Source organism: Triturus cristatus, chromosome 9 (genome assembly GCF_964204655.1).
Source record: "Triturus cristatus chromosome 9, aTriCri1.1, whole genome shotgun sequence".
Classification (NCBI taxonomy): Eukaryota; Metazoa; Chordata; class Amphibia; order Caudata; family Salamandridae; genus Triturus; species Triturus cristatus.
In genome coordinates this window covers 869,263,549-869,335,637 of record NC_140592.1, presented here as the reverse complement: position 1 = coordinate 869,335,637, position 72,089 = coordinate 869,263,549, and the positions used below count along the sequence as shown (strand labels likewise).

General features: G+C 44.4%; 1 long non-coding RNA gene and 1 pseudogene across 1 annotated transcript; both read right to left on the bottom strand.

Annotated features, from left to right (window-relative positions):
• Positions 1-16,966: 16,966 nt before the first annotated feature.
• On the bottom strand, positions 16,967-55,912 carry LOC146798987 (uncharacterized). Its single transcript, XR_014969223.1, has 3 exons — positions 55,790-55,912; positions 26,376-26,648; positions 16,967-17,087 (listed from the first exon to the last, which is right to left on the bottom strand). It is a non-coding gene; the product is annotated as an uncharacterized LOC146798987 (long non-coding RNA).
• Positions 55,913-60,496: 4,584 nt separating this feature from the next.
• On the bottom strand, positions 60,497-62,049 carry LOC146798986 (28S ribosomal RNA; annotated as a pseudogene).
• Positions 62,050-72,089: the final 10,040 nt, after the last annotated feature.

The following is a 72,089-nucleotide window of genomic DNA, read 5'->3' as shown; positions in this document are numbered from 1 at the left end:
CGTTTGCAGAGTGCTGCAAGGAGGGGGCGTGGCCTCCGGCACGATGCCAGTCTTTTATTTATTTTATTTTTTTAAGAAGGGGGGCTGTGTGGTTCCCCTTCTTATTCTAATTTATTGGCCCTGATGACCCCATCCTCGAGGGCCTGTCTCCTAATTATATTTTTTTGAGAAAAAAAATTTGGAAGGGCGCCGCGTGGCCCCCCTCCCAAGGCCTTAATCGGCCCCAGGAACCCCAATCCCCAGGGCCGGCCACTGTTTTTTATTATTTTTTTAAAATACATATTTATAGACACACCTAGGACATGCTGGACAAACCGTACGTACCTATCACCATGACGATTTGCGTGATATTCATTAAAAGGCGACTATGCAAACAATGAATCCACGTGGAATGTATTTACACCACTAGTGAAGCTCTGACATGTCTGATGCCCTACCGTGCCTAATCCCGGTAGACACCCTTGTCGTTTTTTTATACAAACATGGGTAGCTATTGACGGGCACATTTAATACACACGCACACCAAGCCATTCAAAGGGGATTCGACAAAAATTTGACCAAAACTATGCAAGAAACCCCCTCACGGTTAATAAAACACACATCCACTGCCGGATGAGTAATACTTTTTATCTTACTCTCTGGAAAGGGGACGAACATCACTTGAGAGTCACAGCGCGCTCCTGGCAGAGCCCAATGCTGTGTTACACCCACCATTGCCTGCCGTGTGCCACACACCTCTGTGTTGTATTCCACTAGCTAGTGCATATGCTATGACACTCTCTAGCCCATGTGCACTGTAACACCACCCCGTGAATATGTCATGCCACACTTGTCTTCGCACCGGTTATATTGCCCCATCTAACGTGCCTTCCTCGATGCCTATGTTATAACGCACAGCGCTATGCCATACATATTACAATCTGGGATCCATTTCTTTGTCACAGTGCATATGCAACGTTACACTCCCCAGCACATATTTTATATTACAACTTTAGAGACTAGTTAGGTTACACAACACTGCCCTGTGCATATTACACTCCAAGGCGCATGTCTCATAGCACGCAGTAGTGCCTGTGCTATCTCGCACTCTCCAATGAATCAGTCACTGCGCACAATGTATTGCATATTATATCACGCCCGGTTCATCTTATATCACACTTTTTGGTGCATAGTTTATACCATACACTATATCTAGTTTTCATTTTCAATCGTGCTCTCGGGACTGTGTTCTATATAACACTGTGTGCACCTACCCTTTTCACGGACATTACATTTTGCGATAGGGGGTGGAGGGTCAGGGGGTGTTTCTGCCAAGTGAGCCCGGAGTCACAGTCACAAACGTCCTCTTCTTTCTGAATAAAAGTGAGATTATGCTGCATACTTGTTCGTATTTTAAGTAGTTCACACAGACATGCGTTTTAAAAACAATAAAGTTCCTAATACCCGCCTTCTCTGAACAGTTAGCTTGCTGCCCCATCCCCCTCCTCCCTATACTCTGTTGTGTGAATCCATGGACTAGCCTCCTGCCATGCATGGTCTGATGTGCTGCCACTGCCCTCAATTTAGTATGATGTACCAGTCCACTCCTCCTGCCCTCCATTGCCCAATTCTATGCCCCATCATTGACCTCCTGCTTAAACTCTGTGCTTAGCTTGCTGCCCCTATTCTCCTTCCCCATGCCCTCCGACGTCTTTGTGCATGCCCCAGCTCCATCCTTTTTGCCCACCATGTTCCATAAACCTGCCACTCCTATCTACTCTGAGTGTTCTGTTGAGCTGCCACTCCCCTCCCACCTGCCTAGCATTGTCAGATGGCTGTAACCTGTCCCTGCCACCTCCACCCTGCCTGTCCACATGCCATTCCCCTATCCTCTTCCTCCTGTCCTACATGGTCCATTGTACTGCCACACCCTTCTGCCCTCCCTGGTCTGTTGTGCTGCAACTGCTCCTCCTGTCTGCCCCGTGTGGTCTGTTGTGAGGTCCCTTCCCCTGAACTTTCTTGTCTTTGCACAGGTCCTGACCCTCCCTTCTATCCTCCATCGTCCTTTGTGCATGCCCCTGCACCCTCCTTCTTGCCCATCATAGCCATTGTGCTGCCACTAACCCTCCCACTTGCCATGCATGGTCTTCTGTGCTGCCATGGCCCCTCCCACCTTCCCCGTGTGGTCAGTTAGCTGCCCCTGACACCCTCCCACCTTCCTTCCATGGTCTGTGTGTATGCCATCACAGTCTCACTCTTGCTCTTCATGGTGTGTCTTGCTTCTAGTGCCCATCCTGCCTGACCTCCATGGTTATCTTGCTGCTCCTGCCCTGCCCCCTTACCCCCAGCCCTCTGTTTACATGTGCAGACCCATATTCCCTCCCTCCTGGCTTGTCTGTTCCATTGTAATGCCCCTGATCCGTCCCTCCTGCCCTTTATGGTCTGTTATGCTGCAGATTTCTCTCCTGTCTGTCCATTATGGTCAGCTAGCTACCATTGCCTCTTGCCCCTCTGTTCTCTGTTGTCCATGTGCATGGTCCTGTCCCCTCCCTCTTGCTTTCTATGGATTGTTGTGCTGCACTCCCGTCCCGCATGCCCTGTGTGGTGTATTGTGCTGCTGCAAACCCTGATGCCTGCCCTGCAGGGTCAGTTTGGTGCACCTCTCCATGTCCCTCCTGTCCTCTGTTATCCAAGTCCATGTCCCTACCCCATTTCCTTCCATGATCCAATGTACCATACTTGCGAACATTTTGAACTAGGTAAGAGGGAGATTTTGAAAAAAAACTGGGGTATTGATTTTCCCCTTTGAGTTACATTGAAAAAGAGGAGATTGTAGACAGGAGACAGATCAAATAAAGCCCATTTGAGCTTAAAAACATTGGACGTTTCCTGGCTGAATCGGGTCTGTTGGCATGTATGGTTGTACTACCATTGCCTCTTCCTTCTGCCCACAATGGTCTCTTACATTGCCACAGCCTCTCTTGCAAGTCCTGTATTGTTGGTTTGTTGCCCCTGCCCCCCTTTCCACTTCCCTCCATAGTCTGTTGTGCTGCCACGGCCCTTCCTGCCTGCTCAGTGTGGTTAAATTGTTGCCTTTGCACCCTCCTACCTGCCTTCAATTTTCAGAGTCCGTGCCCCTGGCCTCTGCCTCTCAACCGTATCCTAATGAACAACTAGATTGCTAACAATCTATATTTATTACAAAAGTGTGGAACGCCTGACCTCATCTTGATGTGATCAAAACTGTAATACCTAGAGCATTTACTTTAGAAATTACATATATGAGAGGGTCTTATTTGCATCAAAATTATGGTTAGTGCTCTAAAAGACTAAAATAAGGACATATTTTCTGAGTTTTCAAATAGCGACAAAGCACTTTTAAATTATTTGTTATCTTTATGTTTTTTTATCCAGTTGACCAGTTGATTAAATGTTGCACTTAGGGGAGAGGATGTGGTGTTACTTCCAGAACTGCAGACTTTGCAACTGGGGAACCAGGTTGGAGTTTCTGCTTCAGCTCGACATTCTGTTTTTCTGGTCAAATCACTTAATCTCCCCATGTCAACAACCAAAATGAATTTGTTCTTGTGTGATGTAACCAATGCTCATGTAAAGCACTCCAATACCTGACAAGTCTGCACTATATAAAACTGCAAAAACACAAAATAATAAGTGTTTTGCACACTTCTGTCATTGGACTATATTTGGGCTACATCTGGGTGATTTTTGGCTACATTTGGGCTCTTTTGTCTCCGGTGGCCATCTTGGGAGATTTATTTATTATGAAGTTTCCTAATTTCCTCATGTACTGCAGTCTCCGCAGTAGGAAATGATTTCAGTTTTTTCCTTTGATTCCATCATGAAGGTATTCAGATATGTCACACATTTGCCATAAATTCTGAATGTTAGCACTCTAGTTGCTCATTAGATCACTGTAGTAAAACTACTGTTCACCATGGAAGTCTGCTCCTGGTATTAAAAGTGAATGTTTCAGTCTGCATGTCAGAATTTTTTAATGAAATAGAAGAGGATTTGAAAAGTCACTCAAAATGTGCCCTCATTTTTCTTTCTTCAGCATTAATCATAATTTCTATGGAAAAATGAACCCCCTCATTGTGTTCCTTTTTAAATTAAATGTTTTGTGTTACCAGTTTATTCCAATCAAGATTGCTTCAGGTGTGCCATACTTTTGTCATAATGAAGACCGTAAGCGCTCTAGTTGTTTTTAAGAACACTCTGGAACATTCTGTCATTGGGCTATACTTGGGCTACATCTGGGTGATATTTGGGCTACATTTGGGCTCTTTTGTCTCTGGTGGCCATCTTGGGAGACTTATTTGTTATGAAGTTTCCTAATTTCCTCATTTACTGCAGTCTCCTCAGTAGGAAATACTTTCAGTTTTTTACTTTGATTCCATCAAGAAGGCATTCAGATGTGTCACACATTTGCCATAAATTCAGAATGTTAGCACTCTTTTTGCTCATTAGATCACTGTAGTAAAGCTACTGCTCACCAGGGAAGTCTGCTGCTGGTATTGAAAGTGCATGTTTCAGTCTGCATGTCAGAATTTTTTAATGAAATAGAAGAGGATTTGAGAGGTCACTCAAAATGTGCCCTAATTTTTCTTTCTGCAGCACTAATCATCCTTTCTATGGAAAAATGAACCCCCTCATGTTGTTCCTTTTTAAATTAAATGTTTTAAGAGTTACCACTTTAATCCAATCAAGATGGCTTCAGGTGCGCCATACGTTTATCATAAGTAGGACTGTTAGCGCTCTAGTTGTTCTTTGGAACACTCTGGGAAGCTGCAGTAGAACACAAAGGAATCAACTGACAGTCTCTGCCCTTGTTGGATGTACATGTTGTACTGAGAATGTCAGACTTCATTCTCACATGACTGAGAAAAATAATGTGAATTTACAGAAAATAAGCTCTCAGTTTAGCTTATAGATCACCTTCCAAACCTCTGTGGGAAAAGCATGAGAAAATAGTTTTCTCTCAATCATGATATCCCAGCAGAAGGCTTTTTCACATGGTGAAATCACCTAGAACATACCACAATTCCTAAAATGAGTATGGTACCATCAACAAATGATTTATAATGTAACTAAAGTCTTAAAACCTTCTATTAACTGCAATGCTTTTTAATGAGGTGCTATCATGTATATTGGTCCCAAGATGGCTGCCAACACTTCTTGGATGAAGTGCTGACAGCCAATCAGATCTCAGGATGAGATGTGTGGTTAGGCTCCGCCCAGATATGTATGTGATTTTACTTTTGATTTTCTCAGGAACTACTGAACAGATTGACACCATATATGCAAAAGGCACATCCCTGAGCTGAGGACTACCTCTCTGCCAAATTTCAAGTAATTCTGTTCAGCCGTTCGGGCTGTACCTTGGACTAAAGGTCCCTATGGAAAATTGCATGGGGAAAATGCGTTTTGGGACCCCCCTTTTTTCTCAGCCCTCGCTTGACGAATCCCCCCGAGACTTTCAGGGTAGGAGCTGAGTGGAGCGCCCCATTAGTTTTGAAAATTTCACGAGGATTCAGCATGCAATAATTAAAGTGTCTCCTGTGCTTAATGGATGATTCTTGAGTTCGAGTGCGCCCTTATTTTGCTGAGCAAACTGTGTTTGATGTATTCGTGCCGGCTTCAGGGCGTGGAGGGCGCACCACCCAACGGATCTCATGGGGCCACGGGGCGCGGAATTTTCTAGCGCTCCACATGTGGGGACAACAAGCCTTTGGACTATAAAGCACCGACAGACACTTTTGCGGCTCATTGAAGGACCGTTCTGCAACATTTTTCCATCCCATTGAGGTTAAAGGTAGGCTGCAGCACTACATATCCCAGCTAACACTGGGGTTCTCATTTGAGTAGCCCATTGGAGGGCAGGTATTTAAATTGAAGGCTGCAGCATTGCGAGACTTTGGACTATGCCTATGATTAAGGGAATGTTTTCCCGAAACGCGTCAGGCAGCATGCAATAATTAAAGTGTCTGCTGTGCTTAATGGATGATTCTTGTGTTCGAGTGCGCCCTTATTTTGCTGAGCAAACTGTGTTTGATGTATTCGCGCCGGCTTCAGGGCGTGGAGGGCGCACCACCCAACGGATCTCATGGGGCCACGGGGCACGGAATTTTCTAGCGCTCCACATGTGGGGACAACAAGCCTTTGGATTATAAAGCACCGACGGACACTTTTGCGGCTCATTGAAGGGCTGTTCTGCAACATTTTTCCATCCCATTGGGGTTAAAGGTAGGCTGCAGCACTACATATCCCAGCTAACACTGGGGTTCTCATTTGAGTAGCCCATTGGAGGGCAGGTATTTAAATTGAAGGCTGCAGCATTACGAGACTTTGGACTATGCCTATGATTAAGGGAATGTTTTCCCGAAACGCGTCAGGCAGCATGCAATAATTAAAGTGTCTGCTGTGATTAATGGATGATTCTTGTGTTCGAGTGCGCCCTTATTTTGCTGAGCAAACTGTGTTTGATGTATTCGTGCCGGCTTCAGGGCGTGGTGGGCGCACCACCCAACGGATCTCATGGGGCCACGGGGCGCGAAATTTTCTAGCGCTCCACATGTGGGGACAACAAGCCTTTGGATTATAAAGCACCGACGGACACTTTTGCGGCTCATTGAAGGGCCGTTGTGCAACATTTTTCCATCCCATTGGGGTTAAAGGTAGGCTGCAGCACTACATATCCCAGCTAACACTGGGGTTCTCATTTGAGTAGCCCATTGGAGGGCAGGTATTTAAATTGAAGGCTGCAGCATTGCGAGACTTTGGACTATGCCTATGATTAAGGGAATGTTTTCCCGAAACGCGTCAGGCAGCATGCAATAATTAAAGTGTCTGCTGTGCTTAATGGATGATTCTTGTGTTCGAGTGCGCCCTTATTTTGCTGAGCAAACTGTGTTTGATGTATTCGCGCCGGCTTCAGGGCGTGGAGGGCGCACCACCCAACGGATCTCATGGGGCCACAGGGCGCGGAATTTTCTAGCGCTCCACATGTGGGGACAACAAGCCTTTGGATTATAAAGCACCGACGGACACTTTTGCGGCTCATTGAAGGGCCGTTGTGCAACATTTTTCCATCCCATTGGGGTTAAAGGTAGGCTGCAGCACTACATATCCCAGCTAACACTGGGGTTCTCATTTGAGTAGCCCATTGGAGGGCAGGTATTTAAATTGAAGGCTGCAGCATTGCGAGACTTTGGACTATGCCTATGATTAAGGGAATGTTTTCCCGAAACGAGTCAGGCAGCATGCAATAATTAAAGTGTCTGCTGTGCTTAATGGATGATTCTTGTGTTCGAGTGCGCCCTTATTTTGCTGAGCAAACTGTGTTTGATGTATTCGCGCCGGCTTCAGGGCGTGGAGGGCGCACCACCCAACGGATCTCATGGGGCCACGGGGCGCGGAATTTTCTAGCGCTCCACATGTGGGGACAACAAGCCTTTGGATTATAAAGCACCGATGGACACTTTTGCGGCTCATTGAAGGGCCGTTCTGCAACATTTTTCCATCCCATTGGGGTTAAAGGTAGGCTGCAGCACTACATATCCCAGCTAACACTGGGGTTCTCATTTGAGTAGCCCATTGGAGGGCAGGTATTTAAATTGAAGGCTGCAGCATTGCGAGACTGTGGACTATGCCTATGATTAAGGGAATGTTTTCCCGAAATGCGTCAGGCAGCATGCAATAATTAAAGTGTCTGCTGTGCTTAATGGATGATTCTTGTGTTCGAGTGCGCCCTTATTTTGCTGAGCAAACTGTGTTTGATGTATTCGCGCCGGCTTCAGGGCGTGGAGGGCGCACCACCCAACGGATCTCATGGGGCCACGGGGCGCGGAATTTTCTAGCGCTCCACATGTGGGGACAACAAGCCTTTGGATTATAAAGCACCGACGGACACTTTTGCGGCTCATTGAAGGGCCGTTCTGCAACATTTTTCCATCCCATTGGGGTTAAAGGTAGGCTGCAGCACTACATATCCCAGCTAACACTGGGGTTCTCATTTGAGTAGCCCATTGGAGGGCAGGTATTTAAATTGAAGGCTGCAGCATTGCGAGACTTTGGACTATGCCTATGATTAAGGGAATATTTTCCCGAAACGCGTCAGGCAGCATGCAATAATTAAAGTGTCTGCTGTGCTTAATGGATGATTCTTGTGTTCAAGTGCGCCCTTATTTTGCTGAGCAAACTGTGTTTGATGTATTCGCGCCGGCTTCAGGGCGCGGAGGGCGCACCACCCAACGGATCTCATGGGGCCACGGGGCGCGGAATTTTCTAGCGCTCCACATGTGGGGACAACAAGCCTTTGGATTATAAAGCACCGACGGACACTTTTGCGGCTCATTGAAGGGCCGTTCTGCAACATTTTTCCATCCCATTGGGGTTAAAGGTAGGCTGCAGCACTACATATCCCAGCTAACACCGGGGTTCTCATTTGAGTAGCCCATTGGAGGGCAGGTATTTAAATTGAAGGCTGCAGCATTGCGAGACTTTGGACTATGCCTATGATTAAGGGAATGTTTTCCCGAAACGCGTCAGGCAGCATGCAATAATTAAAGTGTCTGCTGTGCTTAATGGAAGATTCTTGTGTTCAAGTGCGCCCTTATTTTGCTGAGCAAACTGTGTTTGATGTATTCGCGCCGGCTTCAGGGCGTGGAGGGCGCACCACCCAACGGATCTCATGGGGCGCGGAATTTTCTAGCGCTCCACATGTGGGGACAACAAGCCTTTGGATTATAAAGCACCGACGGACACTTTTGCGGCTCATTGAAGGGCCGTTCTGCAACATTTTTCCATCCCATTGGGGTTAAAGGTAGGCTGCAGCACTACATATCCCAGCTAACACTGGGGTTCTGAAGTAGGAAGCCACTGGTTGCAGTTCAAAGAAGAAGTTTAATGTGAGATACAGAGAGCCGCCCCAAACACCGCTAAGGCAGAGGAGGCAACTGACGCTTTACCATTCAAAGACAGCTCGAGATAACATTCTTGGTGACATCATAATATACAGAGATTCTACAAACTTAAACACATCACCACACCTCCCCCCTTTAACAAGACTTAGGAAATAAGAAGGAAAAGAGAAAAAGAGAGACAAAGAACATGAGAATCAAAATAAACACAAGTTGAATGGATTTACATATAATCTTGCAACCTTCGTGGTCTAGCACAAATCCTAGAACTTTTCCTAACACTATCCTCCCCCACAGCTTTGGGTTTGACTTTACTGACCTCATGGGAAAAACAGGGATCCTTCGCAACACGCGAAGTACTCCACCAATTCCCATTGGACAATTTCACAGCATTCTTACGCATATCAACAATTTGTAACGAGTCAAGAAATTTTGAATAACCTTTTCTCACTGACACTGGATTCTTGATTCTAACCCAGTGTCCTACATTGAGCTTGTGTGTGTTACTAGTTGAGGAAAATTTACAAGATTTAGAAGAAACTTCATTCGAGGTTTTCCTCGCAGAATCCCACATACACCTCATGTTGCAACCCAGATGAAATGATCTAACCATCCAAAAAGGATAAACCTGAGAAGAGGCTTTTCTACCTCTCATCATTTCAAAAGGTGAAAAATTAGTAGCACTATGGGGTGAAATGCGGTAAGACCAAACTAGATCCTTAACAGCCTGAAAGACACATGATCTTGATCTAAAAGCAGCCTGTACACATTCCACTATTACTCTGTTGAACCTTTCTGCCTTCCCATTACTCTGAGGATGATAAAGTGGGGTTCTTGTGTGTTTGATGTTGCAAGAATCCAAAAACAAAGTCATTTCGTGAGAAACAAACTGAACACCGTTGTCGGTGAGAATTTCCTCCGGGTAACCTTCCCTACGAAAGATATTTTCTAAACAGTTGATGACACTTTTGGAATCTGGTACTGAAATAGGTTCAACCTCTACCCATCTAGATAAATGGTCAATAAGAACTAAAAAATACTTTGAATTTGAAGGAAAAATGTGAAAAGGCCCAAGAAAGTCCATACCCAACTTTTGCCAAGCCCTGCTAGGAGATTGCACAGGAGAATCCACTGCACCTTCAAGTACCAACACCTTGTCACTCGAGTTGCATCGTGAACACTGTTTCACTATCTCCTCAATTTGAGTGTCCATTCTGGGCCACCAAAAATCATCTCTGACCTTCCTCTTCGTAATGGTTGCACCAAGATGACCAGAATGTGCAGCGAGAATGATTTTTTCTCGGTAACATGACGGTGGAATAAGTTTATCCCCTCTAACAACTTTCCCATCCTCTACCGATAATTCATCATTAACTTTCCAGTACGTTTGAAGATCAAGAGGAAGACACTTTTCCTTTGGCCAACCCTTCTTAATCAAGGAAATGACTTCCTTGAGGATAGCATCTTCGTTGATTTTCATGACCCAGTCGACTTCTGCAAAAGATAAATCTCCCTTATTGATTGCTGCAATGAAACACTCTTCTACTTCAGTCTCCCATTCTTGGTCATCCATTTCAGGAACTGGGAGTCTCGACAGGCAATCTGCTCTGCAGTTTTTCCCCCCAGGAATGTATTCCACATTAAAGCTGTATTCCAATAACTTTGTAGACAAACGAGCTAGACGGGCTGTTGTGCGCTTGATTTTTCTTCCTGAAAGAATGTCAACCAAAGGACGATGGTCTGTTCTGAGAATGAAAGATCTGCCCCACACGTACTGTTTAAATTTTTCGATGCTCCAAACACAAGCAAGAAGTTCTTTTTCAATTACCGAATACTTTCTTTCAACAGGACGAAGCGTCCTGGAAGCAAAACCCACAGTATCCTCTTTTTCACCAGAACGTTGAGAAAGAACAGCACCCAAACCATACTCGGAAGCATCAACGGTGACCACTGTTAGTTTACCCTCAACGAAGGCTTGTAAAGCAGGAGCTTGCACAATCTGATCTTTGATGGATTGAAAACCTTTCTGACATTCTTCAGACCAAATGAAAGTCGATCCTTTCTTTAACAGTACTCTAAAACACTCTGTTGTCTTCGCAAAATCTTTCAGAAATTTGGAGTAAAATTTGCATAATCCAAGAAAAGACATGAGTTGTTCTTTATTCAGAGGAGGAGGAGCATCAATTATACTTTTTATGAGACCTGGTCTGGGTCTGATGCCATGTTCGGAGATAACATGTCCCAAATATTCAATTTCTTTAACTTTTAACGTGCACTTCTCCTTTTGTAAAGTAACTCCTCTATTTGCCAGAACACTAAACACTTGGTCAAGTACAGAATCATGCTCGTCTTCAGTTTGAGTAAATATTAAAATATCATCCTGAAAAACAACAACGTTAGGATTATTTTCAAACATTTCAGTCATTAGTCTCTGGAATATGGCCGCAGCCGAAGCAAGCCCAAAGGGAAGTCGACAAAATTGAAATACCCCATCTGGAGTGACAAAAGCCGTGAGATGTCGGGACTGAGGATGTAGTTCAACTTGGTGGTAGGCTGCCTTAAGATCAAGTTTGGAGTACCATGAGGAGGAACCTACTTTAGCAATAAGATCTTCAATACGTGGTAAGGGAAATCCATCTACCCAAATGGCTTCATTAAGGCTCCTGAAGTCAACGCACATCCTCAAGTCCCCAGACCTCTTCTTGGCTAAAACAATAGGTGAAAGCCATAGGGTAGATTCCACTTTTTCAATAATGCCTTGACTGCATAATGACTCTAGATGTTTTGACAGATCACCTCTAATTGATAATGGAACATTTCTAAGTTTATGCTTGATGGGAGTAACGTTTTCTTTTACCTTAATAAAATGTTGAAAATTTGTAATTTTCCCTAGGCGATTTTCAAAAATGGTACTATATTTTTGTTCCCAGAAGGAAACAGGTCGAGAATCAGATAAAGAATTTACACTCTTATTAGAGAGAGAGTGATTATTGTCAATAAAAACTGGATTGGCTAAACCAGGTTTGATAGTGAGCCCAAACTCGGCTTGATGAATAAGGCCCAGAACATTAATCCCACGCCTGGCTACATACACTTTCCCCTTAATAGATTTCTCAAATACACTTATGGTCGCCCAGTAATACCCAATTAAGTCTATTCTACTGCCTTCGAAAGCCACCGTAAGAATGTCAGGAGGCAGTAAGCTCTTAGTGGACTTAAATTTCATGTACTTCTCATGAGAAATGATCGTTATACGAGCTCCAGTATCCACCAGAAGTTGAATAACATTACCATCAATCAAGACGTCAACTTCAGGGTCAGGAATATGTGATGTGGTCCCCTTTTCCAAACAACTCCTGACAACAACGACATACTCTTGATTAACAATATCATCAGAGCATGGTTCTTCCAATTGTCCATTAGAATCATCAAGAACACAACTTACACCTCTTCTGTTCCCACTCATACACACTTTAGCAAAATGGCCCATTTTACCGCACTGACCACATTGTTGACCCAAAGCAGGACAGTTTCTAAATGATGAAACATGCATATTAGACCCACATCTATATCAATTCACTCTGTAGTTGTATTGTCTATTAGTTGTGAAAGTTCTTCCTCCTCTATATGATCTCAAATTTCTTCCTCCCCTTGATATGGCAAACCCTCTAGAAGGAGTAGAAGAAAAAGGAAGAAAAGGAGGAGGTTTGCTTGACACAGCACCAGAAATGGAAACATTCGATAAAGCAGATTCAAGTTGTTTGGCATCCTCCTTTGATCTTTCGATGCTTTTTGCAATATCCACGGCTTCATCCAAAGTAGGATCTTTACAGGCGAGTAATCTCTGTTGTATTTTCTTGCAATGACATCGCGCAACCAGTTGATCTCTAACAAGTTGAGATGTGAACTCTCCGAATTCACACTTCGCAGCTAAAACTTTTAGTGCCGTGATGAAAGTATTTATGCTTTCATTAGGTTTTTGTGTTTTAGTGAAAAAATTGTACCTGTGAACAACAATGTTTTTAGTCTTAGTAAAATACTTGTCCAACTGTAAAACTGCCAATTCAAATTCATCTGGATCTGCTCCTTCAGCTGGCTCAAAAGGTGGAAGGTGATCAAAAACATTTTGACCTTCAACGCCCAAGTGATAGTACATCAGGTTTTTTTTTCTTTCTGGTCTATATCTTAGACCATCGATAGCTCCTAAATATGCGTTGAATGATCTGATCCACAACTTCCATTCAAGTTGTGGTTCTCCAGGTTCCTGTAGGAAAGGCGCTGGTGGTATAACACTCTGCATCTTAGAAACTAAGCCAACAAGGATGACAAAAATGGTAGAGAATAGTTGCAAATGAATATTCAATAAAATAGACCACAAGATGGCAGTGTAGACTTAACTTCCTCCATTTTTGCCTAGGTGTAATCAAAAACTATATGAAGCAACAACAGCACAAAAAAAAAATATGTATTGTGACCTTGTAAATATTACGTTCTTTTTTTTTTTTGAAAAGACGATTTATTGAGTTCCTTAATTTTTTAGCAATTGCAGCAACTGTGTGTGCCAGTTTTCGCTCCGAAAATGAATGACACACAACATCTGTTTGTGTTAGTACGAAACGAGTTCTCTACAGGTTTCTAAGCAACCAGCACGGCGTTTCAGCTCCAATTGTATCCTGTTGCTATGGCAACTTGATAAACGCTGCCTGCGTATGACGAACGCTGTCTGCGTATGAAGTGCTGTGCGTGTCAGCGCTGCGTTCCAGCTGTCTTCACGTAGCTCGAGGATTGGATTCTGCTTGCGTCTTCTGGTTACGCCTCGAGACTAGGTAAATTGTTAACTTTTCGTTAAAATATACTAAAATGTCTTTTCCGTTATGAATCCCCAAGTCAGCTTTGCTCCGCGGTGTGCGATTCCTTAGATCGGGGTGGCTCGGGGAAAATGAAAACACGGGCACGGCTCTCTGTCTGTACGAATCTCACGGAGTATGTATAAAAAAAAAATACTCACAGTTGGCAGTCTCAGAGACACTTCTGTTCCGCTCACGAGGCAGAAAGGAACAAGACGATACGGGAATTTTTGAAGTCTTGTTAGAAATTACATTCGGATCTTACAGCTTGGTGGTAGAGTTCGATATACAACGTGTAGACACGTATCCCAGCCTGTCGCCAATTGAAGTAGGAAGCCACTGGTTGCAGTTCAAAGAAGAAGTTTAATGTGAGATACAGAGAGCCGCCCCAAACACCGCTAAGGCAGAGGAGGCAACTGACGCTTTACCATTCAAAGACAGCTCGAGATAACATTCTTGGTGACATCATAATATACAGAGATTCTACAAACTTAAACACATCACCACAGGTTCTCATTTGAGTAGCCCATTGGAGGGCAGGTATTTAAATTGAAGGCTGCAGCATTGCGAGACTTTGGACTATGCCTATGATTAAGGGAATGTTTTCCCGAAACGCGTCAGGCAGCATGCAATAATTAAAGTGTCTGCTGTGCTTAATGGATGATTCTTGTGTTCGAGGGCGCCCTTATTTTGCTGAACAAACTGTGTTTGATATATATATATATTTATATTACATACTGGCGGTCACCAGTAGGTAGTTATAGTTAGGACCAAGTTTCCATAGGAAGAGTATTTTTTGTTTTGCTTATAACTTTGGCGTTGTTTCATGAATCTTCATGAAATTTTCCAAACTAATTCTTTGTTCATATCAGCTCCTATGTTAAAAGTTTGGGGGTGATTCATCAAGGGGGGACCAAGAAAAAAGGGGGTCCCAAAACGTGTTTTCTCCATGTTAATTTCCATAGGAAACTTTAGACAAGGCTACAGGTCGAACGGGTGAACCGAATTACCCCAAATTTGGCATGGAGAAGGGTATTGGTCTAGAAAGTACGCTTTTGTTTATTTGGTGTAAATCCGTTCAGTAGTTTTGGAGAAATATCAAAATTTGCAGATATCGATATTTGGGAATTCTGCCATCTTTTTGAGCGTTACGAGCACAAGCTTGATGCTTATTGGCTGCGAGCGGTTGCAACTAGGAAGTGTTGGCAGCCATTTTGTGATTCTGTTGAAATGAGAAAGGGGCAAAAAGGGACAAAAGAGTAGGAAACAGGAGGATAGGAGCACTGTAACCTCTGTGGGGGAGTGCAAAGCGAAGTAGTCACTCCTACCGGACTGAAAGTGCGGTGTTGCTCACAGTGACATGGTGCTGAGATGAGATGTTGCTACACTCGGGTTTGAAACCGAGAACCTAAACCGTGAGGTCATTGCTTTAAAGTGATGTGCTTTGGTCTTTGTAGCATACCTGTGGAAGTAGTGTTAGTAGGCGTTTATACCATACAGGGAGTGGGAAGCGAACTACTGACCTCTACCGTGCGTTTATTCTATACCGGAAGTGGGAAGTGAAGTACTCATGCCTACCGGTGTGAAGACTCGGGGATCAAACCGAGCTGATTGTTGTAAAGTGATGGGCTCTGGGCTCTGTAGTATACTGGCCGCTGTAGTATAACTGTGTAAGTAGGGTTAGTATGCGTTTATACTATACAGGGAGTGGGAACTTCTCACCCCTACTGGTCTAAAGACTTGGGATTGCACCGTGAGCTCATTGCTGTAAAGTGATATGCTATGTACGCTGTAGCATACCTGTGGAAGTAGTGTTAGTTTGCTTTTATACAATACAGTGAGTGGGAAGCGAACTACTCACCACAACCCGTCTCAAGACTCGTGGATGAAACCATGAGCTCATTGCTGTAAAGTCATGTGCTCTGTGTAGTATTCCCTTGTAAGTCATAGTAGAATGTTAGTATGTAATGCTACTAGAATGTAAGTATGTAATGTTAGAATGTAAGGCTGTCATGAGGGGAATCTTGGGGAGTTTGTACACGGTGCTGGAGAAGACGGTTGCCTTGGTGTCTAGTCCTGTTGGTGGCTGTCTTCTTTTCCTGCAATAAATCTACTTATCGGATCCACTGCTGTCTTCCCCTTCACTACATAAATTTGGCAAAGAGCGGGAGAAGGTAAAAAGAAGACAGCACTCACCAAGATTTTGAGCTTGCTTGGGTTCTGCTGAAGACCCGTTTTCTTGCTGAAGCTGTTTCTACTCATCCCAGGGTCGTCGGCTGATTGAACTATGTGATCCTACCTGGTAGGATTTATATTTTTTGATTTTGGGATTACTCTGCCTCTTCACTACACTCTGGTTGCTGTACTACACGTGTGTAAGTAGTAGTAGTATGTGTTTATACTAATTCTCTAGTTATGCATTAACCAATGCAGCATGGCCCTATGGAGCGCCACCTCCCAGGTGCAGGTCATACAATGTACCAGGGTGTGCATCCGTGGGACATTTATGTTTGCTATTACAGGGCGGGAGCATCGCTTCCACCCTGTGATAGTAAATTCTTGTTTACCTCGTTGAAGTGAGAGGAGGAAAACCTCATATCGCCTCAATAAAACGGATCCGAATGGTAGAAATGGAGGAAAAAAAAGTGAAGCGGGGTCTCACCCGTTCATTTAAATGAGCCCACTGGTGGGTAATGTTCCGGGGCCAATCCTATTATTATATTGCGGGGTCTCTGCAGCACTGGGGACCTTAATCTCACATGTAAATTAGGCACGGGAGGGCACAGAGACGTTTCGCAGACTTCTGATCGACACCTCCTCGGGTATTGTTCATGAATTGTTCAGGGGGCTTCGAGGCCAACTCAAGAACGGGGACCGGGGATCGGCAACCTCTGGGTCTTTACCTAAATATGCAGGGTGGGCCTCGCCAGTCCTTGAAGCCTCGGTGGCCCTAGGCAGTGCCTTATTGGTTCTGTAATCACACGGGCAGTACTCATGGTGTTATAAAGTGATACACTCATAGAACCCTTGCCCTTGTAGAATTACCCAGGCTTCATTTATGTAATAGTCTGTTGGTTTATATTTGGTAGGTGCACCGCAAAATTACAAATGTTTTCCCTCATAACCTCCTATCAACCGCCGATTTTCATAATGAACTACAGACAAGTGTTGTCAGAAAAAGAAGACCCATACACTCACTTATTTATTGGTAAAAAAAAACTTTTATTAAAACAACACAAATAAATGGAAACGTAACTTTATTCGAACAACAGTAAAACATGAAAGAAGTGGGTGGGACTCCTCTCGAAGCAGCATACAAAACCTGCAAGAAAAAAAATTAACATAAGTATGTGTGCCATGTCCAAGAGAAAAAGAAAGGTAGTCGGAATGAAAGGAAGAAAGTGAGAATGGGACAGTGAGTGAGTGGGTGGAAGGGAGAAGGGGAGGGAGAGTTAAAAGAACAGAGGGAGGAGGAGAGAGCATCGGCCTACTGCACCCAGCCCTCACTGTTCACCTCCCGCCACCCGTGTGTCTGGGATGCTGGGGTCCGCTGAAAACAGTGTGGTCCAGCAAGTCTTTAAAATGAAACTGAGATATGAATGAGGCCAGAGACTATATTATTATCTACGGCAACATCGCTTGCCTGCACCTGTGCACTCAGACTGCAGGACCCCAGGCCCTTCCCCTGCACTGTGCTCAAATTCAGCTCCTGCGCACTGAGGCTTCACTGCTCACCTGCCATGACCGGTGTGTCCAACGACATGCCGGTGCAAGCTCCGACTACCGGGTGCCTCTCAGTGTAGCACAGCAAGTCTCTGGTATGGGAGGGTGTATTGATACCACGATGGAAGGCGTCAGAAAGGCCAGAGCATCAGCTATGTCATCAGTGATGTCACTGACCATGTCATGAGTGATGTAATATGTGACGTTATCACCAGTGCATTGCGGGCGCGCGAGTTATAGTTAGCTCAACTAACTATAACAGGTGAATTTCTCTGGTTTTATATGAGTCAAATGTCCAAATAACTATAACGTCCCTGAGACCTATGGTTTTTTCAGTGAATTTCTAAGGTTTTTTAAATGCTAATTCCTAACTATAACGTCTGTAAAACCTATGGTTTTTTCATTGAATATATATAACCCTTGATGGGCCTGGGGACCGCCACCCCCCAGGGCCGGCTCCTGCAATGTCCTGATGTGACCACCCCTGGGACATTGCCGTTTGCTATGACAGGGCGGGAGCATGGTTCCCGCCATGTCATAGCAAACTCTTGCTTTGCTTTTGAGAAAGGGGAGTTGCATGTCAGCAGCTCCCCTTGCCCAAAAGCAAAGCCGGCTACCCACCTCCTGGGAACTGTGGGGGCACTGGGGCTCCCCCCATGGTCCCCAACTTGAAGGCCGGCCCCAGGGTATGGGGTCCACGGGGCCAATAGTGGCCTAGGGAAGGGGGGCCACACAGCCCAGAAGCTCTTGCAAACATCAAACATAGACATTTTTTTCTTTTTTTTGTCCTCATACCACCATTGTATTGTACCCAGAAGCCATTGTATAGTACCCAGAAGCTCTTGCAAACTTCAAACATAGACTTTTTTCTTTTTTTTTTGTCCTCATACCACCATTGTATGCAAATTGCAGCCTGCCAGCCGTTCTGTACCTTCCCAGGCTTTTGAGATAGCTCAATAGTCCTGCGCACAAGCCCATCCAGTAACCTGGCTGCACGTTCCACGTAGGTGGAATCATAGGACTAATATAGTTACGTTTTTAGGTCCTTATTATGCCATTCCAATTCTGAAAAGCCTCCCAGATCTAAGAATGTGTATTAGTCTCTAAACCTGTATCCTTTTTACAAGTGCTTTTTGCCGCCTGGAACCAATCTATCCTGAGGGGTGAAACAGCTTCTATCCATTTTTTACAGATTTCTCGCCTAGCAAGGAGAACCAAATAAAAAAGCAGGGCCTGCTTATCCCTAGTAAGGGGCGAAATCGGCTTATCTTCTACTCCCAACATTATTAATGGTAAACTTATTTTTATGTTGGCACATAGAATTTCATTTATAGCATTTTCCACTGTGTACCAATAATCCTTTAACCGGGAGCATTCAAAAAACATATGTCTGTCATCAGCACTCAGCGCACCACATCTATGACATCTTGGGGCAACAGCTGTTACAAACTTTGCTAGTTTATATGGTGTTCAATAGAGCCTGTTGACCGTAAAAATATGATTTCTTTTTAAGTTTGATAGTTTAACTACTTTATAAAGCAACTTAAAGGAAAATTGCCACAGTTTCTGTGGCTCTGACATCTGCAAGGGTGCTTTGATTTTTTTTTCTCAAAAGACACCAATGTTTGATACCAGTCACTTACTTCCTTCTTCATTGGGGTTCCATTCTGTAGTTTTTTTTCAAACTCCCAAAATCCTTCAGTCTCATTCCTATTCACCTCCCCCCAGGACAGTAACTGCAGATACTGAAACCTTGAGAGTCATCCCCCTGTCTTTGTCGACAATATTTTCCATGGCATCACCTCTTTCATCATCATAAGATCCCCCCAAAACTCTATTCCTGCCCTACTAAGTGGAATACTTAATTGATCTTGCAAACATTCCAGCGTGCCTAGTGAATCCCATATTGGCGCCCCCTCTGAATAGTATCCAGTTCCTAGTGTATTCCTTATTCTGACTCACAGAATTAGTGCTGCCTTTAGCGTCTTCAATTTTACTTTTTTAAAAATGTATTTGCCCCGAATGTATACAAAAAAACGTTCGCGCCCCACTCTTTAACCATCTCCTCCAGCAACCCACCCCACACCCTGTGCCCCGGTATACATAATAACACTCTACTGTTCTTAAACTGGAATACCATGCAATATAACCTCAGGTCTGGTAGTGCTAGCCCTCCATCTGCCAATTTGCACCACAATTTCTTCCAAGACATACGTGTTCCCCTATCTGCCAACACAAAACTGCCCAGTTTGCCATGTATTTTATCTATCAAGCCTCTCAGAAAGGAAAGAGGTATACAGTTAAAAAGAACTGTAAGCTTCGGCAATAGCACCATTTTTATAAGATTAACCCTTCCATATAAGGTTAATGGGAGATTCTTCCACCTGGTTAGTGCTTTCTCAATATCCTTAGCAACCCTCTCTAGATTATGTTGCGGTATATCCTGCAATGTATTGACAATACTAATTCCCAAATACCTAATCTCTCTCTGGACACTCCCCCTCCAGTCTGACATATTCCAGCACATAACCCCGTTTTTTTCCTTATTTACTAAGTATCCTGAATAGGCCCCGTATTCTTCTGCTAATCGTTCTACTCTTGGGATAGTGATAGCGATGTCTGCTGTATAAACAATTAGATCGTCCGCGTACAGAGTGATTTTCTTTCCGAATGCTCCCACACGGAAAGCCATAACCTGGTCATCTTGACAGAGCACCTGGGCGAATGGCTCAATATATATATTAAACAACAAGGGAGAAATGGGGCAGCCCTGTCTCATCCCTCTAGAGATCATAAAACTCTTAGTGAGAGAACCATTAAGGAAAATCCTAACCGTGGAACGATGATATAGGGCTTTTAGTGTAGTTAAAAAGAGGGCCCAAACCCTATAATCTCCAGTACTGCCCATAGATACTCCCAGCAGACTCGCTCAAAAGCCTTGGCGGCGTCCAATGTGACCACCGCCAAAGGAGCCGAACTTACTGTAGCTATGTCAATACACCCTAATAATTGCTGGGTCAGTTCATGCAATTGTCTCCCAGGGATAACCCCCTTTTGGTCTTCATGTATCAGCTGAGATTAAACTCTAGACAGCCTCCCTGCCAAAATGCTGACAAAGATCTTATAATCTGCATTTAGCAGGGATATTGGCCAATATGATTCCGCCTTTAACGGGTCCTTAGCAGGATTTAAGATCAGAACTATAGAGGCCTCTCTCCAGGATTCTGGGACCTGCGCCTCCCCCCTGTAAATCATATTAAACAGACTTTCCCAAACAGGTGATATTTCTTCTGTTACCATTTTATTCACTTCTGAAGGAACAGTGTCGAGCCCTGCCGCCTTCCCATTTTTAGATCTTTTAATTGCTCCCCTAATCTCTTCTTGCGTAATTGAGGCTTCCATCCTCTCCTTCCCTTCCTCATTCATTACCGGAAGGCCAAGCGAGCTAAGCCAGCTTCTAAACTTCGGAGGATCAGGAATTATATTTTCTTTATAGAGCTGCGAAAACAGTGCTACTATATGTTCCTGCATAATTTCCCAGCTGTCCAACTTCACCCCTGAATCACTTTTCAACTCCTTTATATCATTTCTTGATCTTTCAACCCTGGCTTTCCAAGCTAGCAAGGCTCCAGCTTTCTCGCCATACTCAAATTCCTTCATGTTCGCTGCTTGCCATCTTGCCTTACACTTTCGTTCCAGCCTGATTTTAAATTCGAGTTGGACCTCTTCTAGCCTCCTTTTGGTCTTCTCAGTTTCCTCTCTCTCACTTATGGTGTGCAAAATCTCCTCTGAAATCCCAACCTCTTTTTCCAAATTCACTAGTTCTTCCCGGTCTTCTCGATTTTTTGCACAGGTGAGGCTTTTTAGGATCCCTCGCATATATGTCTTAAAGGCATCCCATAGAATTCCTCGGGAAGCAGTATCTTTGTTGTTGACAAAATACACTGTTGCTGCATCCTTCAGAGCTGTCTCCACCCCCTCTTCTAGAAGCAGGGCATGCTTTAGCGTCCATCTCTTAGGTGGCTGCGGTCCAAGTGCTTGTAAGCTTACTATTACGGCTAAATGATCTAAAATATGAGCTGGGAGGTGTTTGATCTTTTTAATATTTGTTGCAAGACATCTATCAACTAAAATATTATCTAATCTAGAAAAGTGATGGTGCTTTTTACTATGATACGTGTATCCCCCTCATCCTCCCTTTCAGATATCTCCACACATCCAATAGATCAAGATCCCGTTATTATGCTTTTCAAGGCTTCCACATTCTAGGGATATATGCTCTCTCCCTTTTTGTTGAGCGGTCCAATACAGGATCCATCAATACATTAAAGTCCCCACCCACAATTGCAGGAGCTGGAATTCCCGCCAGCCTCAATTCTAAATCTACAATGTGCTGTGGATGATCCTCATTCAATCAATCAATCAATCAAGGTATTTATAGAGCGCACTACTCACCCGGAGGGTCTCAAGGCGCTTGGGGGGGGGGGTGCCGCTACTGCTCAAACAGCCAGGTCTTGAGCTTCTTCCTGAAGGACAGGTGGTCTTGGGTCAGGCGCAGGTCGGTCGGGAGGGAGTGCCAGGTCTTGGCGGCCAGGTAGGAGAAGGACCTTCCTCCTGTTGTCGCTCTTCGAATGCGGGGGACGGCGGCGAGGGCATGACTGGTCGATCGGAGGTGGCGTTTGGGAGCGTAGAAGTTGAGGCGGTTGTTGAGGTAGCTCGGGCCTTGGTCGTGTAGGGCTTTGTGTGCGTGGGTCAGGAGACGGAAGGTGATTCTCTTGTTGACGGGGAGCCAGTGCAGGTCTCTCAGATGTCCGGAGATGTGGCTGCGTCGGGGGATGTCGAGGATGAGTCTGGCTGAGGCGTTCTGGATCCGCTGGAGTCTCTTCTGGAGCTTGGCGGTGGTTCTGGCATAGAGGGCATTGCCGTAGTCCAGTCGGCTGGTGACGAGGGCCTGGGTGACTGTCTTCCTGGTCTCGGTGGGGATCCACCGGAAGATCTTGCGTAGCATGCGTAGGATGTTGAAGCATGATGAGGAGACGGCGTTGACTTGTCTGGTCATGGAGAGGGAGGAGTCCAGGATGAAGCCCAGGTTGCGTGCGTGGTCTGTCGGTTTGGGTGCGGTGCCCAGGGCGGGGGGCCACCAGGAGTCGTCCCAGGCGGAGGGCGAGGAGCACAGGATGAGGACTTCCGTCTTGTCTGAGTTCAGTTTCAGGCGGCTGGTCGTCATCCACTCGGCTATGTCTTTCATCCCTTCGTGGAGGTTGGTTCTGGCGGCGGCGGGGGTCGTTGGTCAGGGAGAGGATCAGCTGGGTGTCGTCGGCGTAGGAGATGATGTTGAGGTTGTGTTGGCGTGCGATGGCCGCGAGGGGGCTCATGTAAACGTTGAAGAGGGTGGGGCTGAGCGAGGATCCTTGAGGGACGCCGCAGATGACTTCGGTGGCCTCTGACTTGTACGGTGGTAGGCGGACTCTCTGTGTCCTTCCGCTGAGGAAGGAGATGATCCATTCCAGTGCCTTCTCCTGGATTCCGACGTTGCTGAGGCGCTGCACTAGGGTGCGGTGGCAGACAGTGTCGAATGCTGCGGAGAGGTCGAGGAGGATGAGGGCCGCCGTTTCTCCGTTGTCCAGCAGGGCTCGGATGTCATCGGTGGCAGCGATGAGGGCGGTCTCGGTGCTGTGGTTGGCTCGGAAGCCAGACTGTGAGGGGTCGAGGGATCCATTCGTCTCGAGGAAGGTGGCCAGCTGCTTGTTGACGGTCTTCTCGATGACTTTGGCTGGAAATGGGAGGAGCGAGATGGGGCGGTAGTTTTTGAGTTCGGTGGGGTCCGCTGTTGGCTTCTTCAGTAGAACGCTGAGTTCGGCGTGCTTCCAGCTCTCAGGGAAGGTGGCGGTGTCGAAGGAGGTGTTGATGATGTCCCACAGATGGGGAGCGATGACAGCGTCGGCCTTGTTGAAGATGTGGTGAGGGCAGGGGTCGGTCGGAGATCCGGAGTGGATGGTGTTCATCGTGCGGGTGGTGTCTTCTGTGTTGATCGGGGTCCAGGCGTTGAGGGTGGTGGTGGGGGGCGTTGGTGTGGTCGTGGGGAGCGTTGGTTGTGTGCTGAAGCTGTTGTGTATGTCTGCGATCTTGTTGTGGAAGTAGGAGGCGAGGGAGTTGCAGAGGTCTTGCGATGGGGTGATGTCGTTGGTTCCGGCGTTGGGGTTGGAGAGCTCTTTCACGATGTTGAAGAGTTCCTTGCAGTTGTGTGCGTTGTTGTCCAACCGGTCCTTGAATGCTGTTTTCTTGGTGGCGTGGATCAGTTGATGGTGCTTCCCGGGTGGCGAGCTTGAGGGCAGTCATGTTGTCCGGTGTTGGCTCCCTTCTCCAGGCTTTCTCGAGGGCTCGGCAGTTCTTCTTGGAGCTCTTGAGTTCGTCGGTGAACCATGGGGCCTTCTTGCTGCCAGGTCTGCTAGGCGGGATCCTCAGTGGGGCGAGTTCGTCCGTGCAGTTGCTGATCCACTTCGTGAGGTTGTCGGCGGCCTGGCTGGGGTTCGCTGAGCTGGCGGGAGGGTGCTGGCTCAGGGAAGCAGCGAGCTGGTCTGCTGTGATCTTGTTCCAGCTTCTACGAGCAACCTGTTGCTGGTGGTGGTGGGTCGTGGTTCTTCTGAAGGTGAAGTGGACGCAGCTGTGGTCCATCCAGTGGAGTCCGGTGGTGTGGCTGAAGACGATGTCCTTGCTGGATGAGAAGACAGCGTCGAGTGTGTGTCCGGCGAGGTGGGTGGGGGTGGACACCAGCTGCTTTAGTCCGAGGTTGGCGAGGTTGTCAAGTAGGGTGGTAGTGTTGCGGTCGTTGTTGTTCTCCAGGTGGAAGTTGATGTCTCCGAGGAGGATGTAGTCAGCGGAGGGGAGGGCGTGCGGGCTGATGAAGTCGGCGATGTCGTCGCTGAATTGTGTGCGTGGTCCCGGGGGTCGGTAGATGAGGGTGCCTCTGAGGGTGGTCTTGGGGTCGGTGTGGATCTGGAAGTGCAGGTGTTCGGCGGATGTCAGGGTGTCATCGGTGTTGGTCGTGATGCGGATGGTGTCCCTGTAGATGATGGCGATGCCTCCTCCCATCTGGTTGACGCGGTCCCTACGGGTGATCTTGTATCCGTCCGGGATGGCGATGTCGGGTGCTGAGGAGTCGTTCATCCAGGTTTCCGTGAGGAAGGCGACGTCAGGGGCTGTGGTGTCGAGGAGGCTCCAGAGTTGAACGGCGTGTCTGTGGACGGAGCGGGTGTTGAGCAGGATGCACTTCAGGTGGTTGCTGCTGGTGTTCGGCTTGGTGGGTGCTGGTGCAGCGCCGGTCCGGGTGCAGGTGAACTTGCAGGCGTGGCAGCTGAAGGGTCCGTGGGTGCGTCTCGGGGTGGCTCGGTAGCATCCAGGGGATCGGCCGGTGTTGAGTGCGTTGAGGGTGGCGGCGTCGTACGTCCGGCGGGTGGGGTGGGCGCTGCAGGGGTCCTGGCACTGGGCGCGGTCCAGGCGCGGACGGGCGCAGACGGGCTTACCTTTGGCGCACCTTCGGCGCGCTTAGGGCGCGCCCGCTGCGCGTCAACGCTGCACGTTTGCAACTCTGCCATAAGTGGAGAGTGGGGGGGCGGAGCGAGGGAGGAGCAGCTGGGAGGCGGGAGCGGGGCGGCGAATGGGTAGGGCTGTATAGGGAAGGGGGCGGGGCCGCAGGGGGCAGCGGCGGGGAGCGGGGAGGTGGCGGGAAGCGCGGCAGGGGCCGGGAGAGACCAGAGGGGAACAAAAACACAGAGGAACAAAAAATAAACTACACGGGGCACAGGAGAAAACAAGGAGCAGAATTACACAGACAATCGGATTCTCAATACAAACGCGGCGCAGGCGGGGTCTGAGCTCCAATCAGCGGTGCACAGGAACACAGCTGCTGGCAGCGGCGGCGCTGGTGGCAACGAGGGGCAGCCTGGGCTCAGTCAGCGGTGCGCAGGGTCACAGCTGCTGGCAGCGGCGGCACTGGCGGGAACGAGGGGCAGCCTGAGCTCACTCCTGAGGAGTGTGCACGGTGCGAGGGGGTGACCGGCTCATTGGGCCCGTAAAACCCCACACATAAGAAATCCCTATCCGCCCACTTTAAACGAGCTAGAGCCCATCTGCCCGAGCTGTCCGTACTCGACTCCTTAAATTCTATCCTACATCCACTCCTAACTAAGATTGCTACTCCCTTACAGCATTGTGGTTGATCTGAGGCGATTACATTTTGCACCCACCCACACCTACCAAACAGCTCCTTACTTTCTTTTGCAACTAAGTGCGTCTCCTGTAAAATCATAATTTGTGCTTGTCTTTTTTTTAAATATTCCATCACTTTCCTCTGTCTGGTTTTAGACCTAAGACTATTCACATTCCATGTAAGAATGTCGATACTCGGAATGTTAGCCATAATGCTTCCCAAGATGTTCTGTTCCTTGCTTCTTTACTACGTTATTAAAATTCTCCTGCATAAAAGGTTCTGAGGACTTTTTTTGTTTTTTTATCCCAATGCTCCCCACACGTGCTCCCCCACCACCTTCCCACCCACCCACCTACACCTACCCTGGGGAACACTCCCTATCTTTTTAGGCAAAGCAATGCCAATGGGCGTACCATTGGAGGAATTCCGCTAATACATTCAAACTTTAGAGAGCGATCTATCCTGTAGCCCTATCGGTCATTTAGCAGTATCTCCCTTCCTGATCCTATCAATTTTTGTGGAAAGGGGAGCGTGGGGGAACATTGTGGCTACTAGCTAGACGCTAGCAGCCGCGGGTGCCATTACGGGGGAAGTGCTTTCGGGAGAGCGGCAGATACGCAGCTGCATGAAAGCCAAAATCGGGCATAAATCAGGCGGACAAAAGGAGCTTGCACTTACGGGGCTCCTGGTACTGGGGATGATCCCAGAACACGGTGTTTCTCTGCTGGGAGGAGACCGGAGGTTGAAGCATGGGCCCCCAGGGACGCACTGGAGTGAGGCAGCATGAAATCTTCAGCGAGTCTGGCAGGCTGGGATCAGAGCTGGAAACAGAGGCAGAGCCAGAACAAGTCAAGCTTGCCTGCAGCATGTTGAGGATGTCGGGCCTGAGCAGAGTGGCAAAACAGCAAAAGCAGCTGAAGCGTGGAGAGCTGAGTAGGAGGGGGGCGGCACCTGCATATGGAGACAGGAAATAACAAGGTACACATTGAGGACCAGGAACATCAGAGGTAAGACAAATCTCCTTCCTATTTCACCGGACGCCTTGCCAGATTTTCCACAAGGAGTTAAAACTACTATTAAGGCAAAGCAGGGGCGACAAGGAGGGAGCTCCCATGGTAGAGGGTTAGGAAAGTCTCCAGTTGGAAAAACTAACCAGGGAAAAAGCACCCAAATATCTGGCGCTTTACCCTCCAGGGTTAAAATTACTCCCTCACTTAAATCCTTTTTCCGGGTGCTTCCAAGTATGTAGAAAAATGGCGCAGGGAGTTCAAGCCCCAGTTCAGAAGAGCGTACCCTAGATCGCACCTCAGATATGCCTAGGAATAGGGCTAATGTATCAGATACTACCACCAATGCGGAAAAGAGTGCAAATAGTACTGGTCTTTTTATGGAATTGAGCACGTCAAGGGATGAGACTGGGGCACTCCAGGGAGCCAGTGCAACTGTCCCCTTGAGTAACAGGTTTGCAGTGCTTGCATCACCTGAAGACCAGGAAGTTCTGCTCCTAGAAGCAAATGGGGACAGACAGAGTAGCTCGGATATGGGAATGCACAAAGCGAGCAAAAATGTAGAAATCTCTCTGGCAAGCATATTAATGGATCTGAAGAGTGATATAAAAAAGCGCTTTACGGTCTCAGAGGCAAATCAACTGGGTATACAAGCTTCATATTCTGAGCTAACGCAGAAGCTGGATGAAGTAACCCTGCGTACTAAGAAGTTGGAGGAAGAAGTAGGCATAGTGAAGCAGGATGTCGAGAAGAACGCATCTGAGATTTCTAAACTTGGAAGGCAAAATCAAGCCTTAAGAGAAGATTTGGAGAGGATGGAGAACCATTCTCGCAGAAATAACCTAAAATTTCTGAATATTCCTGAAACCGAGGAAGGATCGGATATGAAGGCCTTTATAATTTCGCTCTTATGGAAAACGATCCTGAAAGATAAGGAAGAGATAAATCTCGAGCATGAAATTCAGAGGGCACATAGAGAGCCGTTCCGGCGTAATTTGCAAAGAACTAAACCTAGGAAAGATCTTGGTAAACTTCCTTTCCTATACCATCAAGGAAGAGCTCTAAAAATGGACCTTATTCATAAATGGATATTCTCTGCTTGTTAATTCCGATGTGTGTAAGGCTACGGAGCAGAGGTAGTGGGAGTTAGGCAGCAAGATGGAGGAGCTCCGGAAGATGGGAGCAAAAGTCCAGCTAAAATTCCCCGCAATGCTGCGTATCGTATGGAATAATCAAATGTATAACTTTCGGACAGTTGAGGATGTGGAATCATTAACATCAAACATAGACTAAAACACAACATTTCTTCATATTTCTGTGAGTCAAAATACTGGAAGCCACAAATTTACTACCACCCAGCGTTCACACGTCTTCCAATAAAAATCTTGCCTCACTTGTGTAGGTGGGCCGAGTTCCAACAAAAGGAGGGGTTCTAAGGCGCAATGCAGCAACATCAATAAAATGGGTAGCTACGGTTTCTGGGCATGGGCTCGGCGGTATCCCAGTGAAACCTATAAAACCCAGGCATTTCTAGACACCCAGAGGAATCCAGGGTGGTGTGCCTCACATGGATCCCAAAAAGTTTTCTTATCCACAATGCCCTGCAAATCTCAAAATTTGCCAAAAAGCGCAAATGTTTCCTTGCATTTATGCAACATAAACTTCCAGAATCAGAAAGCATACCACCCAGCATTCCCCCACTTGTCCCGATAAAGCCTAGTTCCAGCAACAGAAACAGATCCAATTAAGGTCAATGGGAATCCTCACAAGGTTTATATATAAAACTATTATTTGTATAATAATGACTACAGATTCTGTAGCTCTTCTCTCTGGCCTCAGGTTGAGAGATGAGTGTATTTTCAGTTTTTTGTGCTCTGTACCTTCATAGCAGTTTTTCAGTCCTAACAAGACTGGCAATCTCTCTCAAAGGGCAGGATTGCAGCACGTCAAGAATTAATACATTTTGAGAAGTGATGAAAGATGCTATGACATTGCTGGTTTATGTGAAAGTCAATTTCCTGACTGCCTTTAGTTCATATAGCACCTTCGACCCTCTTAGAGAGCGGATTCAGAAACATTAACCACTTTGCAACCATTTTGTCTAAATGCTTTAAGGCTAGTGAACATTGAACACCATTGGGTGGGTCAGCCCTGGTTGGCACACCATAAGTGTGCTAGAATATTTAAGGAATGCACCTTCAGAACTGATGGTATTTTTGTAAGTTAATGTACGTTAAAGGTATAAAAATAGGCCAAATATTTTTAAAACTTAATGGGAGAACATCTTTTCGTCCTTCAGGGGAAGCCATCCTTGCTCGCTCTGTCAAATTCCCGACCAATATTTGCGTCTAAGAACTTTCAATGATCACAAGCCCCCACTGCTTGAAAGTGACGTGAGGTCATTAGAATGTTGGGAATGAGAGGATGTTGGAGGCGAAGCGTGCACACAAGCGAGCAGACGGAAAAGGCAGCGGGGCATCAGATTCCCTGAGGAGGAGAGATTGCCGGATACTGGGCCCTGGGTGCTGATGTGAGGTGCAGCATTGCAGGGCCAGTGATAGAGGTGGAGGACAGATACAGAGGTCAGGAATGAGGAGATGCGCATGGTACATTAGGCACCTGCATGAAGGAGTCAAGCGCTCCAGGGCTGAGGAAGTGGATGGGTCAATGTAGCTTCCCCCACACCTGTCCCCCCAGTCCGTCTAGTATCATCCAGTATTACCATAATTGTTATGCCTTCTAGCCTGCCTAGCCCAGCTATTCATCAAAGTCCTCCTCCAAGTTCAAATTTTCTGCTTCTTTGCCACCTTTAAATTTGTAACTCTACACTGCATCGGATTTAGGCTGTTGTGATGAACTGAGGCTGCTGAATTGAACATTGCTTAATCGATCACCATGGAGTGTGGAACGCTTACCCGAGGGGCATTTGCCATTGGGCTGAATCAAAAGGACTTGTCTGATGCCGCAGAACTGGCTGGGGGGCGTCTGCCTTCACTTTGTACCTCAGCACTTGACGACCCTTATAGAAGCCTTTCAACCCACCAATCTTGCTGCCAGAGAGATAATGGCAGTGACGTAGGGGGTCCAAGAGGGGTTGGCTTGTAGAGTGTCCCACTAGGGAGAAGGCTGCATCAGTACGTCATGTGGCCAAGACTTGCCAGTGTATCAGGACTGCAAGCTCTATTCGGGAAGGGTGACCTCCGCAAGAGCTTATAGAAAGACCAACTCCAATCCGTTAAGGAACAAACCCAGCCATTTGAATACTATAAAGGGTTCAGACCCTAGCTTTTTTTTTTTGAAGGCAGATGTTTGCATCTGAAGGGACAACCAGCACCTGTTTACACATGAAGTCCTATCAGCCAGCCCTGATTGCCCAGGCACTCTGAGCCCCTCCCAGAGCCCTTTTCCCTCTGAAACAGACAGATGCTAGAACAATCGCTGCAAGAAAAGTCAGTGCATTCAAGTGCTGGGGTGGATCTTAGGCTCCGTGACGGGGACTTTACCTTATGTTGACATTGATTTCATGATCAAAGCTACAACAGAGCAAACTCCTCTGGTTACCCCATGTTACAGTATGCAAAAATCAGCACTGAAGCTTTTTAGCAGTCTCCCGTCTGAGCAATTGTTAGCTTCCCCAGTGTCTTCAACCACCCCTAAGTTAGGCTACTTGGGAACTCTTCATGCAATGTACCTGGGCATTACCTTCAATACCTGGAAATAATTCTGTTGTCCATTGTAGCCCTCTAAGAGAAAGCAGTAAATAACTCAAATCATATGCAAAACTCACTCTTAGCAATAATAAAACTGTCAATGGATATAAAAAGTAAAGAGTTTGCTACAAATCAGATTGCGCAGACAGTCAATAAGAAAGGGAAATAGCTAGTCCCTCCAGTTTAGGGGCAGAGGTTTCTTCCCCATTGCCCCACGTAAAACTTATTACAGAGACTCTGTTTCGCAAGTGGGCAAATCCCAACTCAGGTTCTCAGAAAAGCATATCAACAGTCCTGGGAGCATGGGAGCAAGTGAGGTCATATCGATTACTTAAAAAATATATTTTGATTCCTCTTTTATTGGTTTAGCAGACGTGACACCTGCAGAGATAGTCCTATGCCTTAGGACTCCTCTTTTCCCAATCTTTAGGAACAAAGAAACTTCCATGGGGGCAAGCTCCAATGTGCCTGCTCCCACCAAGTTCAAAAGGGGGAAAATTGCAAGTTGTGGAAAAAGAAACAAAGAATTTCCCCAAAAAACAACCAAGAACGCCTTGTTTTAATGAAAAAGATGACTCTGAGGATCTAAAGCCTCAGGAGGAACACTATACAGGGACAAGTTTTCCCTAATTTCCTAAGTTGTGAAGATTGCAGAAGTTAGCAAAAAAGGTGAATCCTATGCCTCAGGTCTTTCGTCAACTGCTCTTAATCCCTTTGCTAAACCATTTTCAAATGTTATTGTAAAAAATGTAAATCATAGACAGAGCCCTGGTGGAAAACGATCTACCTTGTCTGTGCCTATTGCATCCACTACGCTTGATTTTTGGATAATATTCAATCATGATTATGGTTTATTATCATGCTTTGCTGAGAATGAAGATCTCAAGATGATTCAAAGAAATTATATTTATCTTGTACACATCTTATGCTTACATCAGGTAAAAAAATCAAGAGTAACATTCCACTCTAGAGTGGTGACAAATTTGATTCTATATAATAATTATTCATTTCTATGTTGAGGAATTGATATAATTCCTGTATCAGAGGAGCAGAAAAGCTGAGCTCAGTCTTGCAGATGTGTATCAAGATGATCCTTGTCTAGGATAGAGTCATGTTATGAGAAGTCGAAAAAAGTGTTGGTGTCCTTAGTGAAGGACAGAAGGCAGGTTGCTCTGTTAGACCTAAAGGAGGTGGCCCCATCACCCACTAGTGAGGACGAGTTGGGTAAGTGAAGTTAGGTGGCCGGCACCCTTAATGGTAATCGTACTCTGGGCCAGATGATAAGAACTTAAAAGTGGTCTCTGGGAATGCAGCGGGCTGTTGTCTAACCCAAAATCAAAAAACACCTGAACTCCACACTGTGTGGAGAAGGGAACAAGAGGCGCGTGGCTTTAGGACTTGCAGCATCCAACAATAAATGTTAACCACAAAAAGCTGCTCCTAAAGCAGTGACCACTGTGAGGTTTGGGTTATATTGTGAGTGGAGACATCTCACAAAATGTAACGGACTGGTCTCACACACCACCTGGTGTCATGCTTCATCATTGACCAGTCCTCGCCCTCTAAAACCTTGGTTTGATAGAGGGCAGGCATACACCTGACGACAGGGATGCACTTCTAAACTAAGTGGGGGCCCATGTACAAGTGAGTGTGGTTAAAAATCATTATAGTTGTCCTTGTTGTGTTTTTTAATGTGAAAGGTAACTATATGATATTAAAATCAGGTGACGGTATGTGGGGGAGTTAGTGTCCCCTAACCGTTATGAGAGAGGTCGACATGTTTCTGCCATGTTGGCCCAGGTGGGTCCAGGGCATTCATCAGGACCTAAATATATAGAGAGGGGCTCCGTTCTTACCAACTGGTGGCAAGAGAATACCACTGTGTGGGTGTGATCAGTGTCACACTCCACAATTGGATGGCTTCCAAATTCAAGCCTGTAAAACAAAATATTGAGAAAAACAAATATAACAACAAACCATAATCGTGGTAGATTACTGACACAATACATGCACTGTTTCAGTAATACGTGAGTGACTACCCGTGTGACATGTGACACTCTATTTGTGTACACTATTTCAGAGATGCAAATGGTGAGAACAAGGGTCTCACTGTTCTTACTCTAAGTACCAAAGCTACTTGCCCCATGGGAGGAGGGGAGGGGAAACTCCTGTTGTCAAACCCTGTTGGAAGAAACACAGATCACAATTGGCTTGAACATTGTGGTCTGTGACAAGAAAAAGCTCACACAGCATTCATCCACACTTATACCTGGAGTGGTTAGATTAACCATACATCTATTCATCCTTCATTCAAACCCTTACTGCCTCAAGGGAAGTTTCCCGCTTGGTTCCTAGGCGACTGCTCCAGTTCCTCCCTGATGTAGGAATGAGTAGAAAGTGGTTGCGCTATATATAGTGCACTCTCTTGAGTTAATTGAGGTTAAGTGGTTCGCAGGTGATGCTAGGTGTTGTCAGGTGCGTGGTTTGCTGTGTCCCTGAAAGGGAAGCCTGATCTAACCATGGATGCCGCGCGTGCATGCTCAGTGCAGTATTCTCAGCTAGCTATGATTCAGCTGTGTAGGTAATTATCAGGTGCGCTACTTCCTGTGTCCTTCGTGCGAGTGCCTGATTCAAAGATGGGCGGTGTTCACGCATGCTCTATGTTGCGGAGTGTAGCATGTGAAAGGAAAAGTTCCACCGAATGTACTGGCTGGTGAAGGGGCAGGTTTATTTAAGGTGTTTATCATGTGCGTGATTTCCTGTGTCCTTTGTGCGGGTGCCTGATTAAAAGATGGTCGGTGTTTGCGCATGCTCTATGTTGCGGAGTGCAGCATGTGAATAGAGAAGTTCCACTGGTGTATTTGATGGTGAAGGGCGGTTCACTCGGAGGCAGTGGGCCTGAAGGAAATATCTATGTGCAGCCGGGAGACGCCCAAATATAGGTGTGGCTGTGCATGTGCGAATGCACGAATAGTGATTGGATCTGCTGGTGTCCCTCATGCGTATATTATGCCCCAATTTGTTGTCTAACCCAGACAAACTGGATTTCTTAAATAGTCTGAACCCTGATGTGATCTGCATCCAGGTAAACTGGTGTTCTAATGATCTTTACCTGGGTGGTATTTTGTTCTCATCAGTAATGCCGCACCCTCTGGGAGGGGACATGCTAAGGGTAGTATAGCTCTTCTTTTAAGTACTAATCTTAAATGGAATTTCCATTGCTCTTCTGATGGTTTTAACCTCTTTCAAGCTGTAAAAATTACTGCTGGGGATGAATTCTGGAGAGTCAGTCTTATTAATAAATGTGTGTATTCCTCCTGACCTTGGATATCACAAAGTGTTATCTCTATTGTTTCTGTTCATTAATAATATCATAGAACAGGAGGAGATTTCCCAGATTATTTTTATCAGAGATCGAAATTTTAAGTCTTCCAATCATTCTATCAGCCTATTTGCCGATTTAGCTTTAAAAATCCTCCTGTATGTCTTCCAACAAAAATAAAAATGGGTAAAAGAGGTTGCAAACTAGTTGATATACTCAGGAAGAATGATTGTTTGATCATAAATGGCACATCTGACTCCTATTCCCCAGCTGATTTTACTCACAAAGCGATCACTGGTTGCTCTATAATTGATTACCTCATTGTCTCATATGTAGACTTTCCTCTTATTTCCGATATGGAAATGATTGATGACTCTCTTACCAACCATAGAGCCCTCTATTTTACTTTAGAGTTTAGTACTGTTCCTTTGGGGGTCTTGGGAAGTTAATGGGTTTAATTCTAAATTTGCTAAGGTTTCTGGAAGAAGAACTCACTGGTACTCTGCAAAGATTGAACAGCTGAAAGGGTCCCTGGAAGCTCTGCTTGATAACAGCAGTTTTTAAAACTCAGATATAATTAATTCATTTTTCACGTTTATGAAACAGATGGTGTAGAGGGTCTGCCATATACCTATGCAGACACAACAAAAACCTACACAACAACCCCTCCTCACTCCAAACAAAGAGATAAATGTGTTAATTAGATTCCAGTTTGCCTCATTTGTGGCAGAAAGAGGAAAAGTACTAATTAGGTAAGTTCAGTGGATAGATTTCATTTTAAAGTTATATGCAGCTCACTCTGGGGTAGTTGTTATTAACAAGGCACAATTCTCCCTCTCCAAAAGTCGGAATTCACTAAATATGGCCCACCCTCTTGAAGGACATCGAGTAATCATTGGTTCTATGAGACTATCTGGGGCAGTGGGACCAGAAGAAATTCCGATTTCTGTTATAAAAAAAGAAGCTAAGTTATTCGGTACTTGAGCACTGTTATTTCCATTTTGCAGTCCACCTTTCAAGGATAGGGATTATTATTATCCCTTTATATAAAAAGGGGGCATGTAACCTGCCTATTAATTATCAGAAAAGTAATTCATAAAAGCCTATTACACCTTAATTCCTGGGATAACCAAAAAAGATTATCCAGTTGAAATAGTCTGGCTTTAGGGAAAATAATGGCACGCTAGATATTATTGCTGATCTCCAATTTATTACAGGAAAATATGTAACCATTGGAGGCTCTTCGGTATTTGCAGCTTTTATTGACTTTTCCACAGTGTTTAATAGAATGGATCATCTGGCCCTGTGGAAAAAGCTACATAGTCTTGGTATGGCAGGCATATTGCTACATATGTTATCGCCTATCACATATCAAGATGGTGTCAAGGGTTGTTGCATGGGACCAGGGGCTGTCTGCTGCAATCTCTACAAAAACCGGCTTACAGCAGGGTTGCCTGCTAGGCCCTTTGGTATTTTACCTATATATTTCTGACTTACTTACTCACTTGAATAATGGGGTCAGTGACCTGCTGCCGACAGGAATTCTGATTTCTTATCTGTTGCATTCAGACAACTTTGTAGTCTTTGATTTGACCCTGAAGGGTCTAAATAGCCATCTTGCTTTATTACTGCAGATCTCTTTTATCCACTTTTTTTAAATTACCATTGCTAAAAGTAAAATTGTGTGTTTTAAGAGTAAAGGAGCATGGAATTATTCTGATTACATGTGGTACCTTGGTAAGTAAAGATTAGAGACTGTTAAATCATGTACATTTTTAAGGAAATTTGTGACCAATAATTTAAATGATGCAGATCTTATAGTGCATAGTATTAGTAAGGCTAAATATCCATCAAACTCTTTATAATGCATTTGGCCGTAGGCACTTTACCCATTATTTGTTGGTATATCAGATCAAAATACCTGCCTCGCTATTATATGCATTAGAATTAACAGATGTGGCAAAATGAGTTTTTGACACAAGTATGAAGGACAAATCTTAAGGAAACCTTGTGGTTTTAATACTTTGGCGGCCATTCTGGCCCTAGGATTACAATTTGGGCTAAAAAGTGCATTTGTACAAGGTCTCACAGAAGTAATTTGATGGGGCTATCAGCGTTTGAGAAGCAAATCGTACTCGCTAAGGAATTACATGCATATTTAGATTTTTCAAAGGAACAAAGATACATCTTTGTTCTAAAGGAATTTTAACTATGCTTTGAGCCTCTTTGAGTTAAACAGTCATGTGTATCCTATTGCTCTGAAGCACAATTAAAATCTTGTCTTAAGCAAGCTTCTAATAATTTAAGTCTGCTTTTAGACATGGACTTTCATAAAACAAAAGATAAATGTCATATCATAACGACCTTGTGCAACCAGAGCAAACCTCAACTATACCTCAACTGGAACATGGATCATGGGGTTAAATGGTTTTGGACCATACTTCATTTAAATACTTTGCATTTAAAAGTTTTAACTTCAATATGGCATAATTTAGCACAAACGAACAATGCCCGGTAATCTTAGTAATTTATGTAATAATGCATTCCAGGATCTGAAACATGTACATTTTGCTTGTCCTGCATTGATACTGTAGCGTTGTAAGATTTTAAGACCTTTATCCTTAAAATATCATGTGTGATTACCTTCTGAAGCCCTTCTCTCAATGCTTTATCCTCCAAATAAAATGTTCTGTACTCAAGTATTTACATTTCTTTTAATGTTTTTCAAATTTGTATTGCATAAGTTTTATTTTTCTTGAATAGTTTCTATGGTGTTTTATCATGTAATGAATTTTAGGCATGAGTTTTTTAATGTCATCAATATTATATAGCTTAGACTTGTGTAGGTCTTATCAATTTGTGTAGATCTTGTTTGAGTTCCAAGTCTTGAATAAAAACTTGACATGAGTTGACTTGACTTGAGGTGCACTGGAAACAACTGGGTTCACTTGCTCAGCTGACTACCATGGCATAATGCAAGTCTTGTTATTCAAGGGTACACTTTAGACAGGAAAAGTAATGACAAGAGAGAAAAGTTGAGGCTAAATGTGAAGAAAAGTAGCTGCCCAGGCATATCCCTGCCTGCATCTGCAAACTGTTTTCATCATTCACCAACTGAAGAACCATGCTTACTCTCCTGAGCATAGACATATGGGAAATGTGCATATATAGTTTACTGCTGTTGATAGCTACACATATGTCATGTTGGGAGTGGCCCATCATCAGCTTCTGATCTGCCTTTATTTTCAATGCAGAGTGTTCTAAAGTGCAGGAAAGTGGTGCAGCATCTAATGTTATAAGGTGTCAGCTACATAGTTGCATTATGTTCCATCACCAGCCAGAGCTTCCTGGCCATGTTCTTAAGTCTTGCTTGCGCTTGTATCTTCCACGGAGCAACCAGTGTTACCCGCATGTGGGACATGTTGCTGCCACCTCTCAGCATCACCAACTAGAGTATATGCACCCTGCAACATTACTGCAGCAAGTATAGTCCTCTACTCACAGCCACAGGCCGACTTGATCTGCCAGTCAGCAGTCCAGTCAAACAGTGTAGAAGGAGATATCTAAGAGCCTGCATTCAGGCTGCTCATGGATCCTGGCCACCACCTCCCCAGCAGTGGGTTGATCACTCCCAAGGTTTTCTCTCCCTGCTTTCACCAGAATCTGTGCATCTGAGACTAGAACTTGAGTGACCAATACCTCTGGATTGAATTGAGGACCACCATATAGTGCATGACATGACCCAGTAAGTGCTGCCCACAGCCAGGCCAGGTGTAGCTGAAAGTAAATGCCTGTGAAGGAATGCCTCACTGTTTACTACCACTTTTGATGTGCTTGTGATTCTCTGAGTCTGACTACTGTCTTTTTTATCCCTCATCCCATACTGCTCCTAAAGGTACATTTAATTAAACCTAACAGCAAGCATTGCAGATGAGCCAGTTAACATGGTTCTGCTGTTTATGCGTGTTACACAGAACCGTGTTCCAGGACCAGCATACACTTTACATTTACTTCTGTTTTGGGTCATTTTTGGCTATAGTAACGATAGAAGTGCAGTTTGTGAATGGCACCAGGCTACCCTTTTGTTCTTCTAGGATCTGAATTGGGTGTGGATATTTATTCATTTGCATTACCTTGTAATAACCACCAGACATGGGTAAACAATAAGCTGCCGGCACTGTCCCTTCTGCCAACAATCCCAACAAGTGTGCTAGGAAAGTTAACAACTCGAGCACCCTCAGCCAAATCAATGACTTGATTGAGACGGTTCTGAATCCGCCCATACCCACTATGACCCGGGGTCCAGGGAAAAGTGTGAAATCTACTCTACTGGTGTTTTGTGAAGAACCAGATAGGGTACAGACTGGCAGGAACAAAACTCCTGCAAGCTGGGATCCTGTGGCTAACACTACCTTACTTGACGAATCTTCCCTGGTGTGCCACCCGCCTCCATTTGAACTGTTTGTGGTTTGTTCCTTTAGGTTTACCCCTTTGATGGAAAGCAACATGGCAGGGTTATCAGCAGCTGTTTGCAGGGGTGTGGAGGCTAGCATTACTACCCGATTGCATGGCACAATTATCATTTTGTACGCAATTGTACTAGCATTGTGTGATGAAGTAGTGGGTCTAAAAGAGGTTGTTAAATCCTTGGAATGTACATTAAATACTGGTTTACAAATGCTAGCTCAGCCTCTAGACTGCAGCGTAATATAACCAGTTACATTTTTTCCCCCACTCCTTGCCCCTCCTACCGCCAAAAGTTTACAGCACCATAGAACTAGGGAAACTTTGGACATTGGCAGGACACCACCAGCCTGTTCTGGATAGCCACTCCAAAACACAAGGCATTAGGGAAGGCAGCAGGAACTGGTCACCGGGCAGGATCGTAGATGCATTTCCAACCTCCATGACTATGATAGCCCAGTAGAGTCCAGTAGAACTATTGCACTTAGGCCATCCAGAATGACATATAGAGGGAGGGCATAAGCTGGTTTTCCACCTAGGGATATTTGTGGTTTTACCTACACTGAGAGACTAACCCAGACTAGACTTAGCAAGGGCCCTTATAACTTTAAGATAATTAATGTACCAAAACTGGGAAGGAGTGTTTTGAGGGTTCGGAGTCTCTTTACAACAAAGTTCTACATAGGTGAAGGGGAAATTACCAGTGCAAGTCAATCATCATGCAACATATTTTGAGTGCCCATAGATACACCTCAGAGCTAGAGCCACACGACTCCATTGTAGCCACCAGAAAAATATTAGATGGCCTACTGATGATCGAAGCTGATGATAGCCAAACCACAGAAACCGGGATCCAGCTTGCTTTCTGTAGTACTAGAGGCTGTTGTGGTTATCCATGGCTAGGGAAGGGTGTCCTCTGGAGGGAGCGGCCTCTGAGTGGCGTTGATGGACTACATTCCATAGTTGCTTATAATACTTATTTCCCTGCAACCATCGTAGCTGCCCCTGCAGACTTGGTATTAAAAATGGAATCTGAGGCAAATGCTGTTCCAGGGTGCAGGGATTGTTCCTCAGGCTGGTGCAACCAAGACCCGTGGGGCAGCTTTAGATTCTCTCATGAAACTTGGCTGGTGTACGCAGTAAACTGATCGACCTATTATTCCTTCCATCCCTGCCTTTTTCAAGAGACTTAGGCATTAGAGCTGCCACACAGGTCTGGTTTTGGCATCTTTTCAGTAGATGCGCTTCCCTCCACGTCTGGTCGCCCCTCGGGGGGGGGGGGGTTTAATATGGATCAAAATGTCCCTCAACTGGGTTATTGAGCAACTAAAGATAGAGTCACTGGATGTACTACGGTTATTTGTAAAGGCTATCAATGGGTCCTCTATCAACATCTCCAACATCTGTAATCCCAGTGTGGTGTCCAATAGCCCTCCTCCTACACTAAGCAACCTTGATATACATTTGGAGTCCCTGTCATATAAACATAACCTTATTCTTCAACTTCAACATCACCTTAGAGTCACTGGATTACATTGCGCTGGTGACTAAAGCAGAAGATGCAGCCCCGGCCACCCCAGGATTAAATGTACCCCCCCCCCTAAAAACCTGCTCCACATTGGCCAGACAAATAGCGCTGTTCAATATTGCTCAAAGGGTTTGGGCATACAACGGCAGGGCAGATTCCAACCAGAATACAGTTTTTACATTTTCCAGGGGTCTCTCTAAATGTAGAATTCATTGTTGTAGGTTGACCTAGATAAGTGGTTGGAGGACTTTTGTGTTTCAAACAGGTTAGAGAGGGACCATAACCCACTGCATCTAACCCGTAAAGAAAGACTGTTCGAGCCTTTGGACCAGATCACGGTCCCTGGGGACACAAGCGTTGGGAACTCCAGTAGGGTTTTTTAAGTGGCCAAAAATGAATTCCTGCCCTATGCGACGTGCCTCAATCTATAAACTTTCTGATTGAGTCCTTTTCTCCATACAAGTCTGCTGATATAGACAGCTTCACCATTTGTACCATTCATGGTCATTTCTTTGGCTTATTAAGCCATCTTTTGGAGGAGGAGAAGGGACTGACAACAATAAAAGAGCTGTCTCTGAGTCTGCTCCTTGGTTTACAAAACACTGCAGACAGGCTAAACTATGTTTGTTAACTGCCATTAGATCATAATGCCCTCTGCAAATTGATGAGGCAAAGATACATTATAAAAAGGTGTTAGAGGGGAGCTCAGTAAAAAGAGCTGGGATGAGCAAAATTGGCTGTATTTGATAAAAGCCTCACAATGGAAGGATGTTTCTTGTTTTGGCATATAATTGCTCACCTCAGTTTGGAAGCCTGTACCTCTACTGTCAACCATATCCAACATTAGACTTGCGTCCCGCACTTTGGCAATCTTTGCTCCAATTCCCCTCAGATCCCGTTGCCCCCTAGCCTCGACAAGCATCCTCAGGCTATTGTAGACTCTGTGGAGTATGATCCCGTTACCTTTTCTCTAGGCAACACCAATGAAGTGATCCTGTCCCTGAGCTCCATGAAAGCCAACCGGGATAGATCCTATTCTGGGTGCAATGTACGGCTCTGATATCGAGATCTGTGCCTCTTATATTAATATCCTGTATAATTCCTCATGTCAGGCACTCCCCTCCCTGATTAATGGTGAAGAGTTGTGAATATACCAGTCTTTAAAAAAGGTGCCAGAGCCGATCTAAGTAATAACAGGCCTATAAGCCTAATTGATATTTTACAAAAGGTGTTTTGTCATCAGGTTCTAGACAAATTTCAGGCATGGGCCACCAATTTCTATATTCTTTCTCCATTCCAGGCCAGGTTTAGATCCAAGGTGGGAACAGTGGAGCAAATATTTAGATTCATGTTGATAGTCTGGAAGTATATAAATATCCTGAAGGACCACTTCTATTTTGTCTTGATTGACCTGAGAGCAGCTTTCCATCTGGTTCCCAGAGCTTGTCACTCGGACTCCCTCAGGTCAATGGGGGCTTCTCCGACCTTGGTAGGTAACTTGGTGAGACTGCACCAGAATAATTATGCCCAAGTGGGTGGGGAAAGGAAGGGGCATTAACTGAGAGGATCAATGTTACATGGCGGGTGCAACAGGGATGCGTTCTTGCACCAACGCTGTTCTCCCTGTATATCAACAATGCGTTAAAATACCTTCATGACTGAATCAACGATGCCCCTAAAGTTGGTGGTGTTTCCATTCCATGCTTGTTGTTCGCTGACAACATGCTGTTTATCTCAAGAAACCTGTTGGAATTCAGAACTTACTAAACAAATTCAAATGACTTCTATAATTACAGGGGCCAGGGATAAATGTTAAGAAAACCAAATTTATGAACTTAAGGTTGCATAGATCTATTCACATAAACTTGGCATTGGGGACCACGGTGCTCGAGAAAGTCAAGCATTTTGATTACCTGTGCATTATAATCTTCAGCTCGATGTTGTGGTCTCCCACATTGAAAAGTCTAGGGCTATTTTACTACACAAATCAACAGCTATTGGAAGGATGCATAGGGATTCCACCCAGAGGACGGTATCCCCAGCAGTTGAGGTCTATAAGGTTGCTGTGCAGTCAGCTGCATTGTATGGGGTACAGGTCCCCCGGACATCCTCACAGGGAGAAAAAATCATTTTATAAGGTCTCTATTTTTCTTTCCTCAATCCACGCCACTTGTCACCCTATACTTTGACCGAGTTCTAAAGAGGATTGGCGACTTGACCGCTTTAAAACCTTTGGTCTATTCGGTTAAGATTTGGTCTTGCCCTGAGCTCTAATCATATAAGCAAGACCATGGCGAACTTGTCCAAATGGACAGGGACAAGACTGTCCCTTGACTAACTCACATAAAAAATGGCTCTTAAATCTGGGCTTTCAAGCCTTGTGGACTAATCTTTCTGCTATTAATTCTTCAGCAAAGGTCCTTGTGAAAAGGTATTCTGGGGCATATAAGAACAGAGTGCACATGGAAAGCTGACAGGGACAGTCTTACTGGCAGGTTTTTGTCTATCAAACCATCACCACAGTTTTAATTGTACCTCAGTGAGCTTACCCCGCAGTGGACCCAAACTCTTTTTTATCAAATTCAGGTTTGGCACCCTAGCTCTGAATAGTTATACACACAAATGGTCTAGGGTGAGCCCTAGCGTGAGCAAAGTGATTGTGCTTCATATGCCTGGATAGGGTGGAAACCATACAACACATTTTGCTCTGTTGCCCATAGTATTCTTCTGCTAGGGCAAAATGGCTGAAACCGTACATTTGGAGTTAGGGGCTCCAGCACTATTTACCTGTCCTCCGAATTTTGAGCTCAGACACGAGGAGACTAACTGTCTCCTGTGTGAACAGATTTTCATTGGCAGTGGGTGTGACCCGGCAGCGACTTGGCCTCCCGCTTTAGCACTAGAGCATTTGCACTTTATTCATTTTGGCAGTGAGTATGACCAGAAAGCTATTTGGCTTATCATCATTGCACTAGAGCATTTGCACTTTATTCATTTTGGCAGTGAGTATGACCAGAAAGCTATTTGGCTTATCATCATTGCACTAGAGCATTCAACTTGGATGACTTGTGGATCCATGTAGGGCATGCATGTGCTTAGAGGTAGACTTTTGAGCTGCCATCAACATTTGTCAGCACATGGAAAGATTATGCTGCTTCATTTTAAATAACTATTGTGTTTTATGAGTTTTTATTTTGTACGCCTATTGTTCACTGATGAGTTGTATTGATGTACTTTTCTTCCTCCGCTTCATCTACTTGGTCTGTGAGAGCAATAAAGTACCATCCCTATTCTGATTTCTATGTGCATAAACCCCACCTTTGACATGGTGGACCATTTAGGGTTTTGTCTATGGTATAGGTTCTTTTTTAACTGTGTATAAGATTATTAGGAAAGTATTTTATGTAACATCTATTTGTGGAAGACCTCTAAGAGTAATGTATTGTGAATGCAGGATACTATTGCATTATGTTTTATTGTGCTTTTATTGCTCATCTTTAATGGCCTATGGCCGAAAGAAAACATTTTCATATTCATACTCTTGAACAATGTAACAAATCCTCACTGTTTGTGGGTTCATTCTTCTGGCAATTTCTCATCTGTTTTTACAGTGGCTATAGATCCCTCTCATCCAATGCCAGTTCACGTTTATCTTTGCGTCACTTGTGGAATGTAGAGCCTCATCTGTGAAGCTAATGTATTACAATACACCTTTCTGCTAAATGTAGTAATTTTGCATTGCTGGGATTCAGATGCAAACTTGAAATTCAGTGCCTCAATTTAAGTTGTATTATCTAAATATATATTTACAATTTACATTAGATTTATAATCATAACTGCTTTTTGAAACCCTAGCTTGCATGATTTGTGTAATACATGTACCAATCTCATCAGTAAGGCTCTGTAACCTATGCAGTAGCTCTGTTATATGGTTGTTTGGGTATGTGGATTGCGTTGCTCTTAAAAATAAATATCTCTACTCTATGAGTCTGTAACATATGTAACTCTGCTTTCTACAGCTTGAGAGTGTGAGATTTGTGTAGTAGATTTGGAAGGGGTAGATGAAAAAATGAAAATAAGTGAAAAACAGAAACAAAGAAAGATGCTATAACAATTGCTATGCCCTGTGAATTTGAGGTTTCTAAAATGCACCTAGCCCTTATAGCGTTCTAGACACTTGTTATGTGAACTCGACAGGAAAATGCATGTTTTCCCCTCCATTTTCTCCATGTTTAAACACTCAGGTGGTGAGCCAGACATCCTTGGCACATCATAAAGAATAAGAATACTTAATCTGTGGTCCTTCAGAACCTATGACTAAGCCAATATACTTGTAAAGCATTCATAAAATGCACTATTTGGTCCATGGGGGGGGGGGGGGCAATAAAGGAGGAGGGAGTTGGTTATGCTTACCACCCTCACTCTGAGCTATCTGAAGCAAGAGGATTTACACCATACCACTTTGGAACATCAGCAGGTGCGACTTCTCTAGCAGTTTGAATGTAAACATTTGCTGTTTTAAGTATTTTCTTAGACTACCTGCCTCTGTTAAATCTTCATTCTATCTCATCTAGAAGCTTGTTATATCTAGTGTACTGAAGGGATTTGTTTAGCAGTTCGGAATGCACTGATCATGTGGTCAGATTGGGGCAGATTTGTGATGAGCCTTATTGGGCCCCAAATCAATGTAATAGATGCAGGATCTGATAGAGGGTTCAGTATAAATAAGTAAGCAGGAGCCAATATCTCTTTGGATATAAGAGAAAAATCTATCGTCAAAGCTGAACAGTACCGAGGGGAGAAGAAAGTATAGCATCCTGTTTATGGGGAAAGAGCTCTCCATGGATCGACAAGCCCATACTCCTCTCTAATTGTGTGCACTGGCTTTGCCATTTTCGGGTTACGCTGCAATATTAATCCCCTGCTAATATCTTCCTCTAAATTCTGAGGGATATTGAAATTGGCACCTATTATTATACTTCTCCCATCATTAGCTAGTTGAAAAGGCAATTCGTAGAGTGGCTGAGGGTCATCTGATGTTGCACCATAAAAAGAGGCCATAGAGTAAGTACCTCATACCATTAATAGATATTTCTGCCATCACCCATCTTCCCCCATGATCAGCCACCACCTGCCCCAATTGAACATTAAATCCCTTACTAGCTAATATCGCAACCCCATGATGTGATGCAGAGGCAGATGAAAAGCAAACTAATTGAAAATTAAATCATTTGACTGATGGCATTTTTGCTTTCTTAATATGTGTCTCCTAGAATAAGACCAAGGAGGCTCTTTGCTCCGTAAGCCATACATATACATATATATTTACATACACAGACACACACAAGCATTTATACTTACCTTAAATAGATTTACCATGCGTGGTAAACATGGCCGAACTGGGAACCGCAACTGGCCCAGGCAAAGCACTTGAACGCCCCCCCTCCCCCCCCCCCCCAGGGGGATGGGTGTGAGGCCGACCTCTTTGCCACGGCCGGTTTCGGCCGATTTCGTTACAGCGGCCTATATTGCAGCTATGCTGCAAAAATTACCCTGTAGCAAAATTGAACCCCTGGCCCCAACCCTTGTGGCCCACCGGGGAAATGCAGGCCGGGCCTGGTGGTATAGGCATTCCTGGTACAGGCATATGCGCGGTAAATATTTGCGTAGTAAAAGCTGCATGGTTAAGACACTGCATGCTAATTAACATGCTGTAAAGGTTGTTTCCTGTGGCTGGGGTGCAGTGTTATAACAAGTGTCAAGGGACGACGCTAACCCAAACGAGATCCAAGTGTTTGATTTGAATCAGAAATGCAATCAGAACAAGCATGCTGCACGGGTTATTTTCCTTCAGCTTTTGTATCGCAGTGGGATTCCAGAGCATGCCACCTCTTTAACTGCACTCCTCTCCATATAATTCAGCACATCATGCCACAGCTCTCCACAATTAAAATCATTACGCTATATTGCAGCACATTATTTCTTTGGGCAATATTCACTCAAAATACGACACCAATTTTGATCTTAACACTAATACACAAATTACACCACACAATTTCATATCACTCCACATCAACCTATATATCACTCTGTCACAGGTCCTCGTCCCAGCTTCCCCAGTGACAGTCTCCTGTCCAACTGCCTGCAGCCTTCCCCTGCTGCCTCTGGTTGTGCCTCCACTGCTGCTTGGTCCATTTTTTGCCTGCTCTTGGTCTCCTTTCCTGCTCACTTTCTGCCCTCTAGTCTTGGCTCCTTTTTTGATCTTTATTTGCTCGTTTTTCTGCTCCTTATCTTCCTTTTCTGATAATTTTCTGTTTGTTTTTCTCTTTCTCCTTTTCCTTTTCTGATCCTTTTCTGCTCATTTTTCTCTTCCTTCTCTGCTTGTTCTCTGCTTATTTTTCTCCTCCTTCTCAATTTTTCTGATCATTCTCTGCTTCTTTTTCTCTTCTTTCTCTGCCTTTCATGATTGTTTTCTGCTCACCCTTTGCCACCTGGCTGCCTCTTTCTGGAATAAGACCACCTACTTGGCACCTCACAATCAGGTTTGTGTGCCAACCACAGCACCGAGACCGAGCTGATTGCTGCCACAGATGACATTAGATCCCTCCTCGACTGCAGTGAAACGTGACCTGATTCTCCTTGACCTCTCCCACCACACCCTCATTGACAGACTCCACAACATTGGCATACATCAAAATGCCCACAAGTGGAAAGCTTCTTTCTTCTCAGAATGCACTCAGAGCATCCAGCTGCCTTCTACAAACCCAAGGACATCATATGCAGTGCACCCCAAGGTTCTTCCCTCATCCCCACCCGGTTCAACTCCTACATGGTCCCCCTCACAGATGTCATCAGATCTCATGGACTCAACATAATCTCCTATGTCGACTACGCTCAACTTCTCCACTTGCTTACTGAGGACCCCTCCAACACCATAACCAACGTTTGTGACACTATGACAAATGCATCCAACTGGATGAGAGACAACGGCCTCAAATTTTACTCTGACAAGACAGATATACTGATCTTGGGACCACAGCTGATGGCCAGCAGAACATGGACCAACTCCCACACCCACAGAACATGCACACAACTTTGGCATCATCCTCGATAGCGAACTAACCATGAAATGACAAGTCAACGCAGTCATCGCTTTCTGCTTCCACACCCTTTGCTTGCTCCGTAGAATGTTCAGATGGATCCCAGTCAACACCAGAAAAGCTGTCAACCTGACCCTCATCACCAGCCGCTTCAATTACAGCAATGGTCTCTACACAGGCATCTTCTCCCAACTCCTCAAAAGACTCCAGACCATACAGAATGCAGGAGCCAGACTCATACTGGATCTCCCCAAATGGACCCATGTCACCCCACACCTCAGAAACCTCCAATGGCTCCCCATCCAGAAAAGATGCCAGTTCAAGATCCTCATGCACACTTACAAAGCTCTACACAATCAAGGACCATACTACATCAGCCATCAAATGAACTTGCACCTACCCACAAGACACCTGCACTCCTCCCGTTTTGCCCTCACACACATCCCCCGCATCCATCGCACCTGCAGCAGGAGCAGGTCCTTCTCCTACATCGCCACCAAGACCTAGAACACCCTGCCCCTACACCTCCCAACTGCACCCTCCCTTGTCGGACTTCAGAAAGAAACTCAAGACGTGGCTTTTCGACGGAGACCTGGCACCTTCAGCACCCAGGTACCCTTAGGGGTGAAAGTGCTGTGCTGTACAAATGCTGATTGATAGATTGACACAATCACACCACTCGGTGTCCCATGGGTTAATCTAGGGACCACACACAATTCACAAAATATGGAGGCCGCATTGTGCATACAACACAGTACAATTACAAAATCCCATGCCTCACCAAAGCTCTGCAAACTATTTGTGTCCCCTTCACACACTAAGGTCTATTTATACGTAAAATGCTCTCCCTTCAAATCCCACTCTTTTACTGTTAGACCAGTCATCCTTAGGGTAGTCTTCCCTCGCACGTTTTGGATTTTGTCTCTACGTTTTGTTGAATCTTTTTCTTTGCCTTAGGACTCAGCGCACTTTACTACTAGTGACCAGTACTAAAGTGCATGTGCTTCTTCCTTAAACATGTGTGTAATTGGGGTATATATTATTGCCATTTTCCATTTACCTGTAAGCCCCTTGTAAAGTGGTATACCATGTACCCAGGACCTGTAAGTTAAAAGGTATTAGTGGGTGTGTGGTACTGATTATGCCACCCACAGAATGGGCATTTCAAACCTGTCTCAGGCTTGCCACTGCAGTGCCTGTGTGTGCAGTTTACTGCCACTTTGATTTGGAATTTAAAAAGACTTGCCAAGCCCTAAACTCCCCTTTTCATACACATAAGCCACCTCTTAGGTAGGCCCTAGGTAACCTTAAGGGCAGGGTGCTAAGTAAGTAAAAGGTGGGCTATTTACTTTTCTGTATGCATGTATTGTTAGTGACAAACATCTAAATTTGTTTCTCACCTCTGTGGGGCCTACCACTCTCATATGTTACCAGTGGGAATTTATTAAAACACGTTTTAAGGTGTAAGTCCTGATAAGAGAGGAGGAGCCAGTTCATGTTTTATATCTGCAAATTGGTAAGGATACATCCCCCTTGCTTGTGAAGTGGGATTTAACATTACTGTTTTAGGAATGACACTTTTAGAAAGTGGACATTCCTCTGAACTTACTGCTCTCTGTGCCTTGCAGCCTGTCTCCCATGCACGTCTGGGGTGGGTGAGAGCTACACTTTGTTCATCCCCTCTAGACAGCCACAAACACAGGAAGTCTAAGTGTGCCTGAGTACCCATCTACATACATCTTCATTCTGATGTACTGCCTGGGCAGAATGGAAGGGAGGGGCTAAACACTGCACTGGATAGGTAGTGACTTGTCCGCACAAAAATGTCTGATTTACCCCCATAGATAACCTGGCAGACAAAGTTGGATTGAAAGAATACTTGTGCTGTTCAAAGATCAATCTTTGAAGTCAACCTCACTTCTAAGGCACTTTTGGGTATAAGTATTGGGGGGAAGATTTACAAGCCCCTTGCGCCACCAGTGCGTCACTTTTTGTGACGTACTGGTGGCGGATTTTACTGCTCCATATTTACAAGGAGAGGAAAAGCCACCCTACGTGATTTTGCATGTCCTTGTAAATATGGCCCCTTTACATGCAGCACTTTGTGCAGAAGTGGCATTCCATGGGTGTTTCTGTGGGTGTTCCCACGTAACACCCATGGAACCAGACACATTTCCAGATGTACGAGGAATCGCAAATCTGGAAATGCGTGTGACTACTACACCTCCCAAGGGGAGGCGTAGGGAGGCTCAACGAGAAGAAAGGTTTTAATTTCTCCTTCTTTTTCCTCTTTCAATGCGTGCTGCATTCTACAGCACGCGTTGAAAGAGGAAAATGCCTGTAGTGATTGTTTTTGTGCAGGAAGGTGCCCCTTCCTGCACAAAAACAATCTCCCCATGATAAAGGCATCCTTGCACCATGGTGCAAGGTTGCCTGCGCTGGCGCATGGTTGCAGTTTGTGCGCCAGCAGTTTATTGTTGTAAATATGTCGCATCCCTGTGCTTTGAAGGTGACTCAGTGCGGCGCAGCCAAATGGCTTGCGGAATGCACTGAGTCACTTTCATTGTAAATCTGCCCCTGGGTCTCTGACTCCCTAAAATCAGACACTACTGGACTTGTAACTGAAGCTCTACCATAAGAACTGCTGTGATGCTTAAAGAACTCGAATGGACTGCTGATCTAGAAGGCCTGCTTTTGTGTGTATTGCTCTGCTGCCTGCAGCTCTCTGACTTTGCCGAAGAAGAGCTGGACTCCAAGTGTGCTCCAAGGGCTTTTTGGCTTGCCTCCTGTTGCTTGAGACTCAGGGATATCAAAGTCTCGACCCCTGCTACGTGCCTGGTTCACTGGAAGTGGACCAGATACTTGCAACACAGATATCATTACATCTCCTGTCTGCATGTAGCAGTACAGGTGCATTGACCTGGTTGCGGGAGTAAAATCGGAACCAACGAATTGCCTTGAGAGCCTGAAGCATCGTAATCGTGCATCTCTGTTGCAGCAGCTCGGAGAGATTGACGCAACCCTCGACTGCATGGAGAAACACAGTTCATCGCTCTACAGAACCAATGCATTTAGGCCCGGTGTTTCACCTTCACAACCGTCGCATCATCATCACTGTGTGGAGAAGAATTGACGCATCCTTGACCTGCGAGATCAACATTCTGCATTTCCCAACGCAACTTGCCGGTGCGACTAGGAAAGGTACTTTGTTCACTGGGTCCTGCGTGGGTCCTGCAGCCGGTGCTCCATCATGGTCGTTGGAACTTTTACTTTGCCCTGGTCAAGCACGGTCTTGAGTAACCCCTAAACACTATTTGCTTCTAACAACTATTTTCACTTATTCTTTTAAAATTCATATCTGAACTTCTATGCATTGGATTTTTGTCGTTATGGTCGTATTTTGTTCAGAATATAATAATCTATTTTTCTAAACCTGTGTGAAGTATTTTTGTGATGTATTCATAGTATTGCTGTGTTTGTGTGTTTCACAAATGTTTTGCACATTGCCTTTTTAGATAAGCCTGACTGCTCTGTGTCACTCTACCAGAGGGTGAGCACAGACTATCTCCTAGTGTGTACTTAGCTTACTCTGAGTAGAGTGTTGGTCCCTGCCTGGACTGGGTGCATTCCTCAGACTACCAGGAATCCCAGTTCTAACATTTACTATTCACGAAACATTTGCCTTTGGTTCCTCATGCCCTCCTTGCACATTGCTCAATCTTCATCACACCCACATTCTTCTAACACATATTGGGCCACATGCATCAACGAGAAAACTGCTCGCAAACGGGCAGATTAGCAGAATCTGCCCCTTTGCGACCGGTATTTTTGCATTTGGGATGCATCATCCCAAATGCAAAAATCGCTATTTAAGGAATCTCTAAATAGCGATTCCTTAAATTGTGATTGCATTTAAGGAATCCCAAATTGAGATTCCTTAAATGCAATGCATGAAAGTTTAAAAATTAGCGGTTTCGCTAATAGGGGGAGAAAATTACCATGAAGTTGAACTTCATGGTAATTTGCAAAAACTTTGAAAAATGCACTAAAGTGCATTTTTCAAAGTTCCATTTTACACACACACATGCCCTTGGGGCATGTGTGTGTGCAAGATGTATTCATATGCAGATTTCAGGGGTGCAACAGGGTGTCTTTTTGACGCCCTGGCACCCTTGAAATAGCATGAGCAATTTGCGATTCTCTAATTGAGATTAGCAAATTGAGAAAGTCCTCCCATTCATTCCTATGGGCCTCTAGGCCCATAGGAATCAATGGGGAGGTATTCCTTAATTGCGACTCGCAATTTGCGAGTAGCAATTAAGGAATGTTTAGAAATCGCCATTTTGTAAGCGATTTCTACATGCATAGCCTTTTGCTATTCCTTATTAGCGAATCCTTATTTTTCGCTATTAAGGAATCGCAAATGGCATTGTTGATGCATGTGCCAGTAAGCACCCTTGCTATAGTCGATGCACTGTTATCAGACCTCAGGTACTCTCGTTATAGTCTACAATTTCCCATTACATCCCTCTAACCTATCAACCAAAACACTCCCACTTTCTACCCACACACTTCCATCAAACAAATGCTCACTTTTCAAATACTCTATTAATACCCCATAATTTATCACAGTCCACACAGGTTTGGTTAGCAGGAGGCAAGGTCTCAACCCACCCTGCAGAGCACCATTATGGCAAAAACATATTCAAAACCACACAACAAACACTTACCAGGATATGGCAATTCTGAGGAGGCTATTTATGGGGGCACACTCCACTGCAGACCTAGACAACACACCAGGCAGTACTCAGAAGCTAGTTAATTGATGAATGTTTTTTTAATGCTTTATTTTCTAAATACAATCTGAGAAATGCAGTTTTCCACCCTACAGCACAGCCACCACGGAGCACACACAGTATAATATTTAAGGGTGGGCGTAGTTCGCGAAGTAGCACTTCGCGAAGCTACGCAAAGTGAAGTTCGCACTACGCGAGCTACGCGTAGCACTTCGCGAACTGCGAAGTAACATGTTCGCACTGTGCAAGATGTTGTTTTCAATGATTGCACAGTGCGGACAAGCAACCGGCACTGTGCAATCATTGAAAATGGCATCTTGCACAGTGCGAGCTGTAGTTTTCTGCTGCTCGAGTAGATTTTTACTCGAGCTGCAGCTTTCTCAACGCGAACTGGTAGTTTCTCATCGCGAGCGGTCGCGAGCATACGCGACCCCTCGCAATGAGAAACCTGACCTTCTCGCGTTGGGAATCTCGCCGGGAGGTTTATTTTCCATGCTCGCGATCGCGAACAAGGAAAAAGTCTCGCCAGGATGTCATTTTGCTTGCTCGCGGTCGCGAGCAAGCAAAAAATGACCGCAGCACTACGCAACACTACGCTACGCGTGTTCGCACTGTGCTACGTGCAGTTCGCGTAGTGCGAAGTAGCGCGAACTTCGCAAACTACGCGAGCGTAGCGTAGTGCTTCGCCCAGGCCTAATAATATTAAGGGTGGGCAGAATTTGCGAAATTGACTTTCGCAAATTATTGCGAAATTGCGCAAAATCTCCGCGAGCATGCGAAACATTCGGAAAGATGTGGGGATTGCTTTTCCCGCCCATTCGCGTTGTGTTTTTACGTGCTCACGGGGAAATATATCTCCAACTTGCCCATGCGGTCGCTAATGGACGCGGCCATCTTGCTCTCGATGCTTATTTCCTGTTCGTGATCGCAATGACGTGTTCGCGATCGCCAACTCTCGCGGAATAGCGCGACCGGGTACCAACAATGCAACATCTTGTGGCGCGTGCGAACGGATAGGAAAACTCAACGGCGAACGCAGGGACCCGGTAAGTCGCGACCGCGCGTGCGAGAATGCATTTTTAAAGTGCGAACAAGAAAAATACTTCCGTTTCGCGGCAGGTTGCGAAAGTTTTGACATTTTCGCGCTCTCCGCGGAACGCGATAATGTCAAAATATCGCAATTTCCGCGAGCGGAACGGAATTTACCGCCCAGGCCTATATAATATATGAGGCACATAGTAAAAGCGTAGAGAGGGGAATCGAATAAAGGAGAAAACAAACCCCAGTTTTTGCCTTTTGAATTTCCACTCTGCTGGGCATGGACATCCGGAGATTGATATAAATATTTAAAGACTGATAGGACCGATTATAGTATTCTAGAAATTGACTATGAACATCTTAAATTCCATGCTGAAAGTATATCCCTTTAGGATATCCCTGTCCCCATCTCTCTGTGTATTTCATATCAAATTGGCTGAAACTGAATTACTGTAAGATATAAGTGCCCAATGATGCACTGATTAAATTACCTCCTACCTGGCAAGATAACCACCACCAACTTCATAGGATTCATCTTTGATGTTCATTGTTTTAGGTTCAGATGCTCTCTTTGGCATAATTTAAAGGTAATTTACACTTGAGAGCACTCTGTGATTCCTACACAGTATAGCACGTATCATTTTTTCTTAACATCACTTTTCCCTGTAATACATGCTATACAATCACATATCATAATCACTGATACTTTGAGGATAGGATAATTTCTGTTCCTTCACAAAGGTTTCTAAATCCCGAAAATCTTTGATTACAAAGATGTGATTCGAGATAGAATTATACGTGCATTTGCTCCCAAACAAGTTGGATTCCAGAACACTTCTTTGTATTGTGGATATCTTCTGGGTAATTGTAAGAGAAACTGCCTTCTACACATCTAATAAACTATAAAACAGGAGTCCTGGCTTTATCAACACACAGTAACTAGCATCCCTAGCAAGGATGACTGGAAACATGAGGGAAGTTGTATCAGAGAATCCAAGAGGGCCCTCCAAAGACTTTTCGGGGACCATAATTCATGTTCAGGCAGTGTCGCTCAGTGCATTCTCCCCTAGAGCGAAGCTATTGGCCAAGCTGTGCAGACACTGGATGCACACTAATAGCCCCTACGCCCTCAGAAAGCACTCGGCACAGGAGGACCTGGAGCACAGCATCCCTGTCCTCTCCTAGTGCACACCGGTAAGCCCTGCCTCCTGCCAGTGTGCACTTTATAAAAACTGCATTATAGAACATAAGAGTTTCAGGAAAGTGGAGGTTTTATGTGCACAGTATCACAGCTGTCCATGTGGTCGGCGAAGTAAACAGCAGTTCATTTGCCTGATGGCTTGGTAAGCAGAGGTAATACTGGTTTTAAAACTCCTGTGGCAGTATTCTGGGGTACACAGGTTGAGACCCCATTGTCATGATTGAAACTTTCATTATCACTTGGTTACTTCTGAGAATGAATAAATGTTTCTCCTTTACACCAGTATATTTCGCTCTTTATTTTATGACAAGGACACACCAACTTATCACTTATTAACAAAATTGGCAGCTAGGATATGAAAGTTTTCATTTTCAGTATCTCTTTTCATGCAGAAAGGCTTTTAAGCTCCATCAGCTTTCAAGCTGACTCTGTTGGATAAGATTTTGCCTTGACCCCAGAATATCAATTTACTGTTTACTCTAGCCTAGTGCATTGTCTAATTGAAAAGCATTTTTATTAATAGTCTGCTGGTCTTACTTATATAACTGAAAATTGTTCTCTTTGTTTAAGGCATCCGGCTGTATAGATGTATTTTTTATGATAGCGCAAAGCAAATGTTCAAATAAACAAACTTTAATTGATTGATTGCCTATAAATGTGAGTAAACAGTGTACTGGCACAGACCCTCGATGTTACTGCTCTATTCAGATACACCCCACAGGGCACTTGCCAGAACTCGTGAAACTGAACTTTAGAAAGACAACATAAACTGGAACTTCAAACAACAGAATGGAGCAAGTTTCAAGAATACCACTGAACTCTAAAGAAAAAAACTGAAACATCTCACAGTAGAGCCAGGAGAACGCACAGATGCTGCAGTAACTGGATGAGCAAAGGTTCTCCATGTATAACTCATGTCATGTTTGTGAAAATGACACATTTTGCACAAAATGCAGAAGGGCGGTCATCGTTGTGAATCGTGTATAGGAGGTAGGCCCTCGCGCACCTGCTCAATGTATTTTCCATTCGGTTTTCAAAGAGTTGTGAATGAGAGATTCCAGGTTAGTATTTAATGTTGAAATCCTCTCTCTCCCACCGAACCCAAAATACTGGCAGAGCTACATGCTAAAGCAATATTGAAATTACAGAGGAGATAAGGGGTGCCACGCTTTCAAACCATGCACATACGTGATCAGGTGTCGTGCAACCATATACATATCGGCAAATGTCAAAAACACAATGCCATAAACAGTGTAGAGCCAAGTCAAGTGGAGGCAATGTATTTATACCATGAGAGATAAGGAGACACTCTCAAACCATGCTTGTGCGTGATCGGGTGTTGGCCAGCCAAATACAATCAAAAAAACGTCATGCTCCCATGGACAATGTTAACCGAGGTGATATCAAACTGTGCTTGTGCACAAACGGGTGTTGTACAGCCAAATACATACATAATAATGTCTATTAGCATGCTACCATGGACATTGCTGACCGAAGTGCTAAGGATGGTATTAGTGAGTAAAAATCGGTACCCGGTATAGTGAAGATTTCGCACCACTCCAGAGGGATAATACAAATAGTTGGGGAGGGGTGGCTTGCCAGCCAGATACCGATAGCTGGGGGAAAAGGAAGAGGGAAAAATGGATCGAGGAAACCAAGGAGAGGACAGAAATGGGCAGATGATACCAGGAATAGCACCAACCTGGGAGTCAGAAATGATATGTTTGTGGCTTCAAAGCGAATCGGTGAGCAGGTGCCCAATTGTGGAACTTATTACAGGGAAGAGGGCATATCGGAAATTGCCAAGTGGGAGAGACTATGAGTGGAGGCTGATGGGCTAGAGGGAATAGGTAAAATCAAATAAGTACCGAGGCCAGCTGGGGCAATGCATAATGGGGTGAAACTGGGAGGAACCATGGGACTTACCTTGAGGATAAAGGTAACCAGTGGCGGGAGTCAGCCATGTTCGAAAGACCTCGTGGAAAGCGCGTCAGTGGAGAAAAACGACGGGACTCCGTGTGTCCTCAGGGAATAAATGGGCCCTGCGCATGCGCATGGTGACTCGTGGTCAGAAGTGTTTGTTAATTTGAAAACAGGACTACGTGGTGGCCATTTTGAAAGGGGAAGGTAAAAGAGGAGTTAGATGTAGTTGAGGCAGTATAAAAGAATGAGGAGCAATGAGAACAGGAAGAAGGGGAGTCACTAGTATAAACATTGGAACAACCTCAATTTACAGGCGAATATCTCAGAAAAAGGAATTTATAGTGCTGGTAATTTTACAACATCGAATTACCTGTAACCACGTAAGAGATATACAGGTGTACAGTAATTACATTATAAATCAAACAAAGAAGTACAAACAATTATGATGCATCCACTGTGTGCAATGAGCAGAGGTGAGAAAATTGTTCAACTACAGTTATCAAGCACTGAGTATATGTAGGGTCCAGGGAATATGCGTGCGGGCGACAAGGCACGGGGGTGAGAAGGCATCGGACTGCGGGAGGGGGAGGCAGAAGAAAGTAGTCTGTGCAGTAAAGAAGCCAGTAGCCACAGAAGGACACAAAGGACGACATGGCCGTCAGGAGGAGGGACAAACAAGACTACAACCAATCGGAAGGCTGCATTTAAGAGCAAATCAAAAAGATAGGTGGAGAGTGGGCAGAGCTTCCATGAAGCTTCCAAGAAGCTTCCACGCTATACTGAATGCTGCATGCCTCGCAAAGTGAGCGGTGCATGTGCTGCAACGCTAGGCTCGACCAAAGAATAGATGGAAAAAAGATATTAGTGGGAGAGGGACAGAAAAACATGGCAATTTGAGTCAAAAATAGTTATTAGTGGGGCTAAAAAAGCAAACGATGTTAAGTAGATTTATTGCGCACAAAAAGGAACTAACTTTATCAGAAAAAAACCAGATTCAGCAAAAAAAAAGGGAAATTCGTAAAATAAGATTAAAATATTGAAAAGTCAGTTGCGTCGGTAATTAAATGTAAATCCCCAGTAAAGGGCCTTCAATTCATAATACACCGATTCAAGGGTGAAACCATGCCCCGAATAATTTATTCTGGTACCAGTTATTAGGCCCTTATGGAGTGATTTTGTGGTGCCAACGTTTTTTTTGATGGTGTTGGGTTGCCATGCATGGAACAATATACTGCACAATAATTGGTATTGCGAGGAACTTTATTCTGCAAAACAATAAGAAGCTAATATAAGAGAGTAATCTCACAAACACATCCCATGGATCTGTGCAGTACATAAAAAGTTATGGACCTGTTTTAGAGGTTGATGACAGAGTATAGGCAGGCAGGGGGTCAGAGGACTTTACGTCCACCATCATGCCTTTACTTCACCCATCAAATTTCGAGTTGTTTGTCAGCCCTGCAGTAAACTCTATGGCTTTGTATGGACCGTCATCACGGCGGTTCATGCAAAATTTGGTGTGCATCCATTACTGATGAGGGCCACTTACACTAAAGTATTTAATTTTCCAAAAACAAGCTTCCAAAGGGGGAGTTTGTTTTTGGAAAAGAAAACACTAATGACTAATGAGTTTCTCCCATGGTCTAAGGTCATATTTTTATTTTATTGCCCCTTTCCACCAGGCAGGTAGTAGCGGTAGGGCAGGGGGGTCAGGTGGGGGTGATTTTGACAGACAAAGGTGAGGGAAAATGAATTATTTATCTAATTTACCCTTGTCGTCGTATGTTGATATTCCCCCTCACCCGGCCCCACCACTCTTACCTGTACAGGCCAAGGCTGCCACCAGGATATTCCTTACATGATGTAGAGTAATAAAAAAATATTTCAGATTGTCCACTCCAAACAGGATGAACAATCAAACTGGGACAAGCTTGTGCACGAAAAATAGGTGATCTTTTCAAATATTGTAAGCCTCCCCCTCTTGAGCCAATTTATGTTCCCTACTTAACACCAGTTGCCCACTCCCTTCCTGCTACCCCCTCTTTTTCCGCCTTTGTAATCTTGATATAGTACCCTTCTCCCACTACATAAATTGGCGATAACTCACCTTTACTCGCATTCTGTGGGTATTATATAACCTTCACTAGGAATCACACCCAATGCTTTAGTAATCATTCACATGCAACATCTCCCCCTCACTAGTTTTTGTTCAGATGAGAAGGATTTACTATTAGTAATAAGTAACAAATGCATGATTATCTGTAATGACACCTTTGAATTGTATTTTAAAACTGTTTTGTTTGTATTTTATATCAATATACATATTTGTATCACGATGTGTACTGCAGCATAACAGAGAAAACAAAAATTAATTGGTTTTAAAAAAAAAGAGAAAAAGGATGGGCGGTTTGATACCCCAATGGTGCACTTTCAAAAGTACTAGACCATTACGTCAGTCAGACTCTCCTGATCACATGGATAAATAGTGTTTATTTTTTTTCCAAAATCATACAATGCAAGCAGCCATCAACTGAACATAACTTAAAATGATTTTTCATTGCGTACCAACCATACAGAATTTCACATAGTAAAAGTGAATGAAATAAAAATGGATAAGAAAACCTAAGCATTACTGAAATGTGTCCAAGAAACTGAGTAAAGGAAGAGTTGTTTTTTGTGCAACTTTAAATTTGGAGATACCTATATCACATGATTCAGAGGGCATTTTGCAAAATGTTTTCTTTCTTGCACATTGGCTTACAAATTAAAAGCCAAACATTGACAGAAATTAAGTTGATTATAATGAAGGTTCCACTAGTGTGTGTTCCCAAACATTTCCTGATTAAAATAGAAAACATCTGGGCCTAAATTTATCAAAGGATAGCCTTGCCTTTGCATCAAGCAAGGTCACACATGGCAATGCATTCCTTAAGTCAGATTTACCAACCTACGCAAAGCCACCTTGTATGGCTCTGCGTTACTTGGAGAATTTGGAGTAAATCAAAGCAGTGCAAGTTCCATGGATGGCGTGTGGGTGCTTTTTGGTGCATTACCTGATTTACCAAGAATTGTAAAGCTGGGAATGAGTCAAAATTGTGAGGTGCACCAAGAAGAAATATCTTTATTTCTCCACCTTGTTTCCTCTTTATAAGTGTGCTGTATTCTGCAGCATCCTTAGAAAGAGGAAAACACCTCTAAGGATTGTTTTTGTGCAGGAAAATAATCCTGCTTGAAACGCAGGCACCCTTGCACCATGTCTCAAGGGTGCCTGCATTGGAGGAAGGCAGCGATAAGTGCACTAGAGAGGTAAATATGGCACATTCTCGCCCTCTCCATTTGTTTGCAGCACAGCAAGTTATCTTGCTGCATTGACCTGCTTCAAATAACGATAAATCAGGCCCCAAGAGTTTATCGTTCAAATTCATGCATTCTGGACCCGCCTGCCATATTTAGATAGTGAACAATCCTGACGGAGTTAGTGGAACTCGGATGATCTTTCATCCATAGAACCGCCAACAACTCAATATAGTGGGTGGACCACCAAGTAGGCAGGCTGGGAATCCAATGGAAAAGCAAAGGCAGACCATTACCACCATGATATAAATTAGGCTCTATGCTAGATTGACCAGAGTCTGGTCTGGATCGTCCCTGGACAGGATGCCCTGTCCTTGGACTGTGGAGCCCATTTCACCCATTCCCCTCTAGCGCTTTGCGTCACAGAGGGCCGGCACATGTGGCCCAGGCCCCGCGGGAGCTCTGACCTAGGGCGCGACCGCGGTCTCCCTCCCTGCTGGAGAAGGAGAGAGGGTTTCCTGGGCCTGCTGCTTCACCTTTACCACGCCTGATCATTCTACGGAGCCTTGCGTCAGACCTGCCGATGGTACCGCCTGGGTGGCGAGGGACAGTCACTGCCATTCGAGACTGGGCCCAGGCATCTGCTAAGGGCTTCTCAGAGCTCTCCCAGGCTCATAGGCCAGCTCGGTGCCCTGGGGGGCTGGGCTTACATGTAGGGCTGGTCTCCGCTCTTTAGCCCAAACTCAGTGGGGGAGCAAGAGAGTCCCCCTAGTCTGCGCCCACCCTGCCCTGTGTAGTGACTGTCACCGCCATACAGGTTGTTACCTTGGGTGGGTGCCTTCCACTTTCCTGGAGCCCAGACCTGAGGATACAAGTAGGATTAAGCCCAGCCCACCACACACCCTCTTTCCATTGTGTTGCCCAGGAATTCTATTTTCCTCAACAATTACAGAAACCAGGGGGAGACGAAAGTCAGAGTTAGCCCAGCAGGCCAGCACACCAGCCATCTGGTTGGCCAGCCCATGGTCCATTTTGTCAGCGAGCCTGATTCATGGACCAGGCAGCCCGGGTTGACTGAGTGACCAGATGGCACGGAACGAACAGAACATCCCAGACCCCGGTCCCAAGTCACATGGCAGTCCGTTGATGAAAAGACTGGCCTTGCACTCTGAGGCTGGCGCTCAGAAGGCTCCTTCTTAGGCTTACATGACTCCTGGCAAATCTCGCGGGTTAGGGAAACTGCTCCCAATCTGGTCACCCTGCTGACCTGCATGGGATCATGCTCCTGTCCCTGCAGCCTGTGGTGGAGGCAGCCTTCAGTAGGCCCGTGACCACTCCACATTTCTCCCGCCAGCCTGGTAGCAAAAGGACCCCAGAGGTGATGGGGGCTGGTGTGGGCACCCACAGACAGAGACAAAAGCTTGGCTCATAGTATGACTTTCAATAGATCACAGTGAGGCAGCTGCTCTGCTACTTACAAAACCCTAACTCAGAATCTGGTCCTCTATGGATGATTTAGCACCAGGTGCACCACGAGCATGTGGTGCACTAAGGGCGATGGAGGTGGCTACCCTCTGTTTGCACACCAGTCTCCAAATGAGCGGCTCTATGCACTGGCCAAAGAGGCCAGCTATCGCAGGTCAACTGAGGCTCCACAGCACTGCAGTATTGTTACAATTTTCAGGGGGATTCTGGCTTAGGGGTGTTTAGTCATCATCCCATAGATGGTAGCTTTGCCCCATTGGCTCCTAAGCCAAGACATACACCAAATGTCTGAACCTGTGATTTCTCTCATACTGAGAAGAAATACTATTGCAACATCACATCATCAGTAGGGTAAAACATACCTGTCTCATAATGTCTAAACTAAGAGTGGGCAGAATTTGTGAAATTGACTTTTGCAAATTATCGCGAAATTGCGCAGAATCTCCGCGAGCATGCGAAACTTTCGCGAAGATGCGGAGATTGCTTTTCCCGCCCGTTCGCGATGTGTTTTTGCGTGCTCGTGGGGAAATATATCTCCAACTTGCCCATGCGGTCGCTAATGGACGCGGCCATTTTGCTCGCGATGATTATTTCCTGTTTGCGATCGCAATGACGTGTTCGTGATCGCAAACTCTCGCGGGATAGCGCGACCGGGTACCAACAATCCAACATCTTGTGGCGTGCGGGAACGGATAGGAAAACTCGTCGGTGAACGAAGGGACCCGGTAAGTCGCGACCGCGCGCGCAAGAATGCATTTTTAAAGCGCGAACAAGAAAAATACTTCTGTTTCGCGGCAGGTTGCGAAAATTTTGACATTTTCGCGCTCTCCGCGGAACGCGAAAATGTCAAAATATCGTAATTTCCGCGAGCGGAATTTTTTTTACCACCCAGGCTGAGTCTAAACCCAGCTCACGTTCCCTATTAGTGGGTAAACAATCTAACGCTTGGTGAATTATGCTTCACAGTGATAGGAAGAGCTGACATTGAAGGATCAAAAAGCGGCATCGCTATGAGCGCTTGGCTGCCAAAGCCAGTTATCACTGTGGTAACTTTTCTGACACCTCATGCTTGAATCCCAACAAGTCAGAAGGATCGTGAGACCCCGCTTTCACTGTCTGCATTCACGCTGGAAATCAAGATCCAACAAGCTTTTGCCCTTCTGCTCCAGAGGAGGTTTCTGTCCTCCCTGAGCTCACTTTTGGAAACCTACGCTATCGTTTGACAGGTGTACCGTCTCAGTCAAAATCCCCACCTACCACTGACCCCAGAGTGGGTCACGGCCAGTAAATGTGGGGTCTTGGAGCCAGAAGCAAGAGCCCCACGGGGTTTGCCCCACCTCACCAGGTTAGTGAAAAAATGAATGTAAAAGTGGCATTTCACCAGTGGCCTGAGGGCCTCCTACTTATGTTATACCACTCATGTCTCTTCACAGTGTCAGACTACAGTCATGCTCTGCATGATACTTCTTTCCCTACAGATTCTGACAAACCCATTGCCTTGGCTGTGTTTTCGCTAGATAGTGGGTTGGGACAGTGGGAATCTCGTTCATCCATTCATATACATCGCTGATTAGATGACGAGGCATTTGATTATTTCTGTACCACCACGTTTTGCCTCATTCTGGGTTATTATTGCTGTCCATCAGTGTCAAATCGGCCTTGCTTCCAACAAAACTACATTAATTTGTTCCGGAGTACAGCCACACTGAAAGCTGTCCTCACTGGAACTGGGATCATGTATAGACTAGAGATAGTACACTCTCCAGTCTGTTGTTGTGGAGGGTGAACAGGGTGCTATATCATGACCTGAATCATTCTTGCTAGTTGCATTGTTTGAATCGGGTGCTGGATTGACAAATTTGGTAAGGTGATTAATAATTTCTGAAAAAAACAACACCTTTTTTCCCCATCTTAACGGGGTTTTTAATCGCCAGGAACTACCTCATATGGAATTTTGTTAGTTTGCATCACCATTTCTCACTATCACGCTCACCGCCATGATAGAACCTTGTTTGGCCTGTCTCAATAGACATCTCTATGCAGAGTCTAGCTCTATAGAGACAGTTACCAGCTGGACCACTAGGAGGTAAAGGTCACTCTGACTGAGAAGAGGCTAAGAGAATCACAGTTTCTCCTGCCGTTTACCCGTGCTTCATTGAATTTCTTCACTTTGACATTCAGAGCACTGGGCAGAAATCACATTGCGTCAACACTCGCCTCGGGCCTTCGCGATGCTTTGTTTTAATTAAACAGTCAAATTCCCTTGGTCTGCCTCAGTTCTAGATCAGCTGTCTAGCACCAACGCATTCCCCCTTACACCTTGGGGCAAGGGTACCTACGTTACAAGTAGGATTTATTTGTGCAGAAAGGGATACATTTCTGTGCAAAACATTTCTAAGAGGCAATTTCCTCTTTCTATGTATGTTGCGGAATGCAGAAAGGTGAAGCAACGAGGAGAAATAAAGATACATCTCCTTGTTACACCATCCTTAGCAGAAACAACATTGTGGAGCAATACCAGTTTTACAGATTTTTGTAAATATGAGATTGCAACAAATTCCATTGGTGGATGCACAGCAATGCCCAAGCTCCACCCATGGAACACCTTTTACGACAAAATGCAATGCACTGCAGCGCAACAGAAGCCTTTCATTACATATCTTGACAAAGCCACTCAAGGCTGAGCAAATCGCCCCTTGCATGGCTTAGTAAATATTATCTAAGCACTTACGTTGCTTTGCTTGTACTTGTACGAAAGGAAAAAGTAATCCTCACCTCAATTAAAAAGCTAATTTAAATAACAAAAAAACATGACTTGTATGTAACCTAGTGCCTCACTTAGAGTTCAGAGGAAAAGTTCTTCCGTCGAAATTGTGATGGATATCCCAACCGCCGAATTGCAAGTAAGAACTCTTAATCAGGCCGTTAAGAGTAAATATCGCATGTTGTATTTCCACATGAAGAATTATCGCTATGGTGTTCTTTACCATGCTGACAATCAGCATGTTGTATTCCCACATAAAATTAAACCCACCTACTTAAATTCTGGATATAACTCCAATCGTACGCAAAAAAGAAAAATCACATAAAAAAAGAGCGGTAACAACCTGACCAGCTTTTTAAAACAAGTAAAAACACAAAACATGCACACATCAACATGAATACAGGAGTTAAACGCTTTCTTGTTTTTGAAGAGAAACCACTACTTCTACATCTCAAGCAGCATGTGGAAAAACACCATTAAGCAGGGAGCCAGGCTGAACGCAATGGACCAATGCCCAGCAAATATTGGCATTGTATTCCCCCAGCGCAGACACAGAATTTGCTATCTAGCCAAACATTCTAGAAGAAATCAACTAAATATCATCATAAGGAAAACCATTCAAACCCAGAAGTAATTTCCTGCCCTACAGATTTGTGACAAAAAATAATTTCAATGTGCCCTTCCATTCAACATGGACATTTACAAATGTTTCACACATTGTCAGTTAACTCCTAAATCTGGTGACATCAATGGAATATATAAACGTTGTATCCCAAAGCAAAGCAACATGCTTTTGAAAACAGCAAGGTAACATATTTTACAAATATCTAGATACAATGTGAGCCCCTCTGCACACTACCCAACATCAACTCACAGTGCCCCAATTCTACAAATTAATCTGTCCACATTCCATCATTGAAACAGGTCTTCCCTGTAGTACATTATTCTTTTGCACAGAGACTCAGATTCACAAGTGCACCCTCACCATAACCGTACACTTGTGTGAAATTTTGGCATAAGAGACATCAGGTTATCTCTGGGGCAATAATGTTGGATATTGAAACAAATACCTTAATCAAAAGGCTGTTTCCTAGCCTTCTTTGTGAACATCTGGAATCAATCCAACTGGTCCACTGCTCAGTCACCTAAGGTAAGAGAAATTCATACACCAACTGAAGATGGAAACACAGTTAGGCAAATAAGTTGCTTTCTTTAAATAGATAGCTTGAAACCAAGGTAGCACATTTTAAGTTTGATCCTTTCCTCAAAGGACAGTCTATGTAAGTTTCTTATGTTGGAGAGTTGTGATAAAAACGTCCTTTTGAAGGTTATGGGCTGGCCCCAGATAGCAACACTAGGTTGTCTAAGGATCTCTAGGATTTAGGTCCATTAATCTCAGAGCTTAGTATTAGGATGCTATCTCTGCTACTTGTTTTTTTTGCCAAGGTCTCTGAAGTGTGATGCACGGTGTGCCTGCTGCTGATTTCTCCACCTGAAATGTGACGTTTATTTTTCAGGTAACAGGGAAAAACAAGACAACTCGCTGGAACAGCCATTTGAAGTCAATTCTAGTATCAGGGGAGCTAAGGTAATTCTTTTGAAGAATTGGAGTGATGTTGCTGACATGTTGGCACTTGTTATGAGGATTGCTGCCACAAAGAGAATGGTTTTTAGAGGAGCCAAGTTGGAATTAAGGGGGCCCTACAATTTTGGGAATCCACATCCTGATATCAGCAGACCAAGACCTGTAAGGCTGGTCTGAAGTCTGAGTGAGGAATACATATTCAAACTTTTTGAGAATTAGTAGTTGGAAGAAGGCCGTTTTGATGTGTTTCGTAACATGAGATGACTACACTATATTTGGTGTGTTTCGTAACATGAGATGACTACACTATATAAGCTGAAGTACTTTCATTAGGCTTGTCCTGCTGTTCTTATTCCAACATGCCTAGAGTCGTATCGATATTTTTAACTTCACTAGAAACTCAAACTGAAAAATTGTTGCCATTTGGTAAAAACTAACAGCTCTATCTTTATGTATAACAAGCCAGCACCTGCCAATCTGAGTATTAATCAAGTAGCTATTTTGCAAATTTAATGTGAATTGGACAAGAATGTCACTTCCTCTGATAATGCTCTAGCCAATTTAGTAGATATTAATATTTCTATTGATATGAGTTGTCCAAGTGGTTTTAAACCAAAGTCAGTGTTTCTACTCTGCATGCCACATAATGCTATTGAAGTGTTTGAGTAGAATTTGCAGTGGCATCTGGCATGACACATGGGTGGCGGCGTGGGGTGGGCGCGGGGGTGAGGGCAGACGGTTGAGGGAAGGTTTAACAATGAAGAAAAAATATATATATTACACACTTACCTTGCAGCCAGTCCCACATCTCTGCTCCTTGATCCTACTCTCCTCGTGGGACAGGAAGCCAGGAACAGCCAGGCTCCACTGACCAATCACAACGCTGCACTGCAGCATTGAGATTGGTAAGCACCCAGGCTACCTGACCAGTCACAACGCTGCATTGCAATGTTGTGATGGGTTTTGAGTGTCCTGGTTTGACGATCAACCCGGGAATGGGGGCCTTGGCTTGTTCTCCACTCAGTCTGTACTGCAGCCTGCATGAAGAACGGGGAAAGTGCACATGACTGGTTTTGGCAGCCCGAGAGGGCCGACCAAACAGTCATTGCGCACTTAGGTGTGGGAAACCACTCCTTTCCTGCTCTGTTTTGAGGAAGGGAAGGCTGAAGGCAACTTCAACTTCCTGTTACATAAAAGTAAGGAAAGACATGATTGACCAGACAAATAGAACATGCTGGGAAACGTTAGTCAACTGGAAAGATCACGGTTATAGAATTGGAAGAGTATTAGGGCAAGATTTTCAAAAAAGTCTCACAATGCAGCGCAGCCCCCAAAGAGGCTGCTTTGCATTGCATGACAGGAAGGGAGCAGGAGAGCACTATATCTTCAGAGATATAGCTCTCTTCTTCTTGTTTCCTAGCGCCATGGCTGATTTAAGATGCTGTGCAGCATGCACAAACCTTAGCGCCATAGCGCTAAGGTGCATGCCTGATTCTAGCATAGGTTTTGTAGAGGAAGGGTACCCTTCCTGTACAAAATACTATGCCTAGACACGTTTCAAAGCTGTTTCCACTTTGTATGTTTGCTGCGGAGTGCAGCATGCGTGCAAAGTCAGAAAAGCGTGGAGAAATTAAAACATTTCTCCTGTTAGAGCCTTTTTTGAAGTGGCATTAACTTTTGGTACAAAACCCTGTCAACAATTCTTTCTAGACACAGTTTTGCTTCAAAAGGCATGGGTGGTTGCATGGGCAAGCCATGTACAACCCATGTAACACCGCCTCGGCGCTGCTATGCACTACGTTTAGGGTGCTCTCCAGCGCAAAACAAGTCTAAGCTGCATAAAAACACACAAAACCCCCAGTATGACCAACAGAGTCATTGATCAGGAGCTTATTGGAAAGCAACTCAAAGTACACTGATTTTTTTTCTCCATCTATTGGTAAAGGATGAACCCTCATACATTAGAGATAGCATTGACTTTTTACAAATCATAGTGGAAATTACATGGGAAAAGGATTATCTTCAAATGACAATGGATCTCAATAGTCTCTACACCTATATTTGTCATTATTTAGATCTGTAAGCTTTCCGCCACTTCACATGAGCCAATAGAGATGACTACAAACAGATGGATTACTACAAATAGATGGAGAGCTTTGTGATGTGGACTAGCCTCACCCACAGTTACGCCAACCTGTTTATGGGTTGGTGAGAGGCGCAGGTTTCCAATGCTACAGAACTGTACAATATACATGTAGTGCTCTGGGTCCATTAAATAGATGATATTTTTAGTTTTTGGAACGGATCAAGAGGCTTGGCATCTGATTTTGCATAGGAACTGTGCATTAATTAATCAATCTAAGTCTCACTAGTAACATTGATATACATGCCATTGTTTTTTTGGATTAAAGCATTCGTTGAGTAAGCTATAACTTTGGCATAGCTATACAAATTGTGCTTTCCCATCCACAGCTGACGGGGTTGAACTTGATTCAATGTACCAATGATGAATGTGAAAGACAGGTTATTGTATCGCCGCAGAAAACTACTTGTGGTGTTACTGAAATAGAGTTACTGCTTTTGAGTAACTAACAGTCCCTATAAGGGGATTAGGGAAACCACTACACTAAGAAGAATTAACACTTCTAAGTTACAGATTTGTATTACTCAGTTCATCTAAAACAATTACATAGTATAATGTAAACCGGCAAGAAGGCAGGTTATAAACAACAAGAATAAAATGAACATATCTAACATGGTTAAATTGTCATCTAGAACCTAACATCTACTTCTATGCGCTACACTCAGCGAGCATGGCAGGTACGGCAACTGGCACTCTAGAGTTTCTTATGGAAAAGAAGCAAACGGCATACCTTCTTGACAGCAAAGGCTATCTTTGTCAGTGGAGCCGTGAAGATAATGTTCCCTGCAAAAGGGCAAACACATGCTGTTGTAGTGGTCTTCCTTCGGGACCCAGCTTTATTGACTTCAGGTGAGATGTAGCATCTGCGAAGTGCAAAGTATTCTGGTAGCAGGTGAGATCGTCTCTGGCAGAATCTTTTGTAATAATTTGGGGGACGGGCCTCTCCTGACAAGTGGTCAAATGGCTGTACTTATATAATAAATCTTATCAGAAATTGGAATTTCTGACATAAGTTTAGGATTGTCAGACATACATTATGTTCATCAAGATGTCTTTTCCAGATGTTTCCTTATGAACATAAAAGTTTAAAGGACTTCAATTCAGACTACACTATTTTGGCTATATGTCTGTATTTGTTCCTATTTAATCTTGACATGTCCCAGACGAATGTCGCATCAGGTGTTCTATGTATGTCATTAATCAAATTATTTGAAGCTTTAACAGTTCTTAGAAATATAAGGTTAGGCAACACCTACGTCAAATGGCAGACATGACAATGATTCTGCCTGAATGAGGAAGGATGGCAACTTCCATTGTCTAAGTTTGAGCAGATGGCGACCTCCATTATCTAAGTTGGAGTCAAGCTTACATAAAATGGAGTCAGACCTTAGGGACTTTATGTCACATTTAAGTATGCTCCACTACAAGAATACTAAGGGGAAACAGTCTTCTCCATTTGTCTAGCAGCAAACCTTCATATCTGATCATCAGCATTCCTTATGGTGAGCTCATATGCACAAAGAGAAAAAAAACAATGCTGGAAATATTTCAAGAGAGGGGCTACAAAACTATGGTTCTTAAGGCAGTGATGACAGGTGTTGACGCTGTGAAAAGAGATGATCTTCTCCTGAACATGAACAGCACTAAGAAAAAAGATACGGCCACTAGATTTATCAGAATATACAGTAGCAAGTCTAGCAAAATCAGGCACATATTCTACAAGCATTGGCACAAATTACAAAGTGATGATGTAATTTTGCAACACTTGGATAGCCATCTAAAAAACATTTTAAGAATGGAAATCTCTAGAAAGACACTTTGTGTAAAGATCTGATCTCAGATGACACAACTAGCAAAAGAGTAGGTTGTAAAAGGGCTTTGTTAGATGTGCAAGATTCAAAGCATTCAAATTTAGTGTTGATGTTAAAGTATGTCTTGTTTCCAAAAGTTCTAGGGAACTCAAAACATCTTTCTCAAAACTCAGATTACTATATGGCTTGAAATGTGTTTGTAATATGCTATACATTGGTAGTAACATACACCAGTTCAAAATACACGTCCTGAACGTGAGAGCCATCACCCGCCAAGACAAACAATATCCAGTGGCTAGAAATTTTAAGGAATCTCATTCACATGATAACAGTAAATTACAATACTTTGAATTTGATAGAATTACATTGAATATCAGAGGTAGTTTAGGACCTTGGAAGTGCGAAGATTTGAATCAAAGTAAATAATTGACTTTAACCCCTTCAGCGCGGCGCGGATTACCGCGCTGTGCTGAAGGTTCTATTGCGCGGGCGGGGCCATGACGGAGCGGTTCCGTCATACGCACAGCGCAACCGATGCGCATGATGGAACTGCTCCGTCATGCGCATCGAAGGGGTTAACAGTGATCCCATTTGGTCATGACTAGGCCTAGACGGAATTTCAATTACGCCCAAGAAATTTCAGTAAGTCTGTGTTACTCTTTGATGAAGTATTACTGATGAAAATGCAATTACACCCACTTGCATAATTAGGATAATTTGGAGGGAAAGAAATCATACAGCGAGACTACATCTTGCAAGTGTGAACAGTTACACGCACTGCTGTTTATGGTTATGCTTTTGATGCTATTTTCTAAGTGCAAAATGCATCCACGCTTCCATTTTGGATGCAAGGGTGCGTTTTTGCACTAAGAATCTAATGATAAATAGTGGATGTAAATTGGGGGGAATCCTACCCCAAGTGCATATTCAGTAAGCGCAAGCAACTGTTTTCTATTCATGTTTTGTGTTTAGTTTCGTGCTATTGCACCCTTTAGTCCATTTTGGGAATAAGGCAGCATTTTTGCGAAATGAAAATAGGGCTAAATGCAGAAGTGCTCTTCTGGTTTAATTCCATGTAATCATTCAGAATTGTTAGGTAATTTGCATGGTTACTCTACATGGAATTTCTTGAGTTACGCTCACCCCTAGTCTAAACTTTCGATTTTTTAATCAAGCTTTTCAGTTTGTTCTGTCTTTGTTTCCTTTTGCAGCAGTGATGGTCAGTTTTGAGTTTTAAAATGCTTTTATTGTTTCACATAGGTGCACCAAGATTGCCTCCTGAACTAGGAGCTTACAGGAGCGCTAAAATGTTCTATTTAGTTAGCCACTTAGTTGTGTAATTATTGTAGGTATATGACGTAGAATGTAAGTAATGTCCATTTGGCTTCATTGAATGTTCATAACTTGACACTCTCAATTAGCACTCTGAAAATTGATGTGCCAGTTGATGAGGGTGCAACCCTAGTTGATGTTCTTCTGATGATATTGAGGGACTTAGATGCCATGTTCATTGTCCAGTTGAAAGAGTTTTGGGAAATGTGTAGTTTGTGCTTATTGCAAGCTGTAATATTTGATTATAAGCATTATACTGTATTAACCCTTTCTTTGCGCCCGTCAGTCAACGGCCGTTGTAAGCACTACCTCGGTAGTGCTGTGCACGTCCGTTGGCCGACGCGGCCCCGCCCACTCAATGGAAAGCCCCACACCGCGGCGGAATTACCGCCGCGGTAAATGGGTTAATGATACACAGATTCACTGAATTGCACAGCATTTCTCCTGCTACACAAGTGACAAATTAGTGATTTCGCAAATTTGTTGAAAATAATCTGGGAGGACCGGGCCATGACACAAATATTTACACTTAAGGTCCATTTGGGCATGAGTTCTGTTTATGGCACAGTGTAAGTACTCCCGCCCCATTTTTGTGTCAGCATTTGCAAATGTACAACTGGTCAACTTTGCTAAAGGATTATGATTGGACTGAAATGATCCCTTTCATTGGAATAATGATACTGGAAAAATACGAGTCTACATGTAATGCCTGACATTAGTGGCATGGTATTCCCTCAAACTTTTTGCCTTCACCCTCCTGTTTGCTGAATTACATTGTTTGGTCCTTAGGGTTCTGTGTACTCCACTGCTAACCAGTGTTAAAGTACTTGTGCTATATCCTTCAAACATGCAAAAAATGGATTACATCTAATTGGCACATTTAATAAATTCCTAAGTCCATCATAAATGGTACTAACAGTCTGCATGGCTCGTAAATAAAATGTCATTTGTGGGCAGCAGCACCCAATAAAGAAGCAGTGTAAACCATTTCTCAGGCAAGGCACTTTAGCCTGTGTGTGCAGTTTTAACCCACCATTTGGACCTGGCAAAATAAACCTCTTGCCTGGCCTTAAAACTCCCTTTTAATGTTCATAAATTGCCCCCAAGTTAGGCCCTAAGGGCACATATGGTAGGGATCACTGTATTTAAAAAGTAGGATTAGTGCTTACGTTTTACTGGCAGTGAAAAACTCCTAAAATCGTTTTTCACTTTTGAGAGAGCTATCTCATCCATTGACTAACTCTGGGTTACCTTGTTATGTTTAATAAGTGCTAACTTTTAGATTGAGAGCAGGTATAAATATACTGTTTACACTGAAATGAAATGTAATTTTAAAAACTCTTTAATGGAGGATTAAGATTCTTAAGTTACCATTCTGAAAATGCCACTTTTAGATAGTTGGCATTTTCTAGTCCAAAACAACATTGCCTTTCTGCCAGTGTCCTCGGTCAACTGCCTGTGAATGGCTCTGCTGTTGGGGTCTGTGTATTACTACCAGACAGTGACACAAAGGGAGGCTTAAGTGTGGACTGGATGGGCCATTCTAATAGCATGGCTGAGGAGGAGCTGTAACCAGCTTCACTGATACTTCAAAAGGCTTCACCTACAGCACACAGAAAGGAACCTGACCAGGCCTGCGCTCGCCTTTTGTCACCTCAGACAGTTTGAAGAAGAACATTCCAGGACCAGTGTTGAGATTAGGACAAGGAGACTCACTGCACAAAGGCTGGCACAGGCATACATATTGGACCTCCATAGCCATTCAGCAGAACATTTCTGGACATGTGGAAGATTTAGAAGGACTGTCCTGCTGCCAAAAGAACTGTCTATCAGTCTGAAGAATGATGATTGGGCCTGCTTGCCAGGCTCTAAACCCAGTGTACACAGAA